Source organism: Helianthus annuus, chromosome 1, assembly GCF_002127325.2.
Source record: "Helianthus annuus cultivar XRQ/B chromosome 1, HanXRQr2.0-SUNRISE, whole genome shotgun sequence".
Lineage (NCBI taxonomy): Eukaryota > Viridiplantae > Streptophyta > Magnoliopsida > Asterales > Asteraceae > Helianthus > Helianthus annuus.
Window position 1 is genome coordinate 133,009,684 of NC_035433.2, and position 72,089 is coordinate 133,081,772.

General features: G+C 36.1%; 5 protein-coding genes and 4 pseudogenes across 5 annotated transcripts; all 9 read left to right on the plus strand.

Annotated features, from left to right (window-relative positions):
* Window positions 1-4,175: 4,175 nt before the first annotated feature.
* Window positions 4,176-15,380, plus strand: LOC110931732 (probable indole-3-pyruvate monooxygenase YUCCA10). The gene is made up of 5 exons (XM_022175116.1): window positions 4,176-4,790; window positions 4,901-5,134; window positions 5,222-5,306; window positions 15,078-15,115; window positions 15,207-15,380. Exons 1-5 carry the CDS (start codon window positions 4,176-4,178, stop codon window positions 15,378-15,380), a joined length of 1,146 nt encoding a protein of 381 aa, XP_022030808.1.
* Window positions 15,381-18,824: 3,444 nt separating this feature from the next.
* Window positions 18,825-20,260, plus strand: LOC110931738 (probable indole-3-pyruvate monooxygenase YUCCA10). The gene is made up of 4 exons (XM_022175122.1): window positions 18,825-19,439; window positions 19,550-19,783; window positions 19,871-19,993; window positions 20,087-20,260. The coding sequence occupies exons 1-4, from the start codon at window positions 18,825-18,827 to the stop codon at window positions 20,258-20,260; spliced, it is 1,146 nt and encodes a 381-aa protein (XP_022030814.1).
* A 3,199-nt stretch (window positions 20,261-23,459) lies between these two features.
* On the plus strand, window positions 23,460-24,892 carry LOC110931744 (annotated as a pseudogene).
* A 3,445-nt stretch (window positions 24,893-28,337) lies between these two features.
* LOC110931755 (probable indole-3-pyruvate monooxygenase YUCCA10) lies at window positions 28,338-29,773 on the plus strand. The gene is made up of 4 exons (XM_022175139.1): window positions 28,338-28,952; window positions 29,063-29,296; window positions 29,384-29,506; window positions 29,600-29,773. Exons 1-4 carry the CDS (start codon window positions 28,338-28,340, stop codon window positions 29,771-29,773), a joined length of 1,146 nt encoding a protein of 381 aa, XP_022030831.1.
* A 3,205-nt stretch (window positions 29,774-32,978) lies between these two features.
* On the plus strand, window positions 32,979-34,411 carry LOC110931761 (annotated as a pseudogene).
* A 3,448-nt stretch (window positions 34,412-37,859) lies between these two features.
* Window positions 37,860-39,293, plus strand: LOC110931765 (annotated as a pseudogene).
* Window positions 39,294-42,772: 3,479 nt separating this feature from the next.
* Window positions 42,773-44,207, plus strand: LOC110931772 (probable indole-3-pyruvate monooxygenase YUCCA10). Its single transcript, XM_022175152.1, has 4 exons — window positions 42,773-43,387; window positions 43,498-43,731; window positions 43,819-43,941; window positions 44,034-44,207. The coding sequence occupies exons 1-4, from the start codon at window positions 42,773-42,775 to the stop codon at window positions 44,205-44,207; spliced, it is 1,146 nt and encodes a 381-aa protein (XP_022030844.1).
* An 11,303-nt stretch (window positions 44,208-55,510) lies between these two features.
* Window positions 55,511-67,273, plus strand: LOC110931774 (annotated as a pseudogene).
* A 259-nt stretch (window positions 67,274-67,532) lies between these two features.
* On the plus strand, window positions 67,533-71,920 carry LOC110931780 (probable indole-3-pyruvate monooxygenase YUCCA10). The gene is made up of 5 exons (XM_022175160.1): window positions 67,533-67,572; window positions 70,476-71,101; window positions 71,212-71,454; window positions 71,533-71,655; window positions 71,747-71,920. The coding sequence occupies exons 1-5, from the start codon at window positions 67,533-67,535 to the stop codon at window positions 71,918-71,920; spliced, it is 1,206 nt and encodes a 401-aa protein (XP_022030852.1).
* Window positions 71,921-72,089: the final 169 nt, after the last annotated feature.

Below are 72,089 nucleotides of genomic sequence, written 5' to 3' on the forward strand. Positions count from 1 at the left end.
TGAGACCACCCCACTCTGAAAACGGAGTAACCCTCTGGTAGCGACATACAATTTAGTGAATTTACACATACTAACATACATGTGAAGGTTCGATCAACTTTGTCCAGTGGCAGCAGCCTCAATTGATCGAAAAACCCGCCTTTTTCCCAATGTTCTTTGATCTGTCCTAAGACAGTCCCAGCTGTGGTTGTTGCCTTGTTGCGCTAGGCAAGTTATTATATGTACATCTAACCTAGTTACAATAATGCGTAAAAGTTGTCAAAGTAGTGTGAGACATGAATAAATTATAGGAATATAATGGTCTATCCAAGTTGTTTTGACGTTGCATCTAAAATCCAATTGTAATTTAGCGACACATATATTATTTTCTTAAAATACATGAGTCGCATCGTGGATAATTCATACGCTTTATACACGCAAAACTCACTTAATAAATTTTTTACTTCACATATATCATATCATCTTCAAGATAATTTCCTATTTGAAAATTTTCTTTATAAAACGCATCGTTCGAATACAATGTATAATTTAGTAATTCTAATTTTAACATAATATACTTTACTTTTAATAACGATTAATACTAGTGATTAAAATTCCTATGTTTAAGTGTTTAATGTTTGTCTTTGATATAAAGAAAAAAAATGTAATTACAAGATTTAACCAGGGGAGGAGCTTAGAGGAGGCCGGACCGGGCCTCGGCCCGTGCGGTTTTTTCGCCCAGTAGTGTTAAATTTCAGGTTTTCGAGAATTTTTTTAAATGTGTATCGGTTCGGCCCAGACTGATTTTATCTCCAAAAAACATCGGCCCATGCTGAGTTTTAGGTCAAGATCCGCCACTGGATTTAACAATTTGTGTAAGATACATACATGCATTAATTAGCACCTTATGAACACTAAGATTCAAGTCAGATGAAGTTTCTAACAAAAAGGGAACAATTTGCTAAATGATCATAAGTCTAGTGTGAACATGATGTAGTAATTTATGCAAGATACATGCATAGAATGGTTAAATAAAGTATTGAAACATAAATTTTCAAATTTTGTTTCCATTAAAGATGGAACAATTCATTGAACAATAACCGATATTTTTTAAATTTACGCGGGAAGACATTTGAATAACGAAAAATGATTTTAAGAAAATATATTTTACACTCTTCATCTAAATTTCTATTCCTATATAAAGGGTATACACATTGCATAATGCATCCAAACACATACAATACTCACTACTAAAAACCAATCAAAGAGCTGAGAAAATGAAGCAAGAAACCATTGTTATGATAGTTGGAGCAGGACCCGCTGGCATTGCAACATCAGCATGTCTCAATCTTCTTTCAATCCCAAATATTGTTCTTGAAAGGGAAGATTGTTATGCATCTTTATGGCAAAAGAAGGCTTATGATCGTTTAAAGCTTCACTTAGCAAAAAACTTTTGTCAACTTCCTCATATGCCATTTCAGGAAAAAAATTTAAAAATACCGCATACCCACATTTACATTAGCATAAAAAATATTTATCTTCATACAAAATTTACATCCGCGCGTAAAAAAACTTGCATCAGTCAAAACTACAGACTCGACAATTTTTTTTACTTTCTCTTACAGATGTGTTTATAATATCTTCATCTAGGTTTGTGCAAAAAAAAAAAAAAAAAAATTGGCCCAACTCGCGTGGGAAGAAAAAGTTCTCATGGTTCTCACAACTCGTGGTGGTTTTCATTTGAACCGAGCCCCAGTGACTAATATATTTTCATATTTAATTCTATATGTGGTTATAATTTTAATAATATGTATTATACTTCACTAGTAAAATTTGTCGCGCGTTGCGGTGGAATTTCGTTTGGTAATGGTTGTTTTGTTACGTCATCAATACGACATAGACAATTAGTATAGCAACATCAACCCAAGGAAAAACACAGAAAATGAAGTCATTATCTGCCCAAAATAATGGGAATACGTGTTTTATATCAATAGAAACTTGTAGAAAGGAATATCAGTATTGATACTACCAATATGAGTGAAGTAATTATATGCCCAAAATAATGGGAATACGTGTTTTACATCAATAGAAACTTGTAGAAAGAAATATCAGTAGTACTGATACTACCGATATGAGTTCCCTTTTCTTTTACCGGTTTGTTTATATTTTGAAAGTACATTTTCTATATTTAATATGCATATTACACAATTTGTATTAGTTACTAACGAAAGAGAGAACTCATAAAATAAAAGCTATAAAATGCCTAAAAGTTTATCTATATATACCTAAAGGGATGTCAAAACGTGTTCGGTTTATTACTTTTTTTATTATTTAACTATAAAAAAGACGAAAATCCAAGAGCCGACTGCGCGTCTCAAATTTCCATATATTAAGCTTTGCTCTCTCTCTTCGGTTCATTAAAAAAGAAATGAGTAATGGTATTAATATATATTATGTTAGCTTTAGAAAAACGTTATTAAAATAAAAAAAATGATTTGAATTATTTTATAGTAACATTTTAGAAAATATATTATCATTTGGATGAACATGTCATAACAATAGAAATTATATATAATAGCATTACTATGTCTATATTAAATTGATAATATAATGATGGAATCCACATTTCAGCCTTAGCATTTTGCCTACTCACATCCAGCCGCTGGTTTTTCTTAACCAGCACCACCTCCACCGTCTACTCTTTCACACACACACACACAAAACACGTACACGCACTTTCTCTATTTCACCCATATCAGTTTCTTCAACTCTTTGTCGTCGCCAACAACCACACAACACATGACCAAGGGGATTCTACCACTGCAATACCGTTACGTTGTCGTTTCTGGCCTCCCAAACACTCTATGTACTCTGTTATTACATCTAAGAACTACTCAACCAATAACAACTTTCGTTCACCGGTTGCCACCCCCGCCGACTGCCACAATTATGTTTCCACCAATGTTACAATGCCCAACCTCTCTCTGTCTCGATCTGGCAAAACGTCCCCACCGCAACTGAAATCATCACCGCCACCTAACACCTACAGTTTCTTATCAGATGTCCCTTGGTTGTGTTTGGTCAATCAATGGTTTTGTATTATGTTAAAAAGAAAACAAAAAAGGAGGCGTGGACCAATGAGACCACCCCACTCTGAAAACGGAGTAACCCTCTGGTAGCGACATACAATTTAGTGAATTTACACATACTAACATACATGTGAAGGTTCGATCAACTTTGTCCAGTGGCAGCAGCCTCAATTGATCGAAAAACCCGCCTTTTTCCCAATGCTCTTTAATCTGTCCTAAGACAGTCCCAGCTGTGGTTGTTGCCTTGTTGCGCTAGGCAAGTTATTATATGTACATCTAACCTAGTTACAATAATGCGTCAAAGTTGTCAAAGTAGTGTGAGACATGAATAAATTATAGGAATATAATGGTCTATACAAGTTGTTTTGACGTTGCATCTAAAATCCAATTGTAATTTAGCGACACATATATTATTTTCTTAAAATACATGAGTCGCATCATGGATAGTTCATACGCTTTATACACGCAAAACGCACTTAATAAATTTTTTACTTCACATATATCATATCCTCTTCAAGATAATTTCCTATTTGAAAATTTTCTTTATAAAACGCACCATTCGAATACAATGTATAATTTAGTAATTCTAATTTTAACATAATATACTTTACTTTTAATAACGATTAATACTAGTGATTAAAATTCCTATGTTTAAGTGTTTAATGTTTGTCTTTGATATAAAGAAAAAAATGTAATTACAAGATTGTAAGATACATACATGCATTAATTAGCACCTTATGAACACTAATATTCAAGTCAGATGAAGTTTCTAACAAAAAGGGAACAATTTGCTAAACGATCATAAGTCTAGTGTGAACATGATGTAATAATTTATGCAAGATACATGCATAGAATGGTTGAATAAAGTATTGAAACATAAATTTTCTAATTTTGTTTCCATTAAAGATGGAACAATTCATTGAACAATAACGATATTTTTTAAATTTACGCGGGAAGACATTTGAATAACCAAAAATGATTTTAAGAAAATATATTTTACACTCTTCATCTAAATTTCTATTCCTATATAAAGGGTATACACATTGCATAATGCATCCAAACACATACAATACTCACTACTAAAAACCAATCAAAGAGCTTGAGAAAATGAAGCAAGAAACCATTGTTATGATAGTTGGAGCAGGACCTGCTGGCATTGCAACATCAGCATGTCTCAATCTTCTTTCAATCCCAAATATTGTTCTTGAAAGGGAAGATTGTTATGCATCTTTATGGCAAAAGAAGGCTTATGATCGTTTAAAGCTTCACTTAGCCAAAAACTTTTGTCAACTTCCTCATATGCCATTTCCTTTGTCTGCACCCACATTTGTACCAAAAAATATGTTTGTGCAATACTTGAAAAACTATGTTTATCATTTTAATGTAGACCCATTGTACCAACGTAGTGTCGAGAGTGCATGGTATGACAAGAGTGCACAAAAATGGGTGGTTACCGCCCAAAATAATGTTTCGGGTTTGGTCGAGGAGTATGTAAGTGAGTTTCTTGTGGTGGCAACCGGTGAAAATAGCGAAGGATTTATTCCGAATGTTTATGGCTTGGATACCTTCAAAGGGTTAGTCATCCACTCAAGTGAGTATGAAAATGGAAAGACATTTGGAGACAAGGATGTGCTTGTTGTTGGTGCCGGAAATTCTGGGATGGAAATTGCATATGATTTGTGCAATTGGGGTGCTCAAACATCAGTTGTTGTTCGTAGCCCGGTAAACAACTAAATGTTCTCCCGCGTGTTGTTTGAATTTGAAAAACTGGTGTATTAGATTTAGAAAAATGTATTTGGTATATTTTAACATTCTGTTTTTTGTTGTGGCAGATACATGTGCTTAACAAGGAGTTAGTGCAACTTGGAATGTATTTTTTAAAATATATTCGGTGCACAATTGTGGATAAGATGGTTTTAGTGTTAAGTAAGTTGTTGTATGGAGATCTTGGGAGATTTGGAATACAAAGGCCACTTAAAGGACCATTCTTGCTTAAAAAAGAAACAGGGAGATCACCTGTCATTGATGTTGGAACAATTTCAAAGATTAAAACAGGAGACATTAAGGTAAACATTGTGATAATGTTTTCATATCAAATCAAATGACTTCTAAACAACAAATACTAATTTCATAATCTTCTTTGTGTGCTTAAGGTTATGACGTCTATTAAAGATATACAAGGTGATATTATCAAATTTACAAATGGTCAAGAGAGGCAATTTGATGCCATTGTCTTTGCTACTTGTGACACTTCGGATTTTCCCGGGGAACCTTTGTGATGTAACTTACGTGTAAATATGTCATTAAATAAAAATCTGAACTATTGAGTTACATGTTATGTGTGTATATGTATTTGTGATATATATGTATATATGTAGATAGGAGCCGAAACCATGACCCAACTCGAGACCCCTTGGTCTCGAGTGAACAGTAGCAGTGGGCCGGTTAGGGCCTTGTGACCGAGAACCCAACCCGGAACCCCCCCTAGCCCAACTCGGTACATTATATAAGCCAACCCTCCCCTCCCTTAACCATTTTTACAAATCTCACAACACTCTCACACTCTCCTCTCATCTCTCTCACTAAAACCCTAAAAACCCTCAAAGAATCACCTTCCTCTCCTTTCCTTCTCCTTCTCGGATCCGACCAACAAGAGCACCCTTTGGATTAGCTTGGAATCATCACTCGAAGGCTCCAATCCATCACCAACTTGAACACCTTTGTGTCACTCTTGAACCGGTTAGTGATGATGATGTTGTTTATATTTGCTTGTTACTAAATGATGCTTGATTATGGTTGTTGTTGTTGTTCTTGCTAGACAAAATAGAGTGTTTTTCCGGTTGTTATGATGTTTGGTTAGATCGGTTATATGTTTCGGACTAAGTGCTAGCTATGTGATTCATGTTACCAATAAGAGGATATGTTATATTGTTTAGGTTGAATGGTCTTCTTTGTTTATTGTCCGATTGATATTAAGGGCTCGGGTCGGGGACTTTATGCATGATTTTGGGTTATAAATGATGAATGTGGTTTTGAATATTGTTTGAACATTGTTTGAATAAATGAAGAACATGTATGAAGATGTTATGAACATTCAAATATTATGGTTTTTGATCTGTTTTGGTAAGAAATCAGACAAACAAACATGTTTAGTGGGTATAGTACATAATTCTCATGAAAATGAAATCCTATTGGCTAGTACTGTTTTGCAGGTTCTAGAAACTGTTTTATGTGCACGTAATCACGGTTGCGAGTCGCAACCTTTGGTTGCTACTCGAGACCACAGCAGGATTTGTCGAGACCTCCCGGTTGCGAGTCGTAATCAACGCGTATCGATCCGATTGCGAGTCGTAACCAGAACTGCTTTGTCGGAACCGCCGGTTGCGAGTCGGAATCTCTGATTGCGAGTCGTAACCAAAGCATGACGAACCGAGACCTCGGTTGCGAGTCGCAACCTTGGTTGCGAGTCACCCTTGTCTCGACTGGGCTGTTATTGGGCCAAAGAACTTGTTGGATTATCTGTTAACTGGACTGCTTGAGTATCTGTTACTGTTTAGGCCCAATAACCCCACTGTTGTATGTTGGACTTTCTGTTGACTGGGCTGCATGTATACCTGCTACTGTGGTTGTTTGCATTTATGTTAAGTGTGTTTATACGTGTTTACTTGTACCCAACTTGACCCATACTTGGTAACCATGTTAGGACGTGGTGACCAACATACTTAACCAAGTAACGTATCATACCAAGCAACCCAAGGTGAGTTCACAACTTAAAAGCATGCGTCCCGGTGGTTTGGGACACGAGACTAAAACAACCCTATCCCCTTGTAAAGGGGATATCGTCTACATTCCTTCCCTAGTTATTGGGAACAAACTTACTTTATCTTCCCTTGTATTGGGAAACCCTTTTTAGTTAATTACTGTTTATACGGAATGCAACCAACGGCACTAAACGCAACTCTATCACTCAAGTCCCTACTACATAATACCGATTAGTCGCCGGTGCCAGGCGAACGGGTTATTAGTTGATAGCGCTATTTAGGTCTTACCAGCCTCACACCGTGCCATGGTATGGGATCGGTCGTGAACTAATGTACTCAGGCATCCGTCAATGATGATAGAACATTGACATCGGGGCATCCTGCGGAAACGCAAACGGTTACCTAGTGTTTGGTATTGGAAAAACAGTTTAGTCGCTAACTTTTGGGGTAGCTCCCCATGGCATGTATAAACGGGTAAATTAACTGGTGAAACAAGTTTTTGGTAATTAAAACTGGACAACTAGTGAACTCACTCAGCATTATTGTTGACCCCTTATTGCATGCTTTGCAGGTGGCCAGTGACTGGAGCAGCTGCTTGGGATGTGTAGTGGTCGTCTGCCCGTGTGTTGGGCATTTATCATGCTTGCCTTATGAACATTGTTCAAAACTGTTTAATTATGCTTCCGCTACATTTTACTCTGAACTTAAGACTTTGAACTCTAAACTTAACACTTGCTAATCGTATGGTTAGTAAGTATTACTTTTGTTATCTATTTAGTTATTCAGTATAATTGGTGGCTGGATCCTGGTCAGTCACGCCCTCGAAGCGGGTGTTATCCGCGGGTGGATTTTGGGGGTGTGACAGATTGGTATCAGAGCCATTGGTTATAGTGAACTTGGTTTTAAAAAGGGGAAAAATCTTTTTGAGAAAAACCAGACTATAACCCGTGACTCGTGACGACACTACACTCCAAGTACAAGGCTCGACTTATCTGACCTCATAGCTCGGACCCATAGTTACTTGCTTAATTGTCTTATGCTTTCCGCTTTACTATACGTACTGGTTTGCCTGATTAGATAGATACATCTTCTCTCTTCTATCTTATTCTCGCTATCACACACTCATACTATGTTTTCTGGTTATGAAGACAATGAGTGGACGCGGACGAGGAAACGTCAACATGACTCAGGCTCAGTTCACTAACCTGCTCAACACTGTGGCTGCAGCTTTCGCAGCTCACCCTATAGGTAAACTCGATGTTTTAGGATGTTTAGATCCTACCGCCACATCGTCTTTTCGCCTCTAAACCTATTTCGCTTCACTCCTCACAACAGGTCAGCCTGCACCTGTGCAACCACGTGTCTGTACCTTCAAGACCTTCATGGATTGCAAGCCTCTTCCATTCAGTGGCACTGAGGGTGCCATAGGTCTCCTGCACTGGATCGAGAAGGTCGAAGCTGTCTTCGCTGTCTGCGAATGTCCCCTGCGAATTGGGTGAAGTTTGCTACTGGTACTCTAGAGGGAAGCGCACTTTCATGGTGGAAGGCGCAAATTCAGATGCTTGGTTTGGAGACTGCAAACGCTACTGCGTGGGAAGATTTCAAGGATATGATCAAGGAAGAGTACTGTCACAGGGATGACATCCACAAGCTGGAAAATGAGTACTATGAACTCAAGATGGTTGGGTCAGAGATTGAGACCTACACCAAGCTGTCCAACGACTATGCTGCTCTTTGTCCAAACATGTCTCGACCTATGTATCGAAGAATCGAACTGTACATCAAGGGTCTGGCTCCAGAAATTCGAAGCCATGTAACTTCAGCTAACCACACTACCATTCAGCCGATCGTTCGACTTGCTCACAAACTCACTGATCAGGCTGTGGAAGAGGGCAGGTTGCCCAAAAGAATCAGTGCTACTGTCGGAACTTCTAGTGACAACAAGCGTAAGTGGGAAGGAAATCAAAGCAAGGATGCTAACTCTACTCAGGCCCCAGCTCAGCAAAGGAAAACTGACAACAACAAAGGCACTCAGCAACAGGGTGGCTACCGGGGAAACTACCCTAAGTGCAACAAGTGTAACAGGCACCACAATGGGGCATGCAACAAGGGTCAGTGTCAGCGATGCCACAAGATGGGGCACGAAGCAAAGGATTGTAGAAGTCAGTTCCCGGCAAGACAGAATCAGCAACAACCCCAACAGCAACAGCAGCAGGGAAACAACAGAGCATGTTTTAAATGTGGGGCAACAGGGCACATGCGAAAGGATTGCCCTGAACTGAATCAGAATCGCAACAACAATCAGGGAGCTGGGAACAATGAGCAAAACAACAATGCTGGAAATGCAAGGGGAAGAGCTTTCGTGATTGGAGCTGGTGAAGCAAGGAACGATCCCAACGTCGTGGCGGGTAAGTTCCTACTTGATGATCGTTATGTTTCTGTGTTATTTGATTCCGGTGCCGATGCCAGTTATGTATCCCTTCGCATTAGTAAGAAACTTAAGCACCCGCCTGCGTTATTAAGTTCTAAGCATACTGTCGAGATAGCTAATGGTAAGAACATCGAGGCCACGCACATGATCCACGACTGCACACTAGAATTGTCTGGTCACACGTTTAGTATCGATCTTTTCCCTGTCAAACTTGGAAGCTTCGACGTCGTCATTGGTATGGATTGGTTATCCAAACATCGCGCTGAGATCCTCTGTCAAGAGAAAGCAGTTCGTATACCTCGCCGTTCTGGTCAACCCCTCATCGTCAAAGGCAACAAAGGTGGAGAAGTCACAGGCATTATCTCGCTTTTAAAAGCCCAGAAGTGTTTGCAGAAAGGGCACACCGCTATCTTAGCACTTGTCACCAACACCCACGAAAAGGAAAAGAAGATTGAAGATTTTCCTGTAGTACGCGATTATCCCGAGGTATTTCCTGAGGAACTACCTGGACTCCCTCCCCACCGTCAGGTCGAATTCCAAATCGAGCTAGCTCCCGGAGCAGCACCCATAGCTCGTGCGCCGTACCGTCTAGCCCCTGCAGAACTGAAGGAACTCTCCACGCAACTACAAGAACTTTTGGATAAAGGATTTATCCGTCCTAGTTCATCACCCTGGGGAGCACCAGTACTCTTTGTCAAGAAGAAGGATGGCACATTCCGAATGTGCATCGACTACCGTGAGTTGAACAAGGTTACCATCAAGAATCGTTACCCTCTCCCGCGCATCGACGACCTATTCGATCAGTTGCAAGGATCGAGCTACTATTCAAAGATTGACCTGCGATCAGGCTATCATCAGCTGAGAGTTCGTAATGAAGATATTTCCAAGACTGCATTCAGGACTCGTTATGGTCATTACGAGTTCCTCGTCATGCCTTTTGGAATGACCAACGCGCCGGCAGTGTTCATGGATCTTATGAACCGCGTATGTAAGCCTTACCTCGACAAATTTGTGATTTTGTTTATCGACGACATCCTGATTTATTCGAAAAGTCAAGAAGAGCATGAACAGCACCTACGCCTTATCCTCGAACTCCTTCGCAACGAGCAACTGTACGCCAAATTCTCTAAATGTGACTTCTGGCTTCGAGAAGTCCATTTCCTCGGCCATGTAGTTAATAAGAACGGAATTCACGTCGACCCCGCTAAGATCGAATCAATAAAGAACTGGCCTACGCCTAAGACTCCCACTGAAGTTCGCCAATTCTTGGGTTTGGCGGGCTACTACCGCAGATTCATTCAGGGATTCTCAAAGATTGCACAACCCCTCACGATACTCACTCAGAAAGGCGTCGCCTACAAGTGGAATGCAGCACAGGAATCTGCTTTTCAGAGGCTTAAGGATAACCTCTGTAGCGCTCCTATTCTCTCGTTGCCTGACGGCACTGACGACTTTGTGGTTTACTGCGATGCGTCTATTCATGGGCTCGGTTGCGTGCTAATGCAACGCTAGAAAGTTATTGCCTACGCCTCTCGACAACTCAAGACGCATGAAAAGAACTACACGACGCATGACTTGGAACTGGGAGCAGTGATCTTCGCTCTTAAGATATGGAGACATTACCTGTACGGTACCAAGTGCACTATTTACACCGATCACAGGAGTCTCGAGCATATCTTTAGGCAAAAGGAATTGAACATGAGACAACGTCGATGGGTCGAACTCTTGAATGACTACGAATGCGCCATCAAATACCATCCGGGCAAAGCCAATGTCGTGGCAGACGCCCTCAGCCGAAAGGACACTGTACCGAAGCGCGTGCGAGCATTACAACTTACCATCCAGTCTAACCTCCCTACCCAGATTCGAAATGCTCAAGTCGAAGCATTGAAGCCGGAAAACATCAGGGCTGAGTCTCTGCGAGGGTCGAGACAGCAACTAGAACAGAAAGAAGATGGTGCTTACTATGTAACAGGGCGCATCTGGGTTCCACTCTACGGAGATTTACGTGAACTCGTGATGGATGAAGCCCACAAGTCCCGCTACTCAGTACATCCTGGTTCGGACAAGATGTACCATGATTTGAAGACTACATACTGGTGGCCTGGTATGAAGGCCCACATAGCAACATACGTTAGCAAATGTTTGACTTGCGCGAGAGTCAAGACAGAATACCAGAAGCCAGCAGGTCTACTCCAACAACCGGAAATCCCGAAATGGAAATGGGAGCAAATTTCCATGGATTTTGTTACAGGGCTACCTAGGTCTCAACGCGGAAATGATGCTATTTGGGTAATAGTAGATCGATTGACCAAGTCCGCGCACTTTCTGGCTATTAAGGAAACAGACAAGTTTTCTACCTTGGCAGAGATTTACTTAAAGGAAGTAGTTTCGAGGCACGGAGTGCCAACCTCGATTATTTCCGACCGAGACGCTCGTTTTACTTCGGAATTGTGGCAAGCTATGCACAAATGCTTTGGCTCACGTTTGGACATGAGCACTGCTTATCACCCGCAAACGGATGGATAGTCCGAACGTACCATCCAAACTCTAGAAGACATGCTTAGAGCGTGTGTGATCGATTTTGGCAAGAATTGGGAGAAGCATCTACCGCTAGTAGAGTTCTCTTACAACAACAGCTACCACACCAGTATTCAGGCAGCACCTTTTGAGGCATTGTACGGTCGTAAATGTCGGTCACCTCTCTGCTGGGCGGAAATCGGTGGTAGTCAAATCACGGGCCCAGAGATGGTGGTAGATACAACGGAAAAGATTGCCCAGATCAGACAACGCATGGCGGCAGCTCGTGACCGTCAGAAGAGTTACGCTGATAAGCGTAGGAAACCCTTGGAATTCCAGGTCGGTGACCGGGTTCTACTTAAAGTCTCACCCTGGAAGGGTGTGGTTCGCTTTGGTAAACGGGGCAAGCTTAATCCACGATATATCGGACCATTCGAAATTACCGAGAAGATCGGTAAGGTCGCTTATAGATTGAACCTGCCTGAAGAACTGAGTGCGGTACACAACGTTTTCCACATATCTAACCTGAAGAAGTGTTTGTCGGATGAAACACTTGTGATCCCTTTCAAGGAACTGACGATTGATGAACGGCTACACTTTACAGAGGAACCAATTGAGATCACTGATCGAGAGATCAAAATCCTCAAACGTAGCCAGATACCTCTTGTACGAGTCCGTTGGAACTCGCGACGTGGCCCAGAGTATACCTGGGAGCGGGAAGACCAGATGAAGCACAAGTATCCCCAGTTGTTCCCAAACGAAAACCCCAGCACTGAAGCTACAACCGAATTTCGGGACGAAATTCCAAACTAACGGGGGGATGATGTGACACCCCGTTGAAACGCTTTCACTAACGTTAGCTTGACAGTGGCTGCCTTAACTTTCGGGACGAAAGTTCCTAAAACTTGGGGATAATGTGACACTTCGGATTTTCCCGGGGAACCTTTGTGATGTAACTTACGTGTAAATATGTCATTAAATAAAAATCTGAACTATTGAGTTACATGTTATGTGTGTATATGTATTTGTGATATATATGTATATATGTAGATAGGAGCCGAAACCATGACCCAACTCGAGACCCCTTGGTCTCGAGTGAACAGTAGCAGTGGGCCGGTTAGGGCCTTGTGACCGAGAACCCAACCCGGAACCCCCCCTAGCCCAACTCGGTACATTATATAAGCCAACCCTCCCTTCCCTTAACCATTTTTACAAATCTCACAACACTCTCACACTCTCCTCTCATCTCTCTCACTAAAACCCTAAAAACCCTCAAAGAATCACCTTCCTCTCCTTTCCTTCTCCTTCTCGGATCCGACCAACAAGAGCACCCTTTGGATTAGCTTGGAATCATCACTCGAAGGCTCCAATCCATCACCAACTTGAACACCTTTGTGTCACTCTTGAACCGGTTAGTGATGATGATGTTGTTTATATTTGCTTGTTACTAAATGATGCTTGATTATGGTTGTTGTTGTTGTTCTTGCTAGACAAAATAGAGTGTTTTTCCGGTTGTTATGATGTTTGGTTAGATCGGTTATATGTTTCGGACTAAGTGCTAGCTATGTGATTCATGTTACCAATAAGAGGATATGTTATATTGTTTAGGTTGAATGGTCTTCTTTGTTTATTGTCCGATTGATATTAAGGGCTCGGGTCGGGGACTTTATGCATGATTTTGGGTTATAAATGATGAATGTGGTTTTGAATATTGTTTGAACATTGTTTGAATAAATGAAGAACATGTATGAAGATGTTATGAACATTCAAATATTATGGTTTTTGATCTGTTTTGGTAAGAAATCAGACAAACAAACATGTTTAGTGGGTATAGTACATAATTCTCATGAAAATGAAATCCTATTGGCTAGTACTGTTTTGCAGGTTCTAGAAACTGTTTTATGTGCACGTAATCACGGTTGCGAGTCGCAACCTTTGGTTGCTACTCGAGACCACAGCAGGATTTGTCGAGACCTCCCGGTTGCGAGTCGTAATCAACGCGTATCGATCCGATTGCGAGTCGTAACCACAACTGCTTTGTCGGAACCGCCGGTTGCGAGTCGGAATCTCTGATTGCGAGTCGTAACCAAAGCATGACGAACCGAGACCTCGGTTGCGAGTCGCAACCTTGGTTGCGAGTCACCCTTGTCTCGACTGGGCTGTTATTGGGCCAAAGAACTTGTTGGATTATCTGTTAACTGGACTGCTTGAGTATCTGTTACTGTTTAGGCCCAATAACCCCACTGTTGTATGTTGGACTTTCTGTTGACTGGGCTGCATGTATACCTGCTACTGTGGTTGTTTGCATTTATGTTAAGTGTGTTTATACGTGTTTACTTGTACCCAACTTGACCCATACTTGGTAACCATGTTAGGACGTGGTGACCAACATACTTAACCAAGTAACGTATCATACCGAGCAACCCAAGGTGAGTTCACAACTTAAAAGCATGCGTCCCGGTGGTTTGGGACACGAGACTAAAACAACCCTATCCCCTTGTAAAGGGGATACCGTCTACATTCCTTCCCTAGTTATTGGGAACAAACTTACTTTATCTTCCCTTGTATTGGGAAACCCTTTTTAGTTAATTACTGTTTATACGGAATGCAACCAACGGCACTAAACGCAACTCTATCACTCAAGTCCCTACTACATAATACCGATTAGTCGCCGGTGCCAGGCGAACGGGTTATTAGTTGATAGCGCTATTTAGGTCTTACCAGCCTCACACCGTGCCATGGTATGGGATCGGTCGTGAACTAATGTACTCAGGCATCCGTCAATGATGATAGAACATTGACATCGGGGCATCCTGCGGAAACGCAAACGGTTACCTAGTGTTCGGTATTGGAAAAACAGTTTAGTCGCTAACTTTTGGGGTAGCTCCCCATGGCATGTATAAACGGGTAAATTAACTGGGGAAACAAGTTTTTGGTAATTAAAACTGGACAACTAGTGAACTCACTCAGCATTATTGTTGACCCCTTACTGCATGCTTTGCAGGTGGCCAGTGACTGGAGCAGCTGCTTGGGATGTGTAGTGGTCGTCTGCCCGTGTGTTGGGCATTTATCATGCTTGCCTTATGAACATTGTTCAAAACTGTTTAATTATGCTTCCGCTACATTTTACTCTGAACTTAAGACTTTGAACTCTAAACTTAACACTTGCTAATCGTATGGTTAGTAAGTATTACTTTTGTTATCTATTTAGTTATTCAGTATAATTGGTGGCTGGATCCTGGTCAGTCACGCCCTCGAAGCGGGTGTTATCCGCGGGTGGATTTTGGGGGTGTGACACTACTGGTTTTAAAAGCACCGTACGGAAATGGCTTAAGGTAATTGAAGTTACTACATTTTATGTCGTAGCTTAACCTTTTGTGTTTTTTTCGTTAATCTTAATGTTCTTTTTTTGTTTGTCTAATCTAGGAAGATGGAGGTCTGTTCAATGAAAAAGGAATGCCAAAACACAAAAGCCCTAACCATTGGAAAGGAGAAAATGGTCTTTATTGTGTTGGATTTGCTAGTGCTGGATTATTTGGAATCTCAAACGATGCTAAGAATATTGCTAATGATATCTTCCGTATTGTTGATGGGAAATGAGCTTGTATCAAAAAATATGTGATAGTTTAGTGGCTTTATGATCTAAATGCTTATTTCCTTTTAATCATGCATTAATATCATTAGATACTTTTTTTTATTTATTACATTTATTGATATTAAGTTTTTTTCCATATTTACATAAACGGTCAAGGATATGATCCATTCATTCAAATTTATTATGATTTTTTTATCTGATCCAATGATGAATTATATTTAGTGTTAAACATTACCAATACTAGCATTGGGCTAACCGCGCGTTATGGCGGAGTCGACAAATTACAAAGTTGTACTCGGTTTCCGTTAGTTTATCAATTGTTTGGTTTTATGTTAGGTTATAATAACAATTTACAACATTGTACTTGTTTACCTTTAGTTTATCTCTAAAGTTGCAATGAGAACCACCTTGAGTTGTGAGAACTGTGAGAACTAGGCCATCCATAAGGTTTTTTTCCGATTTTTTTTCTCAAAAGTATTAAAATAATCACTTGTTTCAGGAAAAAAAATTTAAAAATGCCGCATACCCACATTTACATTAGCATAAAAAATATTTATCTTCATACAAAATTTACATCAGCGCGTAAAAAAACTTGCATCAGTCAAAACTACAGACTCGACAATTTTTTTACTTTCTCTTTCAGATGTGTTTATAATATCTTCATCTAGGTTTGTGCAAAAAAAAATTGGCCCAACTCGCGTGGGAAGAAAAAGTTCTCACAGTTCTCACAACTCGTGGTGGTTTTCATTTGAACCGAGCCCCAGTGACTAATATATTTTCATATTTAATTCTATAGAAAAAGTATATCGTACATTACGGCTTAACGTACTTCACGTACAACAACGTGCGTGATTTGTTCTATAACATGCGTGATTAATGTTTTCACAAGCGTGATTATTGTTTTTCAACATGCGTGATTTTGGATTTTTGAGTTATAACATGCGTGATTTTAAAATGAACGTGCGTAATTACCTGTCGTACGTGATGTACGTTAAGCCATAATGTACGTTAACCTTCCTCTAATTCTATATGTGGTTATAATTTTAATAATATGTATTATACTTCACTAGTAAAATCTGTCGCGCGTTGCGGTGGAATTTCGTTTGGTAATGGTTGTTTTGTTACGACATCAATACGACATAGACAATTAGTATAACAACATCATCCCAAAGAAAAACACAGAAAATGAAGTCATTATATGCCCAAAATAATGGGAATACGTGTTTTACATCAATAGAAACTTGTAGAAAGGAATATCAGTATTGATACTACCAATATGAGTGAAGTAATTATATGCCCAAAATAATGGGAATACGTGTTTTACATCAATAGAAACTTGTAGAAAGAAATATCATACTGATACTACCGATATGAGTTCCCTTTTCTTTTACCGGTTTGTTTATATTTTGAAAGTACATTTTCTATATTTAATATGCATATTACACAATTTGTATTAGCTACTAACGAAAGAGAGAACTCATAAAATAAAAGCTATAACATGCCTAAAAGTTTATCTATATATACCTAAAGGGATGTCAAAACGTGTTCGGTTTATTACTTTTTTTTATTATTTAACTATAAAAAAGACGAAAATCCAAGAGCCGACTGCGCGTCTCAAATTTCCATATATTAAGCTTTGCTCTCTCTCTCTCTCTCTTCGATTCATTAAAAATGAAATGAGTAATGGTGTTAATATATATTATGTTAGCTTTAGAAAAACGTTATTAAAATAAAAAAATGATTTGAATTATTTTATAGTAACATTTTAGAAAATATATTATCATTTGGATGAACATGTCATAACAATAGAAATTATATATAATAACATTACTATGTCTATATTAAATTGATAATATAATGATGGAATCCACATTTCAGCCTTAGCATTTTGCCTACTCACATCCAGCCGCTGGTTTTTCTTAACCAGCACCACCTCCACCGTCTACTCTTTCACACACACACACACACACAAACACGTACACGCACTTTCTCTATTTCACCCATATCAGTTTCTTCAACTCTTTGTCGTCGCCAACAACCACAAAACACATGACCAAGGGGATTCTACCACTGCAATACCATTACGTTGTCGTTTCTGGCCTCCCAAACACTCTATGTACTCTGTTATTACATCTAAGAACTACTCAACCAATAACAACTTTCGTTCACCGGTTGCCACCCCCGCCGACTGCCACAATTATGTTTCCACCAATGTTACAATGCCCAACCTCTCTCTGTCTCTATCTGGCAAAACGTCCCCACCGCAACTGAAATCATCAGCGCCACCTAACACCTACAGTTTCTTATCAGATGTCCCTTGGTTGTGTTTGGTTATCAATGGTTTTGTTTTATGTTAAAAAGAAAACAAAAAAAGGAGGCGTGGACCAATGAGACCACCCCACTCTGAAAACGGAGTAACCCTCTGGTAGCGACATACAATTTAGTGAATTTACACATACTAACATACATGTGAAGGTTCGAGCAACTTTGTCCAGTGGCAGCAGCCTCAATTGATCGAAAAACCCGCCTTTTTCCCAATGTTCTTTGATCTGTCCTAAGACAGTCCCAGCTGTGGTTGTTGCCTTGTTGCGCTAGGCAAGTTATTATATGTACATCTAACCTAGTTACAATAATGCGTCAAAGTTGTCAAAGTAGTGTTAGACATGAATAAATTATAGGAATATAATGGTCTATCCAAGTTGTTTTGACGTTGCATCTAAAATCCAATTGTAATTTAGCGACACATATATTATTTTCTTAAAATACATGAGTCGCATCGTGGATAGTTCATACGCTTTATACACGCAAAACTCACTTAATAAATTTTTTACTTCACATATATCATATCCTCTTCAAGATAATTTCCTATTTGAAAATTTTCTTTATAAAACGCACCATACGAATACAATGTATAATTTAGTAATTCTAATTTTAACATAATATACTTTACTTTTAATAACGATTAATACTAGTGATTAAAATTCCTATGTTTAAGTGTTTAATGTTTGTCTTTGATATAAAGAAAAAAAAATGTAATTACAAGATTGTAAGATACATACATGCATTAATTAGCACCTTATGAACACTAAGATTCAAGTCAGATGAAGTTTCTAACAAAAAGGGAACAATTTGCTAAATGATCATAACTCTAGTGTGAACATGATGTAGTAATTTATGCAAGATACATGCATAGAATGGTTAAATAAAGTATTGAAACATAAATTTTCAAATTTTGTTTCCATTAAAGATGGAACAATTCATTGAACAATAACCGATATTTTTTAAATTTACGCGGGAAGACATTTGAATAACCAAAAATGATTTTAAGAAAATATATTTTACACTCTTCATCTAAATTTCTATTCCTATATAAAGGGTATACACATTGCATAATGCATCCAAACACATACAATACTCACTACTAAAAACCAATCAAAGAGCTTGAGAAAATGAAGCAAGAAACCATTGTTATGATAGTTGGAGCAGGACCTGCTGGCATTGCAACATCAGCATGTCTCAATCTTCTTTCAATCCCAAATATTGTTCTTGAAAGGGAAGATTGTTATGCATCTTTATGGCAAAAGAAGGCTTATGATCGTTTAAAGCTTCACTTAGCCAAAAACTTTTGTCAACTTCCTCATATGCCATTTCCTTTGTCTGCACCCACATTTGTACCAAAAAATATGTTTGTGCAATACTTGAAAAACTATGTTTATCATTTTAATGTAGACCCATTGTACCAACGTAGTGTCGAGAGTGCATGGTATGACAAGAGTGCACAAAAATGGGTGGTTACCGCCCAAAATAATGTTTCGGGTTTGGTCGAGGAGTATGTAAGTGAGTTTCTTGTGGTGGCAACCGGTGAAAATAGCGAAGGCTTTATTCCGAATGTTTATGGCTTGGATACCTTCAAAGGGTTAGTCATCCACTCAAGTGAGTATGAAAATGGAAAGACATTTGGAGACAAGGATACGCTTGTTGTTGGTGCCGGAAATTCTGGGATGGAAATCGCATATGATTTGTGCAATTGGGGTGCTCAAACATCAGTTGTTGTTCGTAGCCCGGTAAACAACTAAATGTTCTCTCGCGTGTTGTTTGAATTTGAAAAAGTGGTGTATTAAATTTAGAAAAATGTATTTGGTATATTTTAACATTCTGTTATTTGTTGTGGCAGATACATGTGCTTAACAAGGAGTTAGTGCAACTTGGAATGTATTTTTTAAAATATATTCGGTGCACAATTGTGGATAAGATGGTTTTAGTGTTAAGTAAGTTGTTGTATGGAGATCTTGGGAGATTCGGAATACAAAGGCCACTTAAAGGACCATTCTTGCTTAAAAAAGAAACAGGGAGATCACCTGTCATTGATGTTGGAACAATTTCAAAGATTAAAACAGGAGATATTAAGGTAAACATTGTGATAATGTTTTCATATCAAATCAAATGACTTCTAAACAACAAATACTAATTGCATAATCTTCTCTGTGTGCTTAAGGTTATGACGTCTATTAAAGATATACAAGGTGATATTATCAAATTTACAAATGGTCAAGAGAGGCAATTTGATGCCATTGTCTTTGCTACTGGTTTTAAAAGCACCGTACGGAAATGGCTTAAGGTAATTGAAGTTACTACATTTTATGTCGTAGCTTAACCTTTTGTGTTTTTTTCGTTAATCTTAATGTTCTTTTTTTTTGTTTGTCTAATCTAGGAAGATGGAGGTCTGTTCAATGAAAAAGGAATGCCAAAACACAAAAGCCCTAACCATTGGAAAGGAGAAAATGGTCTTTATTGTGTTGGATTTGCTAGTGCTGGATTATTTGGAATCTCAAATGATGCTAAGAATATTGCTAATGATATCTTCCGTATTGTTGATGGGAAATGAGATTGTATCAAAAAATATGTGATAGTTTAGTGGCTTTATGATCTAAATGCTTATTTCCTTTTAATCATGCATTAATATCATTAGATACTTTTTTTTTATTTATTACATTTATTGATATTAAGTTTTTTTCCATATTTACATACACGGTCAAGGATATGATCTATTCATTCAAATTTATTATGATTTTTTATCTGATCCAATGATCAATTATATTTAGTGTTAAACATTACCAATACTAGCATTGGGCTAACCGCGCGTTATGGCGGAGTTGACAAATTACAAAGTTGTACTCGGTTTCCGTTAGTTTATCAATTGTTTGGTTTTATGTTAGGTTATAATAACAATTTACAACATTGTACTTGTTTACCTTTAGTTTATCTCTAAAGTTGCAATGAGAACCACCTCGAGTTGTGAGAACTGTGAGAACTAGGCCATCCATAAGGTTTTTTTTTCCGATTTTTTCCTCAAAAGTATTAAAATAATCACTTGTTTCAGGAAAAAAAAATTTAAAAATGCCGCATACCCACATTTACATTAGCATAAAAAATATTTATCTTCATACAAAATTTACATCAGCGCGTAAAAAAACTTGCATCAGTCAAAACTACAGACTCGACAATTTTTTTACTTTCTCTTTCAGATGTGTTTATAATATCTTCATCTAGGTTTGTGCAAAAAAAAAATTGGCCCAACTCGCGTGGGAAGAAAAAGTTCTCACAGTTCTCACAACTCGTGGTGGTTTTCATTTGAACCGAGCCCCAGTGACTAATATATTTTCATATTTAATTCTATATGTGGTTATAATTTTAATAATATGTATTATACTTCACTAGTAAAATTTGTCGCGCGTTGCGGTGGAATTTCGTTTGGTAATGGTTGTTTTGTTACGTCATCAATACGACATAGACAATTAGTATAGCAACATCAACCCAAGGAAAAACACAGAAAATGAAGTCATTATCTGCCCAAAATAATGGGAATACGTGTTTTATATCAATAGAAACTTGTAGAAAGGAATATCAGTATTGATACTACCAATATGAGTGAAGTAATTATATGCCCAAAATAATGGGAATACGTGTTTTACATCAATAGAAACTTGTAGAAAGAAATATCAGTACTGATACTACCGATATGAGTTCCCTTTTCTTTTACCGGTTTGTTTATATTTTGAAAGTACATTTTCTATATTTAATATGCATATTACACAATTTGTATTAGTTACTAACCAAAGAGAGAACTCATAAAATAAAAGCTATAAAATGCCTAAAAGTTTATTTATATATACCTAAAGGGATGTCAAAACGTGTTCGGTTTATTACTTTTTTTATTATTTAACTATAAAAAAGACGAAAATCCAAGAGCCGACTGCGCGTCTCAAATTTCCATATATTAAGCTTTGCTCTCTCTCTTCGGTTCATTAAAAAAGAAATGAGTAATGGTATTAATATATATTATGTTAGCTTTAGAAAAACGTTATTAAAATAAAAAAATGATTTGAATTATTTTATAGTAACATTTTAGAAAATATATTATCATTTGGATGAACATGTCATAACAATAGAAATTATATATAATAGCATTACTATGTCTATATTAAATTGATAATATAATGATGGAATCCACATTTCAGCCTTAGCATTTTGCCTACTCACATCCAGCCGCTGGTTTTTCTTAACCAGCACCACCTCCACCGTCTACTCTTTCACACACACACACACAAAAACACGTACACGCACTTTCTCTATTTCACCCATATCAGTTTCTTCAACTCTTTGTCGTCGCCAACAACCACACAACACATGACCAAGGGGATTCTACCACTGCAATACCGTTACGTTGTCGTTTCTGGCCTCCCAAACACTCTATGTACTCTGTTATTACATCTAAGAACTACTCAACCAATAACAACTTTCGTTCACCGGTTGCCACCCCCGCCGACTGCCACAATTATGTTTCCACCAATGTTACAATGCCCAACCTCTCTCTGTCTCGATCTGGCAAAACGTCCCCACCGCAACTGAAATCATCACCGCCACCTAACACCTACAGTTTCTTATCAGATGTCCCTTGGTTGTGTTTGGTCAATCAATGGTTTTGTTTTATGTTAAAAAGAAAACAAAAAAGGAGGCGTGGACCAATGAGACCACCCCACTCTGAAAACGGAGTAACCCTCTGGTAGCGACATACAATTTAGTGAATTTACACATACTAACATACATGTGAAGGTTCGATCAACTTTGTCCAGTGGCAGCAGCCTCAATTGATCGAAAAACCCGCCTTTTTCCCAATGCTCTTTAATCTGTCCTAAGACAGTCCCAGCTGTGGTTGTTGCCTTGTTGCGCTAGGCAAGTTATTATATGTACATCTAACCTAGTTACAATAATGCGTCAAAGTTGTCAAAGTAGTGTGAGACATGAATAAATTATAGGAATATAATGGTCTATACAAGTTGTTTTGACATTGCATCTAAAATCCAATTGTAATTTAGCGACACATATATTATTTTCTTAAAATACATGAGTCGCATCGTGGATAGTTCATACGCTTTATACACGCAAAACTCACTTAATAAATTTTTTACTTCACATATATCATATCCTCTTCAAGATAATTTCCTATTTGAAAATTTTCTTTATAAAACGCACCATTTGAATACAATGTATAATTTAGTAATTCTAATTTTAACATAATATACTTTACTTTTAATAACGATTAATACTAGTGATTAAAATTCCTATGTTTAAGTGTTTAATGTTTGTCTTTGATATAAAGAAAAAAATGTAATTACAAGATTGTAAGATACATACATGCATTAATTAGCACCTTATGAACACTAATATTCAAGTCAGATGAAGTTTCTAACAAAAAGGGAACAATTTGCTAAACGATCATAAGTCTAGTGTGAACATGATGTAATAATTTATGCAAGATACATGCATAGAATGGTTGAATAAAGTATTGAAACATAAATTTTCAAATTTTGTTTCCATTAAAGATGGAACAATTCATTGAACAATAACGATATTTTTTAAATTTACGCGGGAAGACATTTGAATAACCAAAAATGATTTTAAGAAAATATATTTTACACTCTTCATCTAAATTTCTATTCCTATATAAAGGGTATACACATTGCATAATGCATCCAAACACATACAATACTCACTACTAAAAACCAATCAAAGAGCTTGAGAAAATGAAGCAAGAAACCATTGTTATGATAGTTGGAGCAGGACCTGCTGGCATTGCAACATCAGCATGTCTCAATCTTCTTTCAATCCCAAATATTGTTCTTGAAAGGGAAGATTGTTATGCATCTTTATGGCAAAAGAAGGCTTATGATCGTTTAAAGCTTCACTTAGCCAAAAACTTTTGTCAACTTCCTCATATGCCATTTCCTTTGTCTGCACCCACATTTGTACCAAAAAATATGTTTGTGCAATACTTGAAAAACTATGTTTATCATTTTAATGTAGACCCATTGTACCAACGTAGTGTCGAGAGTGCATGGTATGACAAGAGTGCACAAAAATGGGTGGTTACCGCCCAAAATAATGTTTCGGGTTTGGTCGAGGAGTATGTAAGTGAGTTTCTTGTGGTGGCAACCGGTGAAAATAGCGAAGGCTTTATTCCGAATGTTTATGGCTTGGATACCTTCAAAGGGTTAGTCATCCACTCAAGTGAGTATGAAAATGGAAAGACATTTGGAGACAAGGATGTGCTTGTTGTTGGTGCCGGAAATTCTGGGATGGAAATTGCATATGATTTGTGCAATTGGGGTGCTCAAACATCAGTTGTTGTTCGTAGCCCGGTAAACAACTAAATGTTCTCCCGCGTGTTGTTTGAATTTGAAAAACTGGTGTATTAGATTTAGAAAAATGTATTTGGTATATTTTAACATTCTGTTTTTTGTTGTGGCAGATACATGTGCTTAACAAGGAGTTAGTGCAACTTGGAATGTATTTTTTAAAATATATTCGGTGCACAATTGTGGATAAGATGGTTTTAGTGTTAAGTAAGTTGTTGTATGGAGATCTTGGGAGATTTGGAATACAAAGGCCACTTAAAGGACCATTCTTGCTTAAAAAAAAACAGGGAGATCACCTGTCATTGATGTTGGAACAATTTCAAAGATTAAAACAGGAGACATTAAGGTAAACATTGTGATAATGTTTTCATATCAAATCAAATGACTTCTAAACAACAAATACTAATTTCATAATCTTCTTTGTGTGCTTAAGGTTATGACGTCTATTAAAGATATACAAGGTGATATTATCAAATTTACAAATGGTCAAGAGAGGCAATTTGATGCCATTGTCTTTGCTACTGGTTTTAAAAGCACCGTACGGAAATGGCTTAAGGTAATTGAAGTTACTACATTTTATGTCGTAGCTTAACCTTTTGTGTTTTTTTCGTTAATCTTAATGTTCTTTTTTTGTTTGTCTAATCTAGGAAGATGGAGGTCTGTTCAATGAAAAAGGAATGCCAAAACACAAAAGCCCTAACCATTGGAAAGGAGAAAATGGTCTTTATTGTGTTGGATTTGCTAGTGCTGGATTATTTGGAATCTCAAACGATGCTAAGAATATTGCTAATGATATCTTCCGTATTGTTGATGGGAAATGAGCTTGTATCAAAAAATATGTGATAGTTTAGTGGCTTTATGATCTAAATGCTTATTTCCTTTTAATCATGCATTAATATCATTAGATACTTTTTTTTATTTATTACATTTATTGATATTAAGTTTTTTTCCATATTTACATAAACGGTCAAGGATATGATCCATTCATTCAAATTTATTATGATTTTTTTATGTGATCCAATGATGAATTATATTTAGTGTTAAACATTACCAATACTAGCATTGGGCTAACCGCGCGTTATGGCGGAGTCGACAAATTACAAAGTTGTACTCGGTTTCCGTTAGTTTATCAATTGTTTGGTTTTATGTTAGGTTATAATAACAATTTACAACATTGTACTTGTTTACCTTTAGTTTATCTCTAAAGTTGCAATGAGAACCACCTTGAGTTGTGAGAACTGTGAGAACTAGGCCATCCATAAGGTTTTTTTTCCGATTTTTTTTCTCAAAAGTATTAAAATAATCACTTGTTTCAGGAAAAAAAAATTTAAAAATGCCGCATACCCACATTTACATTAGCATAAAAAATATTTATCTTCATACAAAATTTACATCAGCGCGTAAAAAAACTTGCATCAGTCAAAACTACAGACTCGACAATTTTTTTACTTTCTCTTTCAGATGTGTTTATAATATCTTCATCTAGGTTTGTGCAAAAAAAAAATTGGCCCAACTCGCGTGGGAAGAAAAAGTTCTCACAGTTCTCACAACTCGTGGTGGTTTTCATTTGAACCGAGCCCCAGTGACTAATATATTTTCATATTTAATTCTATAGAAAAAGTATATCGTACATTACGGCTTAACGTACTTCACGTACAACAACGTGCGTGATTTGTTCTATAACATGCGTGATTAATGTTTTCACAAGCGTGATTATTGTTTTTCAACATGCGTGATTTTGGATTTTTGAGTTATAACATGCGTGATTTTAAAATGAACTGCGTAATTACCTGTCGTACGTGATGTACGTTAAGCCATAATGTACGTTAACCTTCCTCTAATTCTATATGTGGTTATAATTTTAATAATATGTATTATACTTCACTAGTAAAATCTGTCGCGCGTTGCGGTGGAATTTCGTTTGGTAATGGTTGTTTTGTTACGACATCAATACGACATAGACAATTAGTATAACAACATCATCCCAAAGAAAAACACAGAAAATGAAGTCATTATATGCCCAAAATAATGGGAATACGTGTTTTACATCAATAGAAACTTGTAGAAAGGAATATCAGTATTGATACTACCAATATGAGTGAAGTAATTATATGCCCAAAATAATGGGAATACGTGTTTTACATCAATAGAAACTTGTAGAAAGAAATATCATACTGATACTACCGATATGAGTTCCCTTTTCTTTTACCGGTTTGTTTATATTTTGAAAGTACATTTTCTATATTTAATATGCATATTACACAATTTGTATTAGCTACTAACGAAAGAGAGAACTCATAAAATAAAAGCTATAACATGCCTAAAAGTTTATCTATATATACCTAAAGGGATGTCAAAACGTGTTCGGTTTATTACTTTTTTTATTATTTAACTATAAAAAAGACGAAAATCCAAGAGCCGACTGCGCGTCTCAAATTTCCATATATTAAGCTTTGCTCTCTCTCTCTCTCTCTCTTCGATTCATTAAAAATGAAATGAGTAATGGTGTTAATATATATTATGTTAGCTTTAGAAAAACGTTATTAAAATAAAAAAAATGATTTGAATTATTTTATAGTAACATTTTAGAAAATATATTATCATTTGGATGAACATGTCATAACAATAGAAATTATATATAATAACATTACTATGTCTATATTAAATTGATAATATAATGATGGAATCCACATTTCAGCCTTAGCATTTTGCCTACTCACATCCAGCCGCTGGTTTTTCTTAACCAGCACCACCTCCACCGTCTACTCTTTCACACACACACACACACAAACACGTACACGCACTTTCTCTATTTCACCCATATCAGTTTCTTCAACTCTTTGTCGTCGCCAACAACCACAAAACACATGACCAAGGGGATTCTACCACTGCAATACCATTACGTTGTCGTTTCTGGCCTCCCAAACACTCTATGTACTCTGTTATTACATCTAAGAACTACTCAACCAATAACAACTTTCGTTCACCGGTTGCCACCCCCGCCGACTGCCACAATTATGTTTCCACCAATGTTACAATGCCCAACCTCTCTCTGTCTCTATCTGGCAAAACGTCCCCACCGCAACTGAAATCATCAGCGCCACCTAACACCTACAGTTTCTTATCAGATGTCCCTTGGTTGTGTTTGGTTATCAATGGTTTTGTTTTATGTTAAAAAGAAAACAAAAAAAGGAGGCGTGGACCAATGAGACCACCCCACTCTGAAAACGGAGTAACCCTCTGGTAGCGACATACAATTTAGTGAATTTACACATACTAACATACATGTGAAGGTTCGAGCAACTTTGTCCAGTGGCAGCAGCCTCAATTGATCGAAAAACCCGCTTTTTTCCCAATGTTCTTTGATCTGTCCTAAGACAGTCCCAGCTGTGGTTGTTGCCTTGTTGCGCTAGGCAAGTTATTATATGTACATCTAACCTAGTTACAATAATGCGTAAAAGTTGTCAAAGTAGTGTGAGACATGAATAAATTATAGGAATATAATGGTCTATCCAAGTTGTTTTGACGTTGCATCTAAAATCCAATTGTAATTTAGCGACACATATATTATTTTCTTAAAATACATGAGTCGCATCGTGGATAGTTCATACGCTTTATACACGCAAAACTCACTTAATAAATTTTTTACTTCACATATATCATATCCTCTTCAAGATAATTTCCTATTTGAAAATTTTCTTTATAAAACGCACCATACGAATACAATGTATAATTTAGTAATTCTAATTTTAACATAATATACTTTACTTTTAATAACGATTAATACTAGTGATTAAAATTCCTATGTTTAAGTGTTTAATGTTTGTCTTTGATATAAAGAAAAAAAATGTAATTACAAGATTGTAAGATACATACATGCATTAATTAGCACCTTATGAACACTAAGATTCAAGTCAGATGAAGTTTCTAACAAAAAGGGAACAATTTGCTAAATGATCATAACTCTAGTGTGAACATGATGTAGTAATTTATGCAAGATACATGCATAGAATGGTTAAATAAAGTATTGAAACATAAATTTTCAAATTTTGTTTCCATTAAAGATGGAACAATTCATTGAACAATAACCGATATTTTTTAAATTTACGCGGGAAGACATTTGAATAACCAAAAATGATTTTAAGAAAATATATTTTACACTCTTCATCTAAATTTCTATTCCTATATAAAGGGTATACACATTGCATAATGCATCCAAACACATACAATACTCACTACTAAAAACCAATCAAAGAGCTTGAGAAAATGAAGCAAGAAACCATTGTTATGATAGTTGGAGCAGGACCTGCTGGCATTGCAACATCAGCATGTCTCAATCTTCTTTCAATCCCAAATATTGTTCTTGAAAGGGAAGATTGTTATGCATCTTTATGGCAAAAGAAGGCTTATGATCGTTTAAAGCTTCACTTAGCCAAAAACTTTTGTCAACTTCCTCATATGCCATTTCCTTTGTCTGCACCCACATTTGTACCAAAAAATATGTTTGTGCAATACTTGAAAAACTATGTTTATCATTTTAATGTAGACCCATTGTACCAACGTAGTGTCGAGAGTGCATGGTATGACAAGAGTGCACAAAAATGGGTGGTTACCGCCCAAAATAATGTTTCGGGTTTGGTCGAGGAGTATGTAAGTGAGTGTCTTGTGGTGGCAACCGGTGAAAATAGCGAAGGCTTTATTCCGAATGTTTATGGCTTGGATACCTTCAAAGGGTTAGTCATCCACTCAAGTGAGTATGAAAATGGAAAGACATTTGGAGACAAGGATACGCTTGTTGTTGGTGCCGGAAATTCTGGGATGGAAATCGCATATGATTTGTGCAATTGGGGTGCTCAAACATCAGTTGTTGTTCGTAGCCCGGTAAACAACTAAATGTTCTCTCGCGTGTTGTTTGAATTTGAAAAAGTGGTGTATTAAATTTAGAAAAATGTATTTGGTATATTTTAACATTCTGTTATTTGTTGTGGCAGATACATGTGCTTAACAAGGAGTTAGTGCAACTTGGAATGTATTTTTTAAAATATATTCGGTGCACAATTGTGGATAAGATGGTTTTAGTGTTAAGTAACTTGTTGTATGGAGATCTTGGGAGATTCGGAATACAAAGGCCACTTAAAGGACCATTCTTGCTTAAAAAAGAAACAGGGAGATCACCTGTCATTGATGTTGGAACAATTTCAAAGATTAAAACAGGAGACATTAAGGTAAACATTGTGATAATGTTTTCATATCAAATCAAATGACTTCTAAACAACAAATACTAATTGCATAATCTTCTCTGTGTGCTTAAGGTTATGACGTCTATTAAAGATATACAAGGTGATATTATCAAATTTACAAATGGTCAAGAGAAGCAATTTGATGCCATTGTCTTTGCTACTGGTTTTAAAAGCACCGTACGGAAATGGCTTAAGGTAATTGAAGTTACTACATTTTATGTCGTAGCTTAACCTTTTGTGTTTTTTTCGTTAATCTTAATGTTCTTTTTTTTTGTTTGTCTAATCTAGGAAGATGGAGGTCTGTTCAATGAAAAAGGAATGCCAAAACACAAAAGCCCTAACCATTGGAAAGAAGAAAATGGTCTTTATTGTGTTGGATTTGCTAGTGCTGGATTATTTGGAATCTCAAATGATGCTAAGAATATTGCTAATGATATCTTCCGTATTGTTGATGGGAAATGAGATTGTATCAAAAAATATGTGATAGTTTAGTGGCTTTATGATCTAAATGCTTATTTCCTTTTAATCATGCATTAATATCATTAGATACTTTTTTTTTATTTATTACATTTATTGATATTAAGTTTTTTTTCCATATTTACATACACGGTCAAGGATATGATCTATTCATTCAAATTTATTATGATTTTTTATCTGATCCAATGATCAATTATATTTAGTGTTAAACATTACCAATACTAGCATTGGGCTAACCGCGCGTTATGGCGGAGTTGACAAATTACAAAGTTGTACTCGGTTTCCGTTAGTTTATCAATTGTTTGGTTTTATGTTAGGTTATAATAACAATTTACAACATTGTACTTGTTTACCTTTAGTTTATCTCTAAAGTTGCAATGAGAACCACCTCGAGTTGTGAGAACTGTGAGAACTAGGCCATCCATAAGGTTTTTTTTTCCGATTTTTTTTCCTCAAAAGTATTAAAATAATCACTTGTTTCAGGAAAAAAAAATTTAAAAATGCCGCATACCCACATTTACATTAGCATAAAAAATATTTATCTTCATACAAAATTTACATCAGCGCGTAAAAAAACTTGCATCAGTCAAAACTACAGACTCGACAATTTTTTTACTTTCTCTTTCAGATGTGTTTATAATATCTTCATCTAGGTTTGTGCAAAAAAAAAAATTGGCCCAACTCGCGTGGGAAGAAAAAGTTCTCACAGTTCTCACAACTCGTGGTGGTTTTCATTTGAACCGAGCCCCAGTGACTAATATATTTTCATATTTAATTCTATATGTGGTTATAATTTTAATAATATGTATTATACTTCACTAGTAAAATTTGTCGCGCGTTGCGGTGGAATTTCGTTTGGTAATGGTTGTTTTGTTACGTCATCAATACGACATAGACAATTAGTATAGCAACATCAACCCAAGGAAAAACACAGAAAATGAAGTCATTATCTGCCCAAAATAATGGGAATACGTGTTTTATATCAATAGAAACTTGTAGAAAGGAATATCAGTATTGATACTACCAATATGAGTGAAGTAATTATATGCCCAAAATAATGGGAATACGTGTTTTACATCAATAGAAACTTGTAGAAAGAAATATCAGTAGTACTGATACTACCGATATGAGTTCCCTTTTCTTTTACCGGTTTGTTTATATTTTGAAAGTACATTTTCTATATTTAATATGCATATTACACAATTTGTATTAGTTACTAACGAAAGAGAGAACTCATAAAATAAAAGCTATAAAATGCCTAAAAGTTTATCTATATATACCTAAAGGGATGTCAAAACGTGTTCGGTTTATTACTTTTTTTATTATTTAACTATAAAAAAGACGAAAATCCAAGAGCCGACTGCGCGTCTCAAATTTCCATATATTAAGCTTTGCTCTCTCTCTTCGGTTCATTAAAAAAGAAATGAGTAATGGTATTAATATATATTATGTTAGCTTTAGAAAAACGTTATTAAAATAAAAAAAATGATTTGAATTATTTTATAGTAACATTTTAGAAAATATATTATCATTTGGATGAACATGTCATAACAATAGAAATTATATATAATAGCATTACTATGTCTATATTAAATTGATAATATAATGATGGAATCCACATTTCAGCCTTAGCATTTTGCCTACTCACATCCAGCCGCTGGTTTTTCTTAACCAGCACCACCTCCACCGTCTACTCTTTCACACACACACACAAAAACACGTACACGCACTTTCTCTATTTCACCCATATCAGTTTCTTCAACTCTTTGTCGTCGCCAACAACCACACAACACATGACCAAGGGGATTCTACCACTGCAATACCGTTACGTTGTCGTTTCTGGCCTCCCAAACACTCTATGTACTCTGTTATTACATCTAAGAACTACTCAACCAATAACAACTTTCGTTCACCGGTTGCCACCCCCGCCGACTGCCACAATTATGTTTCCACCAATGTTACAATGCCCAACCTCTCTCTGTCTCGATCTAGCAAAACGTCCCCACCGCAACTGAAATCATCACCGCCACCTAACACCTACAGTTTCTTATCAGATGTCCCTTGGTTGTGTTTGGTCAATCAATGGTTTTGTTTTATGTTAAAAAGAAAACAAAAAAGGAGGCGTGGACCAATGAGACCACCCCACTCTGAAAACGGAGTAACCCTCTGGTAGCGACATACAATTTAGTGAATTTACACATACTAACATACATGTGAAGGTTCGATCAACTTTGTCCAGTGGCAGCAGCCTCAATTGATCGAAAAACCCGCCTTTTTCCCAATGCTCTTTAATCTGTCCTAAGACAGTCCCAGCTGTGGTTGTTGCCTTGTTGCGCTAGGCAAGTTATTATATGTACATCTAACCTAGTTACAATAATGCGTCAAAGTTGTCAAAGTAGTGTGAGACATGAATAAATTATAGGAATATAATGGTCTATACAAGTTGTTTTGACATTGCATCTAAAATCCAATTGTAATTTAGCGACACATATATTATTTTCTTAAAATACATGAGTCGCATCGTGGATAGTTCATACGCTTTATACACGCAAAACTCACTTAATAAATTTTTTACTTCACATATATCATATCCTCTTCAAGATAATTTCCTATTTGAAAATTTTCTTTATAAAACGCACCATTTGAATACAATGTATAATTTAGTAATTCTAATTTTAACATAATATACTTTACTTTTAATAACGATTAATACTAGTGATTAAAATTCCTATGTTTAAGTGTTTAATGTTTGTCTTTGATATAAAGAAAAAAATGTAATTACAAGATTGTAAGATACATACATGCATTAATTAGCACCTTATGAACACTAAGATTCAAGTCAGATGAAGTTTCTAACAAAAAGGGAACAATTTGCTAAACGATCATAAGTCTAGTGTGAACATGATGTAATAATTTATGCAAGATACATGCATAGAATGGTTAAATAAAGTATTGAAACATAAATTTTCAAATTTTGTTTCCATTAAAGATGGAACAATTCATTGAACAATAACGATATTTTTTAAATTTACGCGGGAAGACATTTGAATAACCAAAAATGGTTTTAAGAAAATATATTTTACACTCTTCATCTAAATTTCTATTCCTATATAAAGGGTATACACATTGCATAATGCATCCAAACACATACAATACTCACTACTAAAAACCAATCAAAGAGCTTGAGAAAATGAAGCAAGAAACCATTGTTATGATAGTTGGAGCAGGACCTGCTGGCATTGCAACATCAGCATGTCTCAATCTTCTTTCAATCCCAAATATTGTTCTTGAAAGGGAAGATTGTTATGCATCTTTATGGCAAAAGAAGGCTTATGATCGTTTAAAGCTTCACTTAGCCAAAAACTTTTGTCAACTTCCTCATATGCCATTTCCTTTGTCTGCACCCACATTTGTACCAAAAAATATGTTTGTGCAATACTTGAAAAACTATGTTTATCATTTTAATGTAGACCCATTGTACCAACGTAGTGTCGAGAGTGCATGGTATGACAAGAGTGCACAAAAATGGGTGGTTACCGCCCAAAATAATGTTTCGGGTTTGGTCGAGGAGTATGTAAGTGAGTTTCTTGTGGTGGCAACCGGTGAAAATAGCGAAGGCTTTATTCCGAATGTTTATGGCTTGGATACCTTCAAAGGGTTAGTCATCCACTCAAGTGAGTATGAAAATGGAAAGACATTTGGAGACAAGGATGTGCTTGTTGTTGGTGCCGGAAATTCTGGGATGGAAATTGCATATGATTTGTGCAATTGGGGTGCTCAAACATCAGTTGTTGTTCGTAGCCCGGTAAACAACTAAATGTTCTCCCGCGTGTTGTTTGAATTTGAAAAAGTGGTGTATTAAATTTAGAAAAATGTATTTGCTATATTTTAACATTCTGTTTTTTGTTGTGGCAGATACATGTGCTTAACAAGGAGTTAGTGCAACTTGGAATGTATTTTTTAAATATATTCGGTGCACAATTGTGGATAAGATGGTTTTAGTGTTAAGTAAGTTGTTGTATGGAGATCTTAGGAGATTCGGAATACAAAGGCCACTTAAAGGACCATTCTTGCTTAAAAAAGAAACCGGGAGATCACCTGTCATTGATGTTGGAACAATTTCAAAGATTAAAACAGGAGACATTAAGGTAAACATTGTGATAATGTTTTCATATCAAATCAAATGACTTCTAAACAACAAATACTAATTTCATAATCTTCTTTGTGTGCTTAAGGTTATGACGTCTATTAAAGATATACAAGGTGATATTATCAAATTTACAAATGGTCAAGAGAGGCAATTTGATGCCATTGTCTTTGCTACTGGTTTTAAAAGCACCGTACGGAAATGGCTTAAGGTAATTGAAGTTACTACATTTTATGTCGTAGCTTAACCTTTTGTGTTTTTTTCGTTAATCTTAATGTTCTTTTTTTGTTTGTCTAATCTAGGAAGATGGAGGTCTGTTCAATGAAAAAGGAATGCCAAAACACAAAAGCCCTAACCATTGGAAAGGAGAAAATGGTCTTTATTGTGTTGGATTTGCTAGTGTTGGATTATTTGGAATCTCAAACGATGCTAAGAATATTGCTAATGATATCTTCCGTATTGTTGATGGGAAATGAGCTTGTATCAAAAAATATGTGATAGTTTAGTGGCTTTATGATCTAAATGCTTATTTCCTTTTAATCATGCATTAATATCATTAGATACTTTTTTTTATTTATTACATTTATTGATATTAAGTTTTTTTCCATATTTACATAAACGGTCAAGGATATGATCCATTCATTCAAATTTATTATGATTTTTTTTATCTGATCCAATGATGAATTATATTTAGTGTTAAACATTACCAATACTAGCATTGGGCTAACCGCGCGTTATGGCGGAGTCGACAAATTACAAAGTTGTACTCGGTTTCCGTTAGTTTATCAATTGTTTGGTTTTATGTTAGGTTATAATAACAATTTACAACATTGTACTTGTTTACCTTTAGTTTATCTCTAAAGTTGCAATGAGAACCACCTTGAGTTGTGAGAACTGTGAGAACTAGGCCATCCATAAGGTTTTTTTCCGATTTTTTTTCTCAAAAGTATTAAAATAATCACTTGTTTCAGGAAAAAAAATTTAAAAATGCCGCATACCCACATTTACATTAGCATAAAAAATATTTATCTTCATACAAAATTTACATCAGCGCGTAAAAAAACTTGCATCAGTCAAAACTACAGACTCGACAATTTTTTTACTTTCTCTTTCAGATGTGTTTATAATATCTTCATCTAGGTTTGTGCAAAAAAAAAATTGGCCCAACTCGCGTGGGAAGAAAAAGTTCTCACAGTTCTCACAACTCGTGGTGGTTTTCATTTGAACCGAGCCCCAGTGACTAATATATTTTCATATTTAATTCTATAGAAAAAGTATATCGTACATTACGGCTTAACGTACTTCACGTACAACAACGTGCGTGATTTGTTCTATAACATGCGTGATTAATGTTTTCACAAGCGTGATTATTGTTTTTCAACATGCGTGATTTTGGATTTTTGAGTTATAACATGCGTGATTTTAAAATGAACGTGCGTAATTACCTGTCGTACGTGATGTACGTTAAGCCATAATGTACGTTAACCTTCCTCTAATTCTATATGTGGTTATAATTTTAATAATATGTATTATACTTCACTAGTAAAATCTGTCGCGCGTTGCGGTGGAATTTCGTTTGGTAATGGTTGTTTTGTTGCGACATCAATACGACATAGACAATTAGTATAACAACATCATCCCAAAGAAAAACACAGAAAATGAAGTCATTATATGCCCAAAATAATGGGAATACGTGTTTTACATCAATAGAAACTTGTAGAAAGGAATATCAGTATTGATACTACCAATATGAGTGAAGTAATTATATGCCCAAAATAATGGGAATACGTGTTTTACATCAATAGAAACTTGTAGAAAGAAATATCATACTGATACTACCGATATGAGTTCCCTTTTCTTTTACCGGTTTGTTTATATTTTGAAAGTACATTTTCTATATTTAATATGCATATTACACAATTTGTATTAGCTACTAACGAAAGAGAGAACTCATAAAATAAAAGCTATAACATGCCTAAAAGTTTATCTATATATACCTAAAGGGATGTCAAAACGTGTTCGGTTTATTACTTTTTTTATTATTTAACTATAAAAAAGACGAAAATCCAAGAGCCGACTGCGCGTCTCAAATTTCCATATATTAAGCTTTGCTCTCTCTCTCTCTCTCTCTCTTCGATTCATTAAAAATGAAATGAGTAATGGTGTTAATATATATTATGTTAGCTTTAGAAAAACGTTATTAAAATAAAAAAAATGATTTGAATTATTTTATAGTAACATTTTAGAAAATATATTATCATTTGGATGAACATGTCATAACAATAGAAATTATATATAATAACATTACTATGTCTATATTAAATTGATAATATAATGATGGAATCCACATTTCAGCCTTAGCATTTTGCCTACTCACATCCAGCCGCTGGTTTTTCTTAACCAGCACCACCTCCACCGTCTACTCTTTCACACACACACACACACAAACACGTACACGCACTTTCTCTATTTCACCCATATCAGTTTCTTCAACTCTTTGTCGTCGCCAACAACCACAAAACACATGACCAAGGGGATTCTACCACTGCAATACCATTACGTTGTCGTTTCTGGGCTCCCAAACACTCTATGTACTCTGTTATTACATCTAAGAACTACTCAACCAATAACAACTTTCGTTCACCGGTTGCCACCCCCGCCGACTGCCACAATTATGTTTCCACCAATGTTACAATGCCCAACCTCTCTCTGTCTCTATCCGGCAAAACGTCCCCACCGCAACTGAAATCATCACCGCCACCTAACACCTACAGTTTCTTATCAGATGTCCCTTGGTTGTGTTTGGTTATCAATGGTTTTGTTTTATGTTAAAAAGAAAACAAAAAAAGGAGGCGTGGACCAATGAGACCACCCCACTCTGAAAACGGAGTAACCCTCTGGTAGCGACATACAATTTAGTGAATTTACACATACTAACATACATGTGAAGGTTCGAGCAACTTTGTCCAGTGGCAGCAGCCTCAATTGATCGAAAAACCCGCTTTTTTCCCAATGTTCTTTGATCTGTCCTAAGACAGTCCCAGCTGTGGTTGTTGCCTTGTTGCGCTAGGCAAGTTATTATATGTACATCTAACCTAGTTACAATAATGCGTAAAAGTTGTCAAAGTAGTGTGAGACATGAATAAATTATAGGAATATAATGGTCTATCCAAGTTGTTTTGACGTTGCATCTAAAATCCAATTGTAATTTAGCGACACATATATTATTTTCTTAAAATACATGAGTCGCATCGTGGATAGTTCATACGCTTTATACACGCAAAACTCACTTAATAAATTTTTTACTTCACATATATCATATCCTCTTCAAGATAATTTCCTATTTGAAAATTTTCTTTATAAAACGCACCATACGAATACAATGTATAATTTAGTAATTCTAATTTTAACATAATATACTTTACTTTTAATAACGATTAATACTAGTGATTAAAATTCCTATGTTTAAGTGTTTAATGTTTGTCTTTGATATAAAGAAAAAAAAATGTAATTACAAGATTGTAAGATACATACATGCATTAATTAGCACCTTATGAACACTAAGATTCAAGTCAGATGAAGTTTCTAACAAAAAGGGAACAATTTGCTAAATGATCATAACTCTAGTGTGAACATGATGTAGTAATTTATGCAAGATACATGCATAGAATGGTTAAATAAAGTATTGAAACATAAATTTTCAAATTTTGTTTCCATTAAAGATGGAACAATTCATTGAACAATAACCGATATTTTTTAAATTTACGCGGGAAGACATTTGAATAACCAAAAATGATTTTAAGAAAATATATTTTACACTCTTCATCTAAATTTCTATTCCTATATAAAGGGTATACACATTGCATAATGCATCCAAACACATACAATACTCACTACTAAAAACCAATCAAAGAGCTTGAGAAAATGAAGCAAGAAACCATTGTTATGATAGTTGGAGCAGGACCTGCTGGCATTGCAACATCAGCATGTCTCAATCTTCTTTCAATCCCAAATATTGTTCTTGAAAGGGAAGATTGTTATGCATCTTTATGGCAAAAGAAGGCTTATGATCGTTTAAAGCTTCACTTAGCCAAAAACTTTTGTCAACTTCCTCATATGCCATTTCCTTTGTCTGCACCCACATTTGTACCAAAAAATATGTTTGTGCAATACTTGAAAAACTATGTTTATCATTTTAATGTAGACCCATTGTACCAACGTAGTGTCGAGAGTGCATGGTATGACAAGAGTGCACAAAAATGGGTGGTTACCGCCCAAAATAATGTTTCGGGTTTGGTCGAGGAGTATGTAAGTGAGTTTCTTGTGGTGGCAACCGGTGAAAATAGCGAAGACTTTATTCCGAATGTTTATGGCTTGGATACCTTCAAAGGGTTAGTCATCCACTCAAGTGAGTATGAAAATGGAAAGACATTTGGAGACAAGGATGTGCTTGTTGTTGGTGCCGGAAATTCTGGGATGGAAATTGCATATGATTTGTGCAATTGGGGTGCTCAAACATCAGTTGTTGTTCGTAGCCCGGTAAACAACTAAATGTTCTCCCGCGTGTTGTTTGAATTTGAAAAAGTGGTGTATTAAATTTAGAAAAATGTATTTGCTATATTTTAACATTCTGTTTTTTGTTGTGGCAGATACATGTGCTTAACAAGGAGTTAGTGCAACTTGGAATGTATTTTTTAAAATATATTCGGTGCACAATTGTGGATAAGATGGTTTTAGTGTTAAGTAAGTTGTTGTAAGGAGATCTTAGGAGATTCGGAATACAAAGGCCACTTAAAGGACCATTCTTGCTTAAAAAAGAAACAGGGAGATCACCTGTCATTGATGTTGGAACAATTTCAAAGATTAAAACAGGAGACATTAAGGTAAACATTGTGATAATGTTTTCATATCAAATCAAATGACTTCTAAACAACAAATACTAATTTCATAATCTTCTTTGTGTGCTTAAGGTTATGACGTCTATTAAAGATATACAAGGTGATATTATCAAATTTACAAATGGTCAAGAGAGGCAATTTGATGCCATTGTCTTTGCTACTGGTTTTAAAAGCACCGTACGGAAATGGCTTAAGGTAATTGAAGTTACTACATTTTATGTCGTAGCTTAACCTTTTGTGTTTTTTTCGTTAATCTTAATGTTCTTTTTTTGTTTGTCTAATCTAGGAAGATGGAGGTCTGTTCAATGAAAAAGGAATGCCAAAACACAAAAGCCCTAACCATTGGAAAGGAGAAAATGGTCTTTATTGTGTTGGATTTGCTAGTGCTGGATTATTTGGAATCTCAAACGATGCTAAGAATATTGCTAATGATATCTTCCGTATTGTTGATGGGAAATGAGCTTGTATCAAAAAATATGTGATAGTTTAGTGGCTTTATGATCTAAATGCTTATTTCCTTTTAATCATGCATTAATATCATTAGATACTTTTTTTTATTTATTACATTTATTGATATTAAGTTTTTTTCCATATTTACATAAACGGTCAAGGATATGATCCATTCATTCAAATTTATTATGATTTTTTTTATCTGATCCAATGATGAATTATATTTAGTGTTAAACATTACCAATACTAGCATTGGGCTAACCGCGCGTTATGGCGGAGTCGACAAATTACAAAGTTGTACTCGGTTTCCGTTAGTTTATCAATTGTTTGGTTTTATGTTAGGTTATAATAACAATTTACAACATTGTACTTGTTTACCTTTAGTTTATCTCTAAAGTTGCAATGAGAACCACCTTGAGTTGTGAGAACTGTGAGAACTAGGCCATCCATAAGGTTTTTTTCCGATTTTTTTTCTCAAAAGTATTAAAATAATCACTTGTTTCAGGAAAAAAAATTTAAAAATGCCGCATACCCACATTTACATTAGCATAAAAAATATTTATCTTCATACAAAATTTACATCAGCGCGTAAAAAAACTTGCATCAGTCAAAACTAAAACTACAGACTCGACAATTTTTTTACTTTCTCTTTCAGATGTGTTTATAATATCTTCATCTAGGTTTGTGCAAAAAAAAAATTGGCCCAACTCGCGTGGGAAGAAAAAGTTCTCACAGTTCTCACAACTCGTGGTGGTTTTCATTTGAACCGAGCCCCAGTGACTAATATATTTTCATATTTAATTCTATAGAAAAAGTATATCGTACATTACGGCTTAACGTACTTCACGTACAACAACGTGCGTGATTTGTTCTATAACATGCGTGATTAATGTTTTCACAAGCGTGATTATTGTTTTTCAACATGCGTGATTTTGGATTTTTGAGTTATAACATGCGTGATTTTAAAATGAACGTGCGTAATTACCTGTCGTACGTGATGTACGTTAAGCCATAATGTACGTTAAGCCATAATGTACGTTAACCTTCCTCTAATTCTATATGTGGTTATAATTTTAATAATATGTATTATACTTCACTAGTAAAATCTGTCGCGCGTTGCGGTGGAATTTCGTTTGGTAATGGTTGTTTTGTTACGACATCAATACGACATAGACAATTAGTATAACAACATCATCCCAAAGAAAAACACAGAAAATGAAGTCATTATATGCCCAAAATAATGGGAATACGTGTTTTACATCAATAGAAACTTGTAGAAAGGAATATCAGTATTGATACTACCAATATGAGTGAAGTAATTATATGCCCAAAATAATGGGAATACGTGTTTTACATCAATAGAAACTTGTAGAAAGAAATATCATACTGATACTACCGATATGAGTTCCCTTTTCTTTTACCGGTTTGTTTATATTTTGAAAGTACATTTTCTATATTTAATATGCATATTACACAATTTGTATTAGCTACTAACGAAAGAGAGAACTCATAAAATAAAAGCTATAACATGCCTAAAAGTTTATCTATATATACCTAAAGGGATGTCAAAACGTGTTCGGTTTATTACTTTTTTTATTATTTAACTATAAAAAAGACGAAAATCCAAGAGCCGACTGCGCGTCTCAAATTTCCATATATTAAGCTTTGCTCTCTCTCTCTCTCTCTCTCTCTCTTCGATTCATTAAAAATGAAATGAGTAATGGTGTTAATATATATTATGTTAGCTTTAGAAAAACGTTATTAAAATAAAAAAATGATTTGAATTATTTTATAGTAACATTTTAGAAAATATATTATCATTTGGATGAACATGTCATAACAATAGAAATTATATATAATAACATTACTATGTCTATATTAAATTGATAATATAATGATGGAATCCACATTTCAGCCTTAGCATTTTGCCTACTCACATCCAGCCGCTGGTTTTTCTTAACCAGCACCACCTCCACCGTCTACTCTTTCACACACACACACACACACACACAAACACGTACACGCACTTTCTCTATTTCACCCATATCAGTTTCTTCAACTCTTTGTCGTCGCCAACAACCACAAAACACATGACCAAGGGGATTCTACCACTGCAATACCGATACGTTGTCGTTTCTGGCCTCCCAAACACTCTATGTACTCTGTTATTACATCTAAGAACTACTCAACCAATAACAACTTTCGTTCACCGGTTGCCACCCCCGCCGACTGCCACAATTATGTTTCCACCAATGTTACAATGCCCAACCTCTCTCTGTCTCTATCTGGCAAAACGTCCCCACCGCAACTGAAATCATCAGCGCCACCTAACACCTACAGTTTCTTATCAGATGTCCCTTGGTTGTGTTTGGTCAATCAATGGTTTTGTTTTATGTTAAAAAGAAAACAAAAAAAGGAGGCGTGGACCAATGAGACCACCCCACTCTGAAAACGGAGTAACCCTCTGGTAGCGAAATACAATTTAGTGAATTTACACATACTAACATACATGTGAAGGTTCGATCAACTTTGTCCAGTGGCAGCAGCCTCAATTGATCGAAAAACCCGCCTTTTTCCCAATGCTCTTTGATCTGTCCTAAGACAGTCCCAGCTGTGGTTGTTGCCTTGTTGCGCTAGGCAAGTTATTATATGTACATCTAACCTAGTTACAATAATGCGTAAAAGTTGTCAAAGTAGTGTGAGACATGAATAAATTATAGGAATATAATGGTCTATCCAAGTTGTTTTGACATTGCATCTAAAATCCAATTGTAATTTAGCGACACATATATTATTTTCTTAAAATACATGAGTCGCATCGTGGATAGTTCATACGCTTTATACACGCAAAACTCACTTAATAAATTTTTTACTTCACATATATCATATCCTCTTCAAGATAATTTCCTATTTGAAAATTTTCTTTATAAAACGCACCATTCGAATACAATGTATAATTTAGCAATTCTAATTTTAACATAATATACTTTACTTTTAATAACGATTAATACTAGTGATTAAAATTCCTATGTTTAAGTGTTTAATGTTTGTCTTTGATATAAAGAAAAAAATGTAATTACAAGATTGTAAGATACATACATGCATTAATTAGCACCTTATGAACACTAAGATTCAAGTCAGATGAAGTTTCTAACAAAAAGGGAACAATTTGCTAAATGATCATAACTCTAGTGTGAACATGATGTAGTAATTTATGCAAGATACATGCATAGAATGGTTAAATAAAGTATTGAAACATAAATTTTCAAATTTTGTTTCCATTAAAGATGGAACAATTCATTGAACAATAACCGATATTTTTTAAATTTACGCGGGAAGACATTTGAATAACCAAAAATGATTTTAAGAAAATATATTTTACACTCTTCATCTAAATTTCTATTCCTATATAAAGGGTATACACATTGCATAATGCATCCAAACACATACAATACTCACTACTAAAAACCAATCAAAGAGCTTGAGAAAATGAAGCAAGAAACCATTGTTATGATAGTTGGAGCAGGACCTGCTGGCATTGCAACATCAGCATGTCTCAATCTTCTTTCAATCCCAAATATTGTTCTTGAAAGGGAAGATTGTTATGCATCTTTATGGCAAAAGAAGGCTTATGATCGTTTAAAGCTTCACTTAGCCAAAAACTTTTCTCAACTTCCTCATATGCCATTTCCTTTGTCTGCACCCACATTTGTACCAAAAAATATGTTTGTGCAATACTTGAAAAACTATGTTTATCATTTTAATGTAGACCCATTGTACCAACGTAGTGTCGAGAGTGCATGGTATGACAAGAGTGCACAAAAATGGGTGGTTACCGCCCAAAATAATGTTTCGGGTTTGGTCGAGGAGTATGTAAGTGAGTTTCTTGTGGTGGCAACCGGTGAAAATAGCGAAGGCTTTATTCCGAATGTTTATGGCTTGGATACCTTCAAAGGGTTAGTCATCCACTCAAGTGAGTATGAAAATGGAAAGACATTTGGAGACAAGGATACGCTTGTTGTTGGTGCCGGAAATTCTGGGATGGAAATCGCATATGATTTGTGCAATTGGGGTGCTCAAACATCAGTTGTTGTTCGTAGCCCGGTAAACAACTAAATGTTCTCTCGCGTGTTGTTTGAATTTGAAAAAGTGGTGTATTAAATTTAGAAAAATGTATTTGGTATATTTTAACATTCTGTTATTTGTTGTGGCAGATACATGTGCTTAACAAGGAGTTAGTGCAACTTGGAATGTATTTTTTAAAATATATTCGGTGCACAATTGTGGATAAGATGGTTTTAGTGTTAAGTAAGTTGTTGTATGGAGATCTTGGGAGATTCGGAATACAAAGGCCACTTAAAGGACCATTCTTGCTTAAAAAAGAAACAGGGAGATCACCTGTCATTGATGTTGGAACAATTTCAAAGATTAAAACAGGAGACATTAAGGTAAACATTGTGATAATGTTTTCATATCAAATCAAATGACTTCTAAACAACAAATACTAATTGCATAATCTTCTCTGTGTGCTTAAGGTTATGACGTCTATTAAAGATATACAAGGTGATATTATCAAATTTACAAATGGTCAAGAGAGGCAATTTGATGCCATTGTCTTTGCTACTGGTTTTAAAAGCACCGTACGGAAATGGCTTAAGGTAATTGAAGTTACTACATTTTATGTCGTAGCTTAACCTTTTGTGTTTTTTTCGTTAATCTTAATGTTCTTTTTTTTGTTTGTCTAATCTAGGAAGATGGAGGTCTGTTCAATGAAAAAGGAATGCCAAAACACAAAAGCCCTAACCATTGGAAAGGAGAAAATGGTCTTTATTGTGTTGGATTTGCTAGTGCTGGATTATTTGGAATCTCAAATGATGCTAAGAATATTGCTAATGATATCTTCCGTATTGTTGATGGGAAATGAGCTTGTATCAAAAAATATGTGATAGTTTAGTGGCTTTATGATCTAAATGCTTATTTCCTTTTAATCATGCATTAATATCATTAGATACTTTTTTTTATTTATTACATTTATTGATATTAAGTTTTTTTCCATATTTACATACACGGTCAAGGATATGATCTATTCATTCAAATTTATTATGATTTTTTATCTGATCCAATGATCAATTATATTTAGTGTTAAACATTACCAATACTAGCATTGGGCTAACCGCGCGTTATGGCGGAGTTGACAAATTACAAAGTTGTACTCGGTTTCCGTTAGTTTATCAATTGTTTGGTTTTATGTTAGGTTATAATAACAATTTACAACATTGTACTTGTTTACCTTTAGTTTATCTCTAAAGTTGCAATGAGAACCACCTCGAGTTGTGAGAACTGTGAGAACTAGGCCATCCATAAGGTTTTTTTTTCCGATTTTTTTCCTCAAAAGTATTAAAATAATCACTTGTTTCAGGAAAAAAAATTTAAAAATGCCGCATACCCACATTTACATTAGCATAAAAAATATTTATCTTCATACAAAATTTACATCAGCGCGTAAAAAAACTTGCATCAGTCAAAACTACAGACTCGACAATTTTTTTACTTTCTCTTTCAGATGTGTTTATAATATCTTCATCTAGGTTTGTGCAAAAAAAAAAAAAAATTGGCCCAACTCGCGTGGGAAGAAAAAGTTCCCACGGTTCTCACAACTCGTGGTGGTTTTCATTTGAACCGAGCCCCAGTGACTAATATATTTTCATATTTAATTCTATATGTGGTTATAGTTTTAATAATATGTATTATACTTCAAGAGTAAAATCTGTCGCGCGTTGCGGTGTAATTTCGTTTGGTAATGGTTGTTTTGTTACGACATCAATACGACATAGACAATTAGTATAGCAACATCAACCCAAAGAAAAACACAGAAAATGAAGTCATTATATGCCCAAAATAATGGGAATACGTGTTTTACATCAATAGAAACTTGTAGAAATGAATTGTCACACCCCAACCAATGGCGGAAACATCGGGATGAGACGAAGTGTGAAGATTGCTCGAGACATCATAACGCTATTTGTGACAATAATTTAATAATCCAAATTTCATTTCCAAAATAAATTGTCAAAACATTACAAGAAAAACAAATAACAACATTGTTCAACATATCATAAACAAAATTGATACAACACTTTAAACCTAAACGTCTAAGTGAGTATCTAGGCATCTCTGCTATTCGTTTTCATTTCATCATCATCAACCTGTAACATGTTTAAAAATACAATTCAATGCAAAAGCAAAGGCGAGTATACAAGTTTGGTACGTACATAGCATAAGATAAAAAGTGTGAACAATTCCTCATGGCAAGCATATGATTCAAGATAAACATTAAATATGGCATGTGTCTAACATATCAAACCAAGAAAACGCAATATGCTCAAGACATAACCTCAAGTTTACGGGCGGGTCGTTAATCCTATAGCGCTACATATGTCAAGGTTTGGCTCGTACGAAGTTAATGATAAGTTCAACACATAAGAATAACCCAAGTTTAAAGTATCAAGCCATCACGTATACAAGCATGTTATAGGAACGTTCATGTGTTTAACAAAGTGTTCATGTGTAAGTTTTTCAATAGGTAAACATGTTACACCCCAAAAGTGGTAAAAGTAAAAAGGGGGAAAATACGAGTATACTCACGGTTTGCAAGTCTTTAGCTTGACGTCCGAGAGTAAGTTGGTGGTTTAGCTAGTTGGAGCACCTTGTTCCTCTACACAAAGAAACAAAGTGTATGAGTTTGGGGGATTCGGAAGATTCGGAATTTAAGTATCATGAAAATGTAATAGAATATAATATCAAAGTATTCATCTTCCCTTCAACACTTGCATGACACTTGGTAACCACAAGGGTCTTAGTGATTTCATGAGTTGAACACTCATAAGAATCATGACAAGGTTTTAGGTCCTTAGATGATTATCAAAGATGTGTATGTACATATATATTATTTAACTTGTAGGATATATATTTTAAGTATTCAAGTAAGAGGTAGAAGATTTATTCTTCATTTAGGTACCTCAAGATGTGTCATAGATGTCACGTATGGGGTAGGAAGACAAGCTTCCATTTAGGTACCCCTTTGATGTTCACCACTACACTTGATGTAAAAACAACCAAGGAAGGTCATGAACTAAGGTTATAACAAGTACATTAAGTAAACTAACTATTAGAAATCATCAAACCATGTGAGGATTTTATGTTTGGAACAACCCAAGTTGTTCCATAATCACTCATGTATCAAAGCTTAAGTTTGACATGATTTGTGGGTTAAAACCCTAAATAAAACACCAAGTTTATGAGGTTTAATCCTCTGATTTTTAAGTGTCTCAACCTTGTTTTTAAGCCTAACCAACCACAAAAGTGTTGTAAGCATTAGGACATAGGAATGAGATGAGTAAACTCAAGTTTGATAAGGAATAACAAGTTGTTGAAAATAAAATATAAAACAGAAAGTTTTGGTCCATTTTAAGGCAAATCCAAGCATGATTCTTCCAAGGAAAAACCAAGGATTCAAACCTAAGGACATAATGAAGCATTAGGAAGAAGAACCAAGTGATTTGGTTAAGTAATGAGTGAGTTACACTCACTTTAGTAAAGATACAAGAAGCTGTCCAAACTCAGATTTTCTGCAGATTTGAGAGTGTTTTAGTGAAGATTAGGGAGTTGTGAAAGTGTCAAATGGGTTGGAGAAGGTGGGTATTTATAATTAGGGAGTTAGAAGGTGATTGGAGGTGATTAGAGGTGGATTAAAGGTGATTGGGTGAGTTTAGAAGATTGGATTTCGTGCACAACAGCTCAAAGAAACACAAGTCTGCCGAAACAGGGGGCTCGCGTGACGCCAAGCCCCCTCGCGTCACGCGGCGGGTAGGGTTTCCAGAACTTTTGTTTTATTACACTTAGGCCCCTGAAGTTTACATTTGATCCTTTTTGGTGCAAAGTTGAGAGTTTAGGGACTTGTTTTGACATAAAAGCATAGTATAAGGTGTAATCAAGCACGATGATCATAACCAAAGTATGTTTAAGCGTATAAATGTCATAACCAAGTATCGTTCTCGTTCAAAAGACGTTCAATGCATAAGTTTAGATTAATTACAAGTTTCGCACACAGTTTCCAAGAATAATGATTAGACATTGATTGATTCACGAAGTCGAACATACGAGCATACATAGAGTGTGTATAACATAAATGTAACAAAATACAAGCTTCATTAATGACCCAAGTCTCGGTTTGATAATGATTACAATGAAAGGAGCGATTACAAGAATACAAGGTTTCCAAAAATAGAAATACGAACAAAACTTTCTAAAAATGGAAAGTACAAAAGAGCCGGGCGTTACAGTCTCCCCTCCTTTAGGAAATTTCGTCCCGAAATTTAGGAAGACGGAAGGTTTGAAAAAGTTTTGGTAATAAGGTCCAAAAAGGTCTTCAAAACACTGAATTTCTCATGGCACGTTTTACGAGAGTTTGGTAACATGGTGAAAACACTTATATATAGGAAGTACCAGCGGCGTATCCACCATGTTTTTGACCATGTGACGTCCGTTTCGTATCCGGTGTCATGTTACGTTCCGTGTCTTACCATACACAATAGTACACTCTATGGTTCTCATACGACTATCACTATAATCCCGTGTGCACCCGTGATTACATTGATCGTCACATGATCCGCATAACTTGTACTAGTTGCGTATGAATTAAGGTATAAATAAATTCTAAAAATAAGATTGCGTGCACAGAGGCATAGCATATAAGCACGCTTGTGTTTCAAATAGTATAACAACGTAAGCGAATCCCTCGGGTTTCGCCCGCGTATAGCGCGAAAGTATAAATTTTGTGTAAAAAGCATGAGTCTAGTATAAGTTTAAATAAAACGCATGCCAGGAGTATGAGTAAAAGTATGAGTATATATGCGAGTACAATTTTGAGCATAAACGAATGATCGTGAGCATAAACGTAAATCGTATAAATGAGAGTATATATATAAGTATGAGTCTATCATAAATTGTATAAATGCAAGTATAACTATTTATTTAAGTACAACCATAATTGTATTGGTATGAGGAAAATATATGGATGTGAATATAAGTTTAAGCATAGTTGTATAGGTACAGGTACAAGTAGGATATATGAGTATAAACACGAATATGAATATTAGCGCAACGTAATTGTGAGTGTAAGTATAATTGTATTACATGAATATAAACTTAGATATAAGTGTAGTGTAAATGTATAATTTGGGAACACGAGTATAATATAAAACGTATGGATATAGATATGATTATGAAAATTAACATAAATGTGTAAATATAAATATAGGTGTAGACATAAGGTGTAGAAATACGAATATGGATATGAGTGTAATACGTAATGATTTTGTTTATGATATGAATCGTAATATACGAATTTAAACATGAAAAGAAAGGCCAAGAAGTTTTGAGTATGAAGGTAAAATGAGTGTATAGGTGAAGTTGTCGTGAGATATAAACTAAGGCACGTAAAATGATATACAATTATAAGCGTGAAATTTAATTAAAATCAAAATAGATTGAGTTGACATGAAATATAGAATCTAGTTCATAAATGTAAAGAGAGTATAAAATATCTATTGGTTATGTGTGTTATACTTTGTGAAAGAAGGGAAATGCTACTCTTGTTTTTAAAAAAGAAAATTTACATACGTTGAGGTTGGTTGGTTCTTATGAAGTTTCCTTGCCCACACATTTTAAATTAAATTGACGTATTGAATAATGGTTGAAAAGGTTCTAGAAGTAAATAAGTTTGCATCGTTTTAAATGATCTTGCATAAAGAAGAAATTCGAATTTTAGACACTTTTGTGACAACGTTGATACGTAGGAAAAGGGTTTTGGTATATGATCTTAGTGATTGTTGAAAAAGCATTTTTAATAAAACATTTTACTGATTTTTGAAAGAAATTTTTAGTAAATGATTGAATAACATTGGTAGTATTTCATAGGTGTGCGGGAAAAAGTTGATTTGATTCCTAATTGAAATTAGAAGATCTCTAGTTTAAGGATATAAGATGAGCCTTTTTCAATAGTTACGTTGGATACAAAATTTCATGGGCAATGGATTTATTAAACCAACTAGGTTGATAAGTAGTGTTTCGTAATTTTTGAAAATCGAGACATAAGCGTTTATGGTAAAGGTTAACAATTTTTGTGTGTATGAGCTATATAAAAATAAATTGTAGAAATAGAAATTCGTTCATATAAACAATGCATGTTGAAATAAATAGGGATTTGGCTAATGATAAAAGATTTAGATATAAACGTGATCATGTTTACGTAATATAGTCTATTAAGGAAAATATCGGTAACGATCACCTAGGTAAGGGAATCACCCCTAATACGCTGGCGAGGCCGTTGCAAGATGAGAAAAGAAACGGAGTTAGTCGTCAAGGTAAGGAAATCACTCCCACCTTGATGATATGTCTCCATTTATTGTTACAAGGGGTATAAATAAGATTATGTGAAATCATGCATGTAAATAATGTTTAAATGTATGATAAAGTATTTATACGATATATGCGTAGGAAATGAAATTTCAAAAAAAAAAAATTCGAATTTGAAAAGAGGGAGTAGATGAGACTTGGTCATAATGTTTGTTTAAGAAATTGAAATTGATCACATGGCATAAAGGGTCACATAGCGTAAAGATTCAAGTTGATTTGCATAGTATAAAAGTTCAACTTGATTTACATAGCATAAAAGATTCAATTTGATTTACATGGCATAAAAGTTTCAAATTGATTTGCATAGCATAAACGTTTAAACGTTTCATATAGCATAGTCACATAGTATATCATGAATAAACGAAAGCATCGTAAATTTAGTTTGTTCACGAGGAATTATTATTGTTTGTGATTGCGATAACGTGCGAAATGATTAATACGACATTTCGAAATGAAAGAACGTTCAAGTATAAAATCACATATAAATTGAGTTACATAAAAGAGAGGCTCAATAAAACATAGGAGTGTTCCGGGTAGAGGAACGTCGACAATTCCAAAGTGGGTCGAAAGTCCTTTCGATTTAGAGATATTGTGCTTTGGCCTATAAGTAAGATACTCTCGTCGAGAAGCGATTAACGGTATCTTACCCTTCCGGTTACTACACATCTCTAAATGATTGGAACGTTCGGGACTTTGGCGAGAATGAAAATCAAGGAGTGGGACTTAATCGACAAGATGCGGGTTTCACCCCTAAGTTGACGATTTTGTACCCTAAAGGTGGTTGGTACTTGTCGGCCAAAATAAAATTTTGACACTTTGACAAGGGTCCACTAGAGTTGAAATGGAAATTACCATTAAGTTGTGGATGTCACTCCTAGCTTAATGGTGAAATTTCGTGCAAAAATGGATTAAAGGTAGAGTGAGAGTCGTTTACCAAATTGTGGGTTTCACGCCTATATTGGTAAAGTTGTCTCGTTGATGTTACAAGAGTATAAAATAGCATAAGTGTATTCGTGTTAGCCTTAGGAAAGGCGCATAAGTTTAATAACAAGAATTGTAGCTAGGAAGCATGCATGGTAGAGTACAAAAGTTTTAAACAACAAATAAGAGACAAAGTTCCTAAAACTATAGACTAGGGCAAAAGCATGGCAATTTTCCTAATTCCCTATAGTTATGGCTCTGATACCAATCTGTCACACCCCAACCAATGGCGGAAACATCGGGATGAGACGAAGTGTGAAGATTGCTCGAGACATCATAACGCTATTTGTGACAATAATTTAATAATCCAAATTTCATTTCCAAAATAAATTGTCAAAACATTACAAGAAAAGCAAATAACAACATTGTTCAACATATCATAAACAAAATTGATACAACACTTTAAACCTAAACGTCTAAGTGAGTATCTAGGCATCTCTGCTATCCGTTTTCATTTCATCATCATCAACCTGTAACATGTTTAAAAATACAATTCAATGCAAAAGCAAAGGCGAGTATACAAGTTTGGTACGTACATAGCATAAGATAAAAAGTGTGAACAATTCCTCATGGCAAGCATATGATTCAAGATAAACATTAAATATGGCATGTGTCTAACATATCAAACCAAGAAAACGCAATATGCTCAAGACATAACCTCAAGTTTACGGGCGGGTCGTTAATCCTATAGCGCTACATATGTCAAGGTTTGGCTCGTACGAAGTTAATGATAAGTTCAACACATAAGAATAACCCAAGTTTAAAGTATCAAGCCATCACGTATACAAGCATGTTATAGGAACGTTCATGTGTTTAACAAAGTGTTCATGTGTAAGTTTTTCAATAGGTAAACATGTTACACCCCAAAAGTGGTAAAAGTAAAAAGGGGGAAAATACGAGTATACTCACGGTTTGCAAGTCTTTAGCTTGAGGTCCGAGAGTAAGTTGGTGGTTTAGCTAGTTGGAGCACCTTGTTCCTCTACACAAAGAAACAAAGTGTATGAGTTTGGGGGATTCAGAAGATTCGGAATTTAAGTATCATGAAAATGTAATAGAATATAATATCAAAGTATTCATCTTCCCTTCAACACTTGCATGACACTTGGTAACCACAAGGGTCTTAGTGATTTCATGAGTTGAACACTCATAAGAATCATGACAAGGTTTTAGGTCCTTAGATAATTATCAAAGATGTGTATGTACATATATATTATTTAACTTGTAGGATATATATTTTAAGTATTCAAGTAAGAGGTAGAAGATTTATTCTTCATTTAGGTACCTCAAGATGTGTCATAGATGTCACGTATGGGGTAGGAAGACAAGCTTCCATTTAGGTACCCCTTTGATGTTCACCACTACACTTGATGTAAAAACAACCAAGGAGGGTCATGAACTAAGGTTATAACAAGTACATTAAGTAAACTAACTATTAGAAATCATCAAACCATGTGAGGATTTTATGTTTGGAACAACCCAAGTTGTTCCATAATCACTCATGTATCAAAGCTTAAGTTTGACATGATTTGTGGGTTAAAACCCTAAATAAAACACCAAGTTTATGAGGTTTAATCCTCTGATTTTTAAGTGTCTCAACCTTGTTTTTAAGCCTAACCAACCTCAAAAGTGTTGTAAGCATTAGGACATAGGAATGAGATGAGTAAACTCAAGTTTGATAAGGAATAACAAGTTGTTGAAAATAAAATATAAAACAGAAAGTTTTGGTCCATTTTAAGGCAAATCCAAGCATGATTCTTCCAAGGAAAAACCAAGGATTCAAACCTAAGGACATAATGAAGCATTAGGAAGAAGAACCAAGTGATTTGGTTAAGTAATGAGTGAGTTACACTCACTTTAGTAAAGATACAAGAAGCTGTCCAAACTCAGATTTTCTGCAGATTTGAGAGTGTTTTAGTGAAGATTAGGGAGTTGTGAAAGTGTCAAATGGGTTGGAGAAGGTGGGTATTTATAATTAGGGAGTTAGAAGGTGATTGGAGGTGATTAGAGGTGGATTAAAGGTGATTGGGTGAGTTTAGAAGATTGGATTTCGTGCACAACAGCTCAAAGAAACACAAGTCTGCCGAAACAGGGGGCTCGCGTGACGCCAAGCCCCCTCGCGTCACGCGACGGGTAGGGTTTCCAGAACTTTTGTTTTATTACACTTAGGCCCCTGAAGTTTACATTTGATCCTTTTTGGTGCAAAGTTGAGAGTTTAGGGACTTGTTTTGACATAAAAGCATAGTATAAGGTGTAATCAAGCACGATGATCATAACAAAAGTATGTTTAAGCGTATAAATGTCATAACCAAGTATCGTTCTCGTTCAAAAGACGTTCAATGCATAAGTTTAGATTAATTACAAGTTTCGCACACAGTTTCCAAGAATAATGATTAGACATTGATTGATTCACGAAGTCGAACATACGAGCATACATAGAGTGTGTATAACATAAATGTAACAAAATACAAGCTTCATTAATGACCCAAGTCTCGGTTTGATAATGATTACAATGAAAGGAGCGATTACAAGAATACAAGGTTTCCAAAAATAGAAATACGAACAAAACTTTCTAAAAATGGAAAGTACAAAAGAGCCGGGCGTTACATGAATATCTGTATTGATACTACCAATATGAGTGAAGTAATTATATGCCCAAAATAATGGGAATACGTGTTTTACATCAATAGAAACTTGTAGAAAGAAATACTACCGATATGAGTTCCCTTTTCTTTTACCGGTTTGTTTATATGTTGAAAGTACATTTTCTATATTTAATATGCATATTACACAATTTGTATTAGTTACTAACGAAAGAGAGAACTCATAAAATAAAAGCTATAACATGCCTAAAAGTTTATCTATATATACCTAAAGGGATGTCAAAACGTGTTCGGTTTATTACTTTTTTTTATTATTTAACTATAAAAAGACGAAAACCCAGGAGCCGACTGCGTGTCTCAAATTTCCATATGTTAAGCTTTGCTCTCTCTCTTCGGTTCATTAAAAATGAAATGAGTAATGGTAATAATATATATTATGTTAGCTTTAGAAAAACGTTAGTAAAATAAAAAAAATGATTTGAATTATTTTATAGTTACATTTTAGAAAATATATTATCATTTGGATGAACATGTCATAACAATAGAAATTATATATAATAACATTACTATGTCTATATTAAATTGATAATATAATGATGGAATCCACATTTCAGCCTTAGCATTTTGCCTACTCACATCCAGCCGCTGGTTACCTCCACCGTCTACTCTTTCACACACACACACACACACACAAACACGTACACGCACTTTCTCTATTTCACCCATATCAGTTTCTTCAACTCTTTGTCGTCGCCAACAACCACACAACACATGACCAAGGGGATTCTACCACTGCAATACCGTTACGTTGTCGTTTATGGCCTCCCAAACACTCTATGTACTCTGTTATTACATCTAAGAACTACTCAACCAATAACAACTTTCGTTCACCGGTGGCCACCCCCGCCGACTGCCACAATTATGTTTCCACCAATGTTACAATGCCCAACCTCTCTCTGTCTCTATCTGGCAAAACGTCCCCACCGCAACTGAAATCATCACCGCCACCTAACACCTACAGTTTCTTATCAGATGTCCTTTGGTTGTGTTTGGTCAATCAATGGTTTTGTTTTATGTTAAAAAGAAAACAAAAAAGGAGGCGTGGACCAATGAGACCACCCCACTCTGAAAACGGAGTAACCCTCTGGTAGCGACATACAATTTAGTGAATTTACACATACTAACATACATGTGAAGGTTCGATCAACTTTGTCCAGTGGTAGCAGCCTTAATTGATCGAAAAACCCGCCTTTTTCCCAATGTTCTTTGATCTGTCCTAAGACAGTCCCAGCTGTGGTTGTTGCCTTGTTGCGCTAGGCAAGTTATTATATGTACATCTAACCTAGTTACAATAATGCGTAAAAGTTGTCAAAGTAGTGTGAGACATGAATAAATTATAGGAATATAATGGTCTATCCAAGTTGTTTTGACGTTGCATCTAAAATCCAATTGTAATTTAGCGACACATATATTATTTTCTTAAAATACATGAGTCGCATCGTGGATAGTTCATACGCTTTATACACGCAAACTCACTTAATAAATTTTTCACTTCACATATATCATATCCTCTTCAAGATAATTTCCTATTTGAAAATTTTCTTTATAAAACGCACCATTCGAATACAATGTATAATTTAGTAATTCTAATTTTAACATAATATACTTTACTTTTAATAACGATTAATACTAGTGATTAAAATTCCTATGTTTAAGTGTTTAATGTTTGTCTTTGATATAAAGAAAAAAAAATGTAATTACAAGATTGTAAGATACATACATGCATTAATTAGCACCTTATGAACACTAAGATTCAAGTCAGATGAAGTTTCTAACAAAAAGGGAACAATTTGCTAAATGATCATAAGTCTAGTGTGAACATGATGTAGTAATTTATGCAAGATACATGCATAGAATGGTTAAATAAAGTATTGAAACATAAATTTTCAAATTTTGTTTCCATTAAAGATGGAACAATTCATTGAACAATAACCGATATTTTTTAAATTTACGCGGGAAGACATTTGAATAACCAAAAATGATTTTAAGAAAATATATTTTACACTCTTCATCTAAATTTCTATTCCTATATAAAGGGTATACACATTGCATAATGCATCCAAACACATACAATACTCACTACTAAAAACCAATCAAAGAGCTTAAGAAAATGAAGCAAGAAACCATTGTTATGATAGTTGGAGCAGGACCTGCTGGCATTGCAACATCAGCATGTCTCAATCTTCTTTCAATCACAAATATTGTTCTTGAAAGGGAAGATTGTTATGCATCTTTATGGCAAAAGAAGGCTTATGATCGTTTAAAGCTTCACTTAGCCAAAAACTTTTGTCAACTTCCTCATATGCCATTTCCTTTGTCTGCACCCACATTTGTACCAAAAAATATGTTTGTGCAATACTTGAAAAACTATGTTTTATCATTTTAATGTAGACCCATTATACCAACGTAGTGTCGAGAGTGCATGGTATGACAAGAGTGCACAAAAATGGGTGGTTACCGCCCGAAATAATGTTTCGGGTTTGGTCGAGGAGTATGTAAGTGAGTTTCTTGTGGTGGCAACCGGTGAAAATAGCGAAGGCTTTATTCCGAATGTTTATGGCTTGGATACCTTCAAAGGGTTAGTCATCCACTCAAGTGAGTATGAAAATGGAAAGACATTTGGAGACAAGGATGTTGTCACACCCCCAAAATACCACTTAGGGAGTGTCCCTGATAGGTGTGTGACGTACTAGCAATGAGCCACTAATTACATAGAACCCATACATGTTTCTAAAATAAAGTTCTTAATTATTAATAAAACACCATCCAAGTTCAAAAGAAACCAAAGTATTCAGCGGAAGCAAAGTCAAATAGTTTAAAAACCAAAATATAGTATCAAGAAATCAATAGCATTAATTCCCCCAATCGATCCATGAGACTCCAGCTACTCCAGACAGCAAGTTCCAATGCAAACAGCTAACGACCTACAAGCATGCAAACAAGTGTGTCAGACAACGCTAGTGAGTTCAAAGTTTTGTTACCGAGTTTAGTTTACCAGATGTATATACAAAACAGTTCATCAATTTGATTTGATGTTGTTATTAACTCGATTACCGGAATGGCTACAAGATGTGTTTGCCCAACCCCAATGTCTCTATCAAAACATTGGTCATGCTTTAAGGAAATTAGTTCACGCCCGACATCCCTGAGACGGTGTGAGGGTGCCAAACCTAATAACGCTATCAACTAATAACCTCGTTGCCTTACCGGCAACTGTCAATAGATGTAAGGGGTCTTATATGATAGAAACTGAGTAATAACCAACATCCCAATAACCTGCATTCCCCTTGGAACGTTACCCAATATCCCTTCCCGGGATGCATGCTTGGAAAAGAGCAGTGAACTCACCTTTGGTTTGCTCGGTAAGACTAATTACGTGTTCAGTGGCTCAAATCAATCCTAACATAGTTACCGACTATAATCAGATTCATGCACCAAAAATCCACTATTCTAACAAGTTGTAAGCACAGATTGATCATCCCGTTGCACGTATGGTGTAACAGTTCACGTAGATTCACAACACAGGTTCACATAATATACAATAATTATTTGGATCTCAAGTAATCTCGTATCACGGGTATTGCCGACTACACAGTTCTTGACAGTTTATTATATCAACCAATCTTAGGTGCGGCCCACATGGTTTTAGGCCTGGTTAAGTGTGGCAACCTGCAGTGCGGCCCAGCACAATCGAACACATTCAAAACACAAGCCTAATTACCCAGCCCATTTAACCAATACATCACAACAGGTTCTTAGCCATAAACTCTTGTTATTCATTTACGGCCCACTCAAGTCATGAATTTGTTTTGTTAGTTCATTCCTTTACAGCCCAATTAAATGTTCCACCCTAAACCTTTGTACAATAAAAAGCATATAATAGACTTAGTTCACAACCCATTCCATTTATTCTCAATTAATTTATGCATATAATAGTCTTACATGTTTGTGGTGTATAACAGAAAGCATGTGGGATCCCTTGTAACATGTGCACCGCTCACTTAGGGGTCACATGATCAAATCATCAATCATCACTTCATAAGCATTTATTGATTACATCCAAATAATCGGTCCAACGAAATCAATCATCATCCTAACCTCAACAGTGACTAGTTTCGTGTAATCTAGCAATCCAAATCACATGGCAAGACACCCTACACGCTAAGGAATCGCTATGATCATATTATCAATTCATATATGAACATCATAATCGTCAATCATCCAATATCACATATCATAACTAATTCAATCATACCTCCGATTACACTCATATGATCCATAGCCTTACCTAATCTAGACTAGCAACTAACATACATTCTGTTAACGCATAGATTAATGATTCCAATGAATATAACATCAAAACATCCTCATGATGATAACGATTCATAATCAAATCAAGATTATACATACTCAACATGCTTTAACATCCGAACTACCCATATGTAAATCTTTGTTAATAAAAACATGAGAACTATGTCCTATGCATACAGATTCCACCCTCAACAAACAAAACATCACCACACCATTTAATTCACTTAGCAGTCAATCACGTAGTCGGGCCTTTAGTTAGATATCTAGCACATAAATGAACATGATAAATCAAGAGTTTAATAAGCAAAATTGACTAACCAAGAGATTGATATTAGTTAAACACAAAGGGTGATCTCCAAGAAGAAAAGGCTTCGACAACAAGGGGAGGTCTGCCGTCGCAAGATTGAGAGAGGGGATAGAGTTTGTTTTAGTTTTAAACTGATAAAGAATAGAATCCGAGTATAATTGGTATACATGCACCAATATGGATAATGAAGTGGGCCGGTTACCCTTGCTAAGTAAAACAGTAAAGGGGGTTGGGCCGATTACTAGATAATACGGAACAATGACTAGTCCAATTCAATAAATTATGCTAACTGGGCCAAGTTCAATAACACACCACACGTTTACAATCCAACTTGTTGGGCTCACTAACTCTCTTTGGGCTGATATGGTAAATACTAGTAAGATGTAAATATTGGCCCAATATACACGACCCAACAAATTCCGAATTCCAACAAGTTATCTAACCGGGTTAATTAGGTCACAAGATTTAAACGTTACTAACCGTGAAGGTTCGGGTTGTCACATCATCCCCAACTTGAAGGAAATTTCGTCCCGAAATTTGACAAGTAAGCATAGATGAATGAAGTGATAAATCAGGATTGTTGCGGATTCTGCTCAGGTGTCACATCAATCCCAACTTGATTGGGAATTTCGTCCCGAAATTCACCAGTACTACCAGACTTAGACTGATCATTAGGAAAAAGTTGAGGATACTTGAGTTTCATTTGATCTTCACGCTCCCACGTGAACTTCGGTCCACGTCTTGAGTTCCAACGAACTCTCACAATCGGAATACGACTATGTTTACGCACCTTGACCTCTCGATCCATGATCTCAATAGGTTCTTCAACAAACTGCAACTTATCATCAATCTTCAGCTCTTGAAACGGCACAGCCAGTGTCTCATCAGACAGACACTTCTTTAACTGCGAAACGTGAAAGACATTGTGAACATTACCCAACTCAGCAGGTAACTCGAGCCTGTAAGCGACTTTACCGATCCACTCCAGAATTCTAAAAGGCCTGACGTAACGCGGATTAAGCTTGCCGCGCTTCCCAAAGCGTACGACACCCTTCCACGGCAACACTTTAAACATAACGCGGTCACCTACTGCAAACTCTAACGGTTTCCTACGCTTGTCAGCGTAGCTTTTCTGACGATCACGCGCCGCTGCCATACGATTCCTAATCTGAACAATCATTTCTGGCGTTTCAAGAACAAGCTCAGGACCTGTGATCTGACTATCACCTACCTCGGCCTAACAGAGAGGAGAACGGCATTTCCGCCCGTATAATGCTTCGAACGGAGCTGCCTGAATACTAGTGTGGTAGCTGTTGTTGTAGGAGAACTCTATCAACGGCAGATGTTTCTCCCAGCTCTTGCCAAAGTCAATAACACATGCCCGCAGCATGTCCTCAAGCGTCTGAATGGAGCGATCCGTCTGTGGGTGATAAGCGGTACTCATATCGAGTTGTGAACCGAACGATTTATGCATTGACTGCCACAATTCAGAAGTGAAACGCGGATCTCGATCTGAAATGATAGAAGTTGGCACCCCATGCCTAGAAACCACCTCCTTAAGATAAACTGCCGCCAGCTGTGAAAATTTATCCGTTTCCTTGATTGCCAGAAAATGCGCTGACTTCGTGAGACGATCAACAATCACCCAAATAGTATCGTTTCCAGCCTGAGTCCTTGGTAAACCTGTAACGAAATCCATGGCGATCTGCTCCCACTTCCACGTGGGTATCTTTGGCTGCTCAAGTAGACCCGCGGGCTTCTGATGCTCCGCTTTGACTTTAGCACAAGTCAAACATTTGCTAACGTAAGTTGCTATGTGAGCTTTCATGCTAGGCCACCAATACGTAGTCTTCAGGTCGTGGTACATCTTATCCGAACCAGGATGTACTGAGTAGCGAGACTTGTGTGCTTCCTCCATTACAAGTTCTCGTAAATTGCCATAGAATGGGACCCAGATGCGTCCGGTTACGTAGTAGGCGCCGTTTCCCTTTTGTTCTAACCGTTGCCTTGAGCCGCGTAGAGCTTCAGCCCTGACGTTTTCGGGTTTCAACGCTTCTACCTGAGCATCTCGTATCTGGGAAGGAAGACTAGATTGAATGGTGAGTTGTAATGCTCGCACACGCTTAGGTGCAGTATCCTTTCGACTGAGAGCGTCGGCCACAACATTTGCTTTGCCCGGATGATACTTGATAGCACACTCATAATCGTTCAAAAGCTCTATCCAACGCCGTTGCCGCATGTTCAAATCCTTCTGGTCGAAGATATGCTGAAGGCTTCTGTGATCGGTGTAGATGGTGCATTTGGTACCGTACAGATAGTGCCTCCAGATCTTCAACGCGAAAACCACAGCTCCTAACTCCAAGTCATGAGTCGTATAATTCTTCTCGTGTACTTTCAACTGTCGAGAAGCATATGCTATCACTTTGCCGCGCTGCATCAACACACAACCGAGACCCTGAATCGATGCATCACAATAAACCACAAAATCTTCCGTACCCTCTGGTAGAGACAAGATCAGTGCGCTGCACAATTTCTGCTTCAAAAGTTGGAAAGCATCCTCCTGCCTCGCTCCCCAAGAATAAACTACGTTCTTTTGCATCAAGGAGGTAAGAGGTTGAGCGATCTTTGAGAAATCCTGAATGAACCGACGATAGTACCCTGCAAGACCAAGAAATTGTCGCACCTCCAAAGGATTCTTCGGTGCCGCCCAATTCCTAATAGCATCGATCTTAGTAGGATCCACGTGTATACCCTTTTCGTTAACAATATGCCCCAGGAAGTGTACCTCTCGAATCCAGAAGTCACACTTAGAAAAATTCGCGTAAAGTTGCTCCTTCCTCAGGAGCTCCAAGATAAGACGTAGGTGTCGCTCATGGTCCTCCTCGCTCTTGGAATAAATCAAGATGTCGTCGATGAAAACGATAACAAAGTCGTCGAGATACGGTTTGCACACGCGGTTCATGAGATCCATGAAGACCGCTGGCGCATTAGTCATCCCAAACGGCATAACCAAAAACTTGTAGTGGCCATACCGCGTTCGAAAAGCCATCTTTAGAACATCCTCCTCCCTGACTCGTACCTGATGATAGCCCGACCTTAAGTCGATCTTGGAATAAAAACTCGACCCTTGCAGCTGGTCAAACAAGTCGTCAATGCGTGGTAAAGGGTAGCGATTTTTGATTGTCACCTTGTTGAGCTCACGATAATCTATGCACATCCGAAAGGACCCATCCTTCTTCTTCACAAACAGTACTGGGGCTCCCCAAGGCGAAAAACTAGGTCGGATAAAACCCCTATCCAACAGCTCTTGGAGTTGATTCGACAACTCCTGTAACTCTCCTGGCGCAAGACGATAAGGAGCACGAGCAACCGGGGCTGCTCCTGGCGCGAGGTCGATCTGAAATTCCACCTGACGATGTGGAGGTAAACCAGGGAGTTCTTCAGGAAATACATCAGGAAATTCACGAACCACTGGAAGATCCTCGATCCTTCTCTCATCAGACCGCGAGTCAGAAACAAGAGCTAAAAGAGCAGGGTAGCCCTTGCGTAAACACTTCTGAGCCTTCATCGCCGAGATAATGCCAACCATGGCACCACTATGATGACCCTGAACCGATAAGGATTCTCCGCTAGGGAGAGGAATACGCATAATTTTCTCCTTGCAAAGAATTTCCGCCTGGTGCTTGGACAACCAATCCATGCCAACGACTACGTCAAAACTTCCAAGAGTAACAGGGAGTAGGTCAATGTCGAACACTTGACCCATAAGATCGAGTTTACAACCGAACAGGACATGAGAAGCCTCTATCGATTTACCATTAGCTAGTTCTACTATATGTTTAGTGACAAGAGGCGTAGGACTCAATCCAAAACGACTACTGAACTCCAAAGATACGTAACTGTAATCGGCACCAGAGTCGAATAAAACAGAAGCAAAGATGTTGTTTATCAAAAACGTGCCAGTCACTACGTTGCCATCATTCCTAGCTTCCCCAGCTCCAATAGTGAACACCCTCGCATGTGCACCATTTCCTCCATTGCCCCCATTGTTGTTGTTCCTGTTGTTATTGTTCCCAGCATTGTTGTTGTTATTGGCATTCTGATTCAGCTGAGGGTAATCCCGCTTGAAGTGGCCCTCGTCCCCACACTGGAAACACACTTTCTTAACACCCTGATTCTGCTGTGGTTGTTGCCTTTGTTGTCGCTGGTGCTGCTGGCTTTGCTGCTGCTGCTGCTGCTTTGGCTGTGGGGCTCTACAGTCTTTGGCCTCATGGCCCACTTTCTCACATCTACGACAAGTCGGAGGCACTGTCCATAGTGATGATAGCCACACTTGTTGCACTGTGGCTTCTTTCCAACATAGGAACCCTGATTTTGATTGCTGCCATGGCCTTGATTAACTGAAGAAGACTGACTGAAACTGCGATTGTGGTTGTTATCGGACCTTTTCTGGGATTGACCTGCACTGGTTGCTTTATCAGTATCGTTCCACTTGCGTTTATTATCACTAGCAGGTGTGGTGGCTGTAGCAGTCGAAGTAGTAGCAGAAACACGTGGCGGCAAATTGTTACGTTCGACCTCTTGGTCAGTAATCTTATGTGCTAAACGGACGATACGGGGCAGATTGTCTAGGTTTGCAGCAGTAACGTACCCCTTAACAGCTGGTGCTAAGCCCTTGAGATACAACTCGATTCGCCGGGGTGGAGGTCGAGACAGGTTAGGGCACAAAGTTGCTAAATCATTGGACCTCCTCGTGTATGCTTCAATCTCAGATCCCTCCATTTTCAGATTATAATACTCGTTCTCCAGTTTCTGAATCTCATCACGAGGACAATACTCCTCCCTCATCAACTCCTTAAAGTCATCCCAAGTGGTGGCATTCGCCATTTCGATACCCAACATCTACACCTGGGCATTCCACCACGTCAGGGCACCATCCTCAAGCGTGCCCGTAGCATACTTTACTCTGTCCCCAGCAGGACAATTACACATCGCGAATATCGCCTCTGCCTTCTCAAACCATCGCAGGAGTCCTACAGCCCCTTCAGTCCCACTGAAAGTCTGTGGCTTGCAATCCATGAACATCTTGAACGTACAAACAGGTGGAGCAGGTGGATGGTTTTGATTCGCAGGTTGACCTAAAACGAAAGAACGTACAACGCACAAGTAAGATTCGAGTACACGACACAAGGATAGAAAATAATTGGCACATATCGCACCAGCCTGGTAAGCCGCTAGGGCTTCAGCTACACGAATGTTGATCAGGTTGGTTAATTCGGCCTGCGTCAAAGCATTGTGGCCACGTCCGCCACCTCGGCCTCCTCCACGCCCACTCATGGTTCTAAATAAGAGAAGGGAACTATCTTAAGGGTCGAAACGAGGTAAAAGTCAAGTTCCACATTAAAATCTACAACTATCAAGTTTACACATAATAGGGCAGAATCCTTCTCACGTTCGTTAAGCCTCACTGGGACTTACATGCACCCCACATTATTATTATGTGTGCACCCATAATAATAAGGCAATTTGCATGCTCATCTCAGTGCCTCTTAACTTGCGCTAAATGTTTTCCCCCGCATTCAAATAGCCAACAGTGGGTAGTATAGGATTATGATTCACAAAATTCAAAGAGTAGTGTCACACTATCAAGTCACCATAGTAGCTAATATATCGTTTCGTTCAAACTGTAAGTGTATGACTACTAAACAAGTAATGCATGAAGTAATTAGAAGACGAACCTTGCAATCTGGAGCTGAGTGTCATGGTCGATTTTCGAAGTTGTTCGGTTATAGTCTGGTTTTGTAAAAACGTTTTAAAACCAAGTTCACTATAACCAGTGGCTCTGATACCAAACTGTCACACCCCCAAAATACCACTTAGGGAGTGTCCCTGATAGGTGTGTGACGTACCAGAAATGAGCCACTAATTACATAGAACCCATACATGTTTCTAAAATAAAGTTCTTAATTATTAATAAAACACCATCCAAGTTCAAAAGAAACCAAAGTATTCAGCGGAAGCAAAGTCAAATAGTTTAAAAACCAAAATATAGTATCAAGAAATCAATAGCATTAATTCCCCCAATCGATCCATGAGACTCCAGCTACTCCAGACAGCAAGTTCCAATGCAAACAGCTAACGACCTACAAGCATGCAAACAAGTGTGTCAGACAACGCTGGTGAGTTCAAAGTTTTGTTACCGAGTTTAGCTTACCAGATGTATATACAAAACAGTTCATCAATTTGATTTGATGTTGTTATTAACTCGATTACCGAAATGGCTACAAGATGTGTTTGCCCAACCCCAATGTCTCTATCAAAACATTGGTCATGCTTTAAGGAAATTAGTTCACGCCCGACCTCCCTGAGACGGTGTGAGGGTGCCAAACCTAATAGCGCTATCAACTAATAACCTCGTTGCCTTCCCGGCAACTGTCGGTAGATGTAAGGGGTCTTATATGATAGAAACTGAGTAATAACCAACATCCCAATAACCTGCATTCCCCCTGGAACGTTACCCAATATCCCTTCCCGGGATGCATGCTTGGAAAAGAGCAGTGAACTCACCTTTGGTTTGCTCGGTAAGACTAATTACGTGTTCAGTTGCTCAAATCAATCCTAACATAGTTACCGACTATAATCAGATTCATGCACCAAAAATCCACTATTCTAACAAGTTGTAAGCACAGATTGATCATCCCGTTGCACGTATGGTGTAACAGTTCACGTAGATTCACAACACAGGTTCACATAATATACAATAATTATTTGGATCTCAAGTAATCTCGTATCACGGGTATTGCCGACTACACAGTTCTTGACAGTTTATTATATCAACCAATCTAAGGTGCGGCCCACATGGTTTTAGGCCCGGTTAAGTGTGGCAACCTGCAGTGCGGCCCAGCATAATCGAACACATTTAAAACACAAGCCCAATTACCCAGCCCATTTAACCAATACATCACAACAGGTTCTTAGCCATAAACTCTTGTTATTCATTTACGGCCCACTCAAGTCATGAATTTGTTTTGTTAGTTCATTCCTTTACAGCCCAATTAAATGTTCCACCCTAAACCTTTGTACAATAAAAAGCATATAATAGACTTAGTTCACAACCCATTCCATTTATTCTCAATTAATTTATGCATATAATAGTCTTACATGTTTGTGGTGTATAACAGAAAGCATGTGGGATCCCTTGTAACATGTGCACCGCTCACTTAGGGGTCACATGATCAAATCATCAATCATCACTTCATAAGCATTTATTGATTACATCCAAATAATCGGTCCAACGAAATCAATCATCATCCTAACCTCAACAGTGACTAGTTTCGTGTAATCTAGCAATCCAAATCACATGGCAAGACACCCTACACGCTAAGGAATCGCTATGATCATATTATCAATTCATATATGAACATCATAATCGTCAATCATCCAATATCACATATCATAACTAATTCAATCATACCTCCGATTACACTCATATGATCCATAGCCTTACCTAATCTAGACTAGCAACTAACATACATTCTGTTAACACATAGATTAATGATTCCAACGAATATAACATCAAAACATCCTCATGATGATAACGATTCATAATCAAATCAAGATTATACATACTCAACATGCTTTAACATCCGAACTACCCATATGTAAATCTTTGTTAATAAAAACATGAGAACTATGTCCTATGCATACAGATTCCACCCTCAACAAACAAAACATCACCACACCATTTAATTCACTTAGCAGTCAATCACGTAGTCGGGCCGTTTAGTCAGATATCTAGCACATAAATGAACATGATAAATCAAGAGTTTAATAAGCAAAATTGACTAACCAAGAGATTGATATTAGTTAAACACAAAGGGTGATCTCCAAGAAGAAAAGGCTTCGACAACAAGGGGAGGTCTGCCGTCGCAAGATTGAGAGAGGGGATAGAGTTTGTTTTAGTTTTAAACTGATAAAGAATAGAACCCGAGTATAATTCGTATACATGCACCAATATGGATAATGAAGTGGGCCGGTTACCCTTGCTAAGTAAAACAGTAAAGGGGGTTGGGCCGATTACTAGATAATACGGAACAATGACTAGTCCAATTCAATTAATTATGCTAACTGGGCCAAGTTCAATAACACACCACACGTTTACAATCCAACTTGTTGGGCTCACTAACTCTCTTTGGGCTGATATGGTAAATACTAGTAAGATGTAAGTATTGGCCCAATATACACGACCCAACAAATTCCGAATTCCAACAAGTTATCTAACCGGGTTAATTAGGTCACAAGATTTAAACGTTACTAACCGTGAAGGTTCGGGTTGTCACAGATGTGCTTGTTGTTGGTACCGGAAATTCTGGGATGGAAATTGCATATGATTTGTGCAATTGGGGTGCTCAAACATCAGTTGTTGTTCGTAGCCCGGTAAACAACTAAATGTTCTCCCGCGTGTTGTTTGAATTTGAAAAAGTGGTGTATTAAATTTAGAAAAATGTATTTGCTATATTTTAACATTCTGTTTTTTGTTGTGGCAGATACATGTACTTAACAAGGAGTTAGTGCAACTTGGAATGTATTTTTTAAAATATATTCGGTGCACAATTGTGGATAAGATGGTTTTAGTTTTAAGTAAGTTGTTATATGGAGGTCTTGGGAGATTTGGAATACAAAGGCCACTTAAAGGACCATTCTTGCTTAAAAAAGAAACAGGGAGATCACCTGTCATTGATGTTGGAACAATTTCAAAGATTAAAACAGGAGACATTAAGGTAAACATTGTGATAATGTTTTCATATCAAATCAAATGACTTCTAAACAACAAATACTAATTACTTAATCTTCTTTGTGTGCTTAAGGTTATGACGTCTATTAAAGATATACAAGGTGATATTATCAAATTTACAAATGGTCAAGAGAGGCAATTTGATGCCATTGTCTTTGCTACTGGTTTTAAAAGCACCGTACGGAAATGGCTTAAGGTAATTGAAGTTACTACATTTTATGTCGTATCTTAACCTTTTGTGTTTTTTTCGTTAATCTTAATGTTCTTTTTTTGTTTGTCTAATCTAGGAAGATGGAGGTCTGTTCAATGAAAAAGGAATGCCAAAACACAAAAGCCCTAACCATTGGAAAGGAGAAAATGGTCTTTATTGTGTTGGATTTGCTAGTGCTGGATTATTTGGAATCTCAAATGATGCTAAGAATATTGCTAATGATATCTTCCGTATTGTTGATGGGAAATGAGCTTGTATCAAAAAATATGTGATAGTTTAGTGGCTTTATGATCTAAATTCTTATTTCCTTTTAATCATGCATTAATATCATTAGATACTTTTTTTTATTTATTACATTTATTGATATTAAGTTTTTTTCCATATTTACATACACGGTCAAGGATATGATCTATTAATTCAAATTTATTATGATTTTTTTATCTGATCCAATGATCAATTATATTTAGTGTTAAACATTACCAATACTAGCATTAGGCTAACCGCGCGTTATGGCGGAGTCGACAAATTACAAAGTTGTACTCGGTTTCCGTTAGTTTATCAATTGTTTGGTTTTATGTTAGGTTATAATAACAATTTACAACATTGTACTTGTTTACCTTTAGTTTATCTCTAAAGTTGCAATGAGAACCACCTTGAGTTGTGAGAACTGTGAGAACTAGGCCATCCATAAGGTTTTTTTCCGATTTTTTTTTCTCAAAAGTATTAAAATAATCACTTGTTTCAGGAAAAAAAATTTAAAAATGCCGCATACCCACATTTACATTAGCATAAAAAATATTTATCTTCATACAAAATTTACATTAGCGCGTAAAGAAACTTGCATCAGTCAAAACTACAGACTCGACAATTTTTTTACTTTCTCTTTCGGATGTGTTTATAATATCTTCATCTAGGTTTGTGCAAAAAAAAATTGGCCCAACTCGCGTGGGAAGAAAAAGTTCTCACGGTTCTCACAACTCGTGGTGGTTTTCATTTGAACCGAGCCCTAGTGACTAATATATTTTCATATTTAATTCTATATGTGGTTATAATTTTAATAATATGTATTATACTTCACTAGTAAAATCTGTCGCGCGTTGCGGTGGAATTTCGTTTGGTAATGGTTGTTTTGTTACGACATCAATATGACATAGACAATTAGTATAACAACATCAACCCAAAGAAAAACACAGAAAATGAAGTCATTATATGCCCAAAATAATGAGAATACGTGTTTTACATCAATAGAAACTTGTAGAAAGGAATATCAGTATTGATACTACCAACATGAGTGAAGTAATTATATGCCCAAAATAATGGGAATACGTGTTTTACATCAATAGAAACTTGTAGAAAGAAATACTGATACTACCGATATGAGTTCCCTTTTCTTTTACCGGTTTGTTTATATTTTGAAAGTACATTTTCTATATTTAATATGCATATTACACAATTTGTATTAGTTACTAACGAAAGAGAGAACTCATAAAATAAAAGCTATAACATGCCTAAAAGTTTATCTATATATACCTAAAGGGATGTCAAAACGTGTTCGGTTTTTTACTTTTTTTATTATTTAACTATAAAAAAGACGAAAATCCAAGAGCAGACTGCGCGTCTCAAATTTCCATATATTAAGCTTTGCTCTCTCTCTTCGGTTCATTAAAAATGAAATGAGTAATGGTGTTAATATATATTATGTTAGCTTTAGAAAAACGTTATTAAAATAAAAAAAATGATTTGAATTATTTTATAGTAACATTTTAGAAAATATATTATCATTTGGATGAACATGTCATAACACTAGAAATTATATATAATAACATTTCTATGTCTATATTAAATTGATAATATAATGATGGAATCCACATTTCAGCCTTAGCATTTTGCCTACTCACATCCAGCCGCTGGTTTTTCTTAACCAGAACCACCTCCACCGTCTACTCATTCACACACACACACACACACACACACAAAAACAAGTACACGCACTTTCTCTATTTCACCCATATCAGTTTCTTCAACTCTTTGTCGTCGCCAACAACCACACAACACATGACCAAGGGGATTCTACCACTGCAATACCGTTACGTTGTCGTTTCTGGCCTCCCAAACACTCTATGTACTCTGTTATTACAACTAAGAACTACTCAACCAATAACAACTTTCGTTCACCGGTTGCCACCCCCGCCGACTGCCACAATTATGTTTCCACCAATGTTACAATGCCCAACCTCTCTCTGTCTCTATCTGGCAAAACGTCCCCACCGCAACTGAAATCATCACCGCCACCTAACACCTACAGTTTCTTATCAGATGTCCCTTGGTTGTGTTTGGTCAATCAATGGTTTTGTTTTATGTTAAAAAGAAAACAAAAAAGGAGGCATGGACCAATGAGACCACCCCACTCTGAAAACGGAGTAACCCTCTGGTAGCGACATACAATTTAGTGAATTTACACATACTAACATACATGTGAAGGTTCGATCAACTTTGTCCAGTGGCAGCAGCCTCAATTGATCGAAAAACCCGCCTTTTTCCCAATGCTCTTTGATCTGTCCTAAGACAGTCCCAGCTGTGGTTGTTGCCTTGTTGCGCTAGGCAAGTTATTATATGTACATCTAACCTAGTTACAATAATGCGTAAAAGTTGTCAAAGTAGTGTGAGACATGAATAAATTATAGGAATATAATGGTCTATCCAAGTTGTTTTGACGTTGCATCTAAAATCCAATTGTAATTTAGCGACACATATATTATTTTCTTAAAATACATGAGTCGCATCGTGGATAGTTCATACGCTTTATACACGCAAAACTCACTTAATAAATTTTTTACTTCACATATATCATATCCTCTTCAAGATAATTTCCTATTTGAAAATTTTCTTTATAAAACGCACCATTCGAATACAATGTATAATTTAGTAATTCTAATTTTAACATAATATACTTTACTTTAATAACGATTAATACTAGTGATTAAAATTCCTATGTTTAAGTGTTTAATGTTTGTCTTTGATATAAAGAAAAAAATGTAATTACAAGATTTAACAATTTGTGTAAGATACATACATGCATTAATTAGCACCTTATGAACACTAAGATTCAAGTCAGATGAAGTTTCTAACAAAAAGGGAACAATTTGCTAAATGATCATAAGTCTAGTGTGAACATGATGTAGTAATTTATGCAAGATACATGCATTGAATGGTTAAATAAAGTATTGAAACATAAATTTTCAAGTTTTGTTTCCATTAAAGATGGAACAATTCATTGAACAATAACCGATATTTTTTAAATTTACGCGGGAAGACATTTGAATAACCAAAAATGATTTTAAGAAAATATATTTTACACTCTTCATCTAAATTTCTATTCCTATATAAAGGGTATACACATTGCATAATGCATCCAAACACATACAATACTCACTACTAAAAACCAATCAAAGAGCTTGAGAAAATAAAGCAAGAAACCATTGTTATGATAGTTGGAGCAGGACCTGCTGGCATTGCAACATCAGCATGTCTCAATCTTCTTTCAATCCCAAATATTGTTCTTGAAAGGGAAGATTGTTATGCATCTTTATGGCAAAAGAAGGCTTATGATCGTTTAAAGCTTCACTTAGCCAAAAACTTTTGTCAACTTCCTCATATGCCATTTCCTTTGTCTGCACCCACATTTGTACCAAAAAATATGTTTGTGCAATACTTGAAAAACTATGTTTATCATTTTAATGTAGACCCGTTGTACCAACGTAGTGTCGAGAGTGCATGGTATGACAAGAGTGCACAAAAATGGGTGGTTACCGCCCAAAATAATGTTTCGGGTTTGGTCGAGGAGTATGTAAGTGAGTTTCTTGTGGTGGCAACCGGTGAAAATAGCGAAGGCTTTATTCCGAATGTTTATGGCTTGGATACCTTCAAAGGGTTAGTCATCCACTCAAGTGAGTATGAAAATGGAAAGACATTTGGAGACAAGGATGTGCTTGTTGTTGGTGCCGGAAATTCTGGGATGGAAATTGCATATGATTTGTGCAATTGGGGTGCTCAAACATCAGTTGTTGTTCGTAGCCCGGTAAACAACTAAATGTTCTCCCGCGTGTTGTTTGAATTTGAAAAAGTGGTGTATTAAATTTAGAAAAATGTATTTGCTATATTTTAACATTCTGTTTTTTGTTGTGGCAGATACATGTGCTTAACAAGGAGTTAGTGCAACTTGGAATGTATTTTTTAAAATATATTCGGTGCACAATTGTGGATAAGATGGTTTTAGTGTTAAGTAAGTTGTTGTATGGAGATCTTAGGAGATTCGGAATACAAAGGCCACTTAAAGGACCATTCTTGCTTAAAAAAGAAACAGGGAGATCACCTGTCATTGATGTTGGAACAATTTCAAAGATTAAAACAGGAGACATTAAGGGAAACATTGTGATAATGTTTTCATATCAAATCAAATGACTTCTACACAACAAATACTAATTGCATAATCTTCTTTGTGTGCTTAAGGTTATGACGTCTATTAAAGATATACAAGGTGATATTATCAAATTTACAAATGGTCAAGAGAGGCAATTTGATGCCATTGTCTTTGCTACTGGTTTTAAAAGCACCGTACGGAAATGGCTTAAGGTAATTGAAGTTACTACATTTTATGTCGTAGCTTAACCTTTTGTGTTTTTTTCGTTAATCTTAATGTTCTTTTTTTGTTTGTCTAATCTAGGAAGATGGAGGTCTGTTCAATGAAAAAGGAATGCCAAAACACAAAAGCCCTAACCATTGGAAAGGAGAAAATGGTCTTTATTGTGTTGGATTTGCTAGTGCTGGATTATTTGGAATCTCAAATGATGCTAAGAATATTGCTAATGATATCTTCCGTATTGTTGATGGGAAATGAGCTTGTATCAAAAAATATGTGATAGTTTAGTGGCTTTATGATCTAAATGCTTATTTCCTTTTAATCATGCATTAATATCATTAAATACTTTTTTTATTTATTACATTTATTGATATTAAGTTTTTTTCCATATTTACATACACGGTCAAGGATATGATCTATTCATTAA

Coding starts and splice junctions, on each gene's coding strand:
- LOC110931780 (XM_022175160.1), top strand. CDS start 67,533: ATGGCGGAGTCGACAAATTACAAAGTTGTACTCGGTTTCC. Junction 71,102..71,211: donor CAGTTGTTGTTCGTAGCCCG/GTAAACAACTAA, acceptor TTGTTGTGGCAG/ATACATGTGCTTAACAAGGA. Junction 71,656..71,746: donor CCGTACGGAAATGGCTTAAG/GTAATTGAAGTT, acceptor TGTCTAATCTAG/GAAGATGGAGGTCTGTTCAA.
- LOC110931732 (XM_022175116.1), top strand. CDS start 4,176: ATGAAGCAAGAAACCATTGTTATGATAGTTGGAGCAGGACCTGCTGGC. Junction 4,791..4,900: donor CAGTTGTTGTTCGTAGCCCG/GTAAACAACTAA, acceptor TTGTTGTGGCAG/ATACATGTGCTTAACAAGGA. Junction 5,135..5,221: donor TTAAAACAGGAGACATTAAG/GTAAACATTGTG, acceptor TGTGTGCTTAAG/GTTATGACGTCTATTAAAGA.
- LOC110931755 (XM_022175139.1), top strand. CDS start 28,338: ATGAAGCAAGAAACCATTGTTATGATAGTTGGAGCAGGACCTGCTGGC. Junction 28,953..29,062: donor CAGTTGTTGTTCGTAGCCCG/GTAAACAACTAA, acceptor TTGTTGTGGCAG/ATACATGTGCTTAACAAGGA. Junction 29,297..29,383: donor TTAAAACAGGAGACATTAAG/GTAAACATTGTG, acceptor TGTGTGCTTAAG/GTTATGACGTCTATTAAAGA.
- LOC110931772 (XM_022175152.1), top strand. CDS start 42,773: ATGAAGCAAGAAACCATTGTTATGATAGTTGGAGCAGGACCTGCTGGC. Junction 43,732..43,818: donor TTAAAACAGGAGACATTAAG/GTAAACATTGTG, acceptor TGTGTGCTTAAG/GTTATGACGTCTATTAAAGA. Junction 43,942..44,033: donor CCGTACGGAAATGGCTTAAG/GTAATTGAAGTT, acceptor TGTCTAATCTAG/GAAGATGGAGGTCTGTTCAA.
- LOC110931738 (XM_022175122.1), top strand. CDS start 18,825: ATGAAGCAAGAAACCATTGTTATGATAGTTGGAGCAGGACCTGCTGGC. Junction 19,784..19,870: donor TTAAAACAGGAGATATTAAG/GTAAACATTGTG, acceptor TGTGTGCTTAAG/GTTATGACGTCTATTAAAGA. Junction 19,994..20,086: donor CCGTACGGAAATGGCTTAAG/GTAATTGAAGTT, acceptor TGTCTAATCTAG/GAAGATGGAGGTCTGTTCAA.